Source organism: Dreissena polymorpha, chromosome 13 (assembly GCF_020536995.1).
Source record: "Dreissena polymorpha isolate Duluth1 chromosome 13, UMN_Dpol_1.0, whole genome shotgun sequence".
NCBI lineage: Eukaryota > Metazoa > Mollusca > Bivalvia > Myida > Dreissenidae > Dreissena > Dreissena polymorpha.
In genome coordinates this window covers 49,486,438-49,558,526 of record NC_068367.1, presented here as the reverse complement: position 1 = coordinate 49,558,526, position 72,089 = coordinate 49,486,438, and the positions used below count along the sequence as shown (strand labels likewise).

The following is a 72,089-nucleotide window of genomic DNA, read 5'->3' as shown; positions in this document are numbered from 1 at the left end:
TTTTGTCAGAGTTAGGATCGATCATATATTTGAATCAAAGCGCTGAAGACACTAAAGTGGTTCGCTGTTGCATAATCTTAGACTCAACTCACTTTTCAAAATTATCTAATAGCTTTTTAAATCGGAAGTTTGAAATGAACACAACCAATTCAGATTTATAAAGAGTGTGTCTTAACGCACATCCATCATTCATATTGAACAATATATCAAATATGAAGCATATATAAACAATTGAAACATGGCTTATTTATTCATTTTCTCTGTTTAGTAAACGTCTAAGAAATAAACGTTCACCCGGCATAAGGAAAAATGGCAATTTAAGGCATAAATTTAAACGTCTGCTTTCTTTAAATGACTGCTACACATTATTACAAAATGGGGGTAAACATAAATTACTTAGTGCACTTTGTTCTCTTTCTGTTTCTTCGTTGGCGCATATTGATAAGGAATGTAAACTTATTTTACTTCAATCTGGCCCTCTATATGAATTTGCTTGTATTATTGAATCTTTCACTGACTACTATCTTAAACCTTTTATTGAAAATGCACTTAACAAAACTATAAATCGTATCAAAATTGAGTTATGTAACAAAGGTTTTGATTTAAATATATATATATATAAACAGATATAAATGTAATAAGAAATTGTCCTACATTATGTGACTGTTCTAGTTCCAAATATATATGGTCCAGTTGGACATGTTATTACTGGGGACCTTAATTTCATTCAAAAAAAAAACCTTAGAAATTTACTACGCAGAGGCCCTAAGTACAGACTGCCTATTCCTGTTGATTTCGATGACTGCATTAAGAAAAACGTAACATCCACACAGGATTATTGCACTTAATGGTGCAGGAAGGAAAATGCTGAAATAACTGCACTCAATGATTGGAAAACAAAAATATTTAGTATGGCCATGAATAAAATATGTTTTTGTGATACAAATCCTTTGGCCCTACCACATTCACCTTAATTTAATAAACAAAATCTCTGTAAATTGCTTCAAGACTTAAAATCGAAATTCGTCATAGTTCCTGCTGATAAGGCAGCTAATAATGTTATAATAATATGACGAGTGTTTTATGTTCAAACTATTTCACAAGAACTTTCACAAACTACATCATATTGTGAGTACAATAAGCAACCTAATGAAATCATTGCCGACCATATTGCCCAATGCAAAAAATTAAATGTGATAGTCAATATTACTGACAAGAAATTGCCATCACTTTACTGGATACCTAAATTACATAAGACGCCATATAAAAGTCATTGTATCGCTAATTCAGTGTCTTGTACCACCAAACAATTATCAGTGTATCTTACATCTGCATTGAGTGCTATTAGATATCATATAGCTTAATTTTGTAATAAAGTTTATGAAAATAGTAATATTAACCTATTTTGGTCAATAAAAAACTCCTTAGAAGTTATTGATAAAATTGAAAAGAAAAAATATAAGGTGTCACAGGTAAGTACTTATGATTTTTCTACACTATATACAACGCTTCCACACGCTTTAATAAAACCCAAACTTGTTTCTTTGATTGAAAAAACTTTTGCTAGAGAAAAGTGTTTGTATCTAGCTTTGAACACTAAAACAGCTTTTTTTACTAATCAGATATAAGATAATTACATCATTTGGACTGGTCTTGACTTTTGTGCAGCACTTACTTTTCTTCCGGATAACTTGTTTGTTTAATTTAATGGTAAACATTTAAACAAATCATGGGCGTTCCTATGGGTACTAATTGTGCGCCACTTATAGCTGACCTTTTTTATATTGTTATGAAAGCGAATTTATGTTAGAATTATCTAAAACTAAGCAAGTAGATTTGATTCATTGTTTTAACCTTACTAGTAGGTACATTGATGACATACTAAATTTAGATAATCCATTATTTGAACAATATATTCACAAAATCTACCCAAAAGAACTAGTCTTAAATAGATCGTGTATATCCAATACAGACGCTGCGTATTTAGACTTACATTTAACTATTAATAATAATTTGATCAAAACTAGTTTATACGACAAACGGGACGACTTTAACTTTGGTATTGTGAATTTTCCGTTCCTAGATGGCAACATCCCTAAAGGACCTTCCTATGGTATTTACATTTCGCAGTTGGTACGTTATGCCAGAGCATGTTCATGTATTAAAGATTTTAATGATCGTAATATAACATTGACAACAAAAAATTGCTTAAACAAGGCTTTTTGTATCATAACCTAAGAAGTATATTCGCTAAATTTTACTCTTAGTATGCTGATTTAATTTCAAAATATAAGGTTTCTTTAAAATGGCATTTAAATAATGGAATTTCCCATCAATCATTTTATGGAGATGTTTTGAAGCGTGTCCGCAAATTAAAATATGTTAAACCAAATGTTCTTATTAAACTTTTCAATTTAATTAACTTGTTTTTATCAAAAGCATACGATGCTTATGTACTTAAAAACACGTGTTTGATGGTTTTTGATTCACTATATCTTTCTTCTCTTAAAATTTGGAATCATTAGTGATATTAAAGGCATTTTTCACTATTGAACAAAATTGTGTCTTTGTGTCGTATGCACAAATCTGCATGAAAACTACATTTGGACTCACATCGTACATCAAATCATTTCTGTCGTCAGTTGTCAAAACACCTATATACTGTTTGATTCCAATAATGTCGCTTTAATGGAATTGTATACATTTGATTCACACATTTAATCGACTAAACTTGTTTTATTAGTAGTTTAATTTTGCAGTAGCCCCCCCCCCAATTAATAGTTTGATTATTACTTTACAGTACTGCCCCTGGATTTTGTTCTCGTCATTGTGTCTTCGCTTGTCAATTACGTCATAAATCTTTCTCTGTTCCTGGGTACATGGATTTTTTGTCGTCATACGAGCAACTTTCCAGTTGTCATCTACATGGATAGGTCATTGGGTTTATAACGTTCAATTTTATTTATATTTTCTCTCTGATAGGCGTTTCTTGTTTGATTAAATTATTATTATTTTATTTGTTAGCAGTCACATAAACAACCAAGCAAGTTTATATGGAATTTTTACACCCTTTATTGCTGCTTTTTCCTGTATTTGCGCGATGATTATCTGAATTATTAACTTAATGACGCTATATTCTTAAATCTTTTTCTATAAAGAAGGAATTTAGTTGACACTTGTTTGTAGTTTCATTTGATCGTTCGTCAAAAAGTTGTAACTCTGTTGCTCTGGTATAATCAATACCATTGAGTAATTAAATTGTAATTAAATTGAATGCGTTTTAATTCCCTTTTATTATTGTTTAATTTGAGTTACAATGCTATGACGTTAAATTTTATTTACACTTTAATTTATTATGAATATTGCTTGGCCAAATGTGAGGTTGAGCGCTCTATAACCGGTTTAAACCCCCAATGCTTTGCATTGACCGTTCCAAGGCGGTGACCCCAGCTTTATTCATATTTTGTGTTTATGTTGGTTTGTATTGTGCTGTTTTGTACTGTTTGGGCAATCGGCCACTTGCCTTAAATAAAGAACCAACTAATTGTTCATAATGAGAATTCAATTCTGCTCCAGCAGCTGGAGTTTCACTTCTTTATATTATACATGCAGTCAGTAAAAAATATTGTCATATTTAAAACGTAAATAAATTATCAATTAGTAAAGATCTGCCTGACACTCATATGAAGTTGAAAGTGATCAATCATTTGGAAAAAAAATGTTTTCAGAATTATTCAATTTCTTAATGTTAAAAACTGGTATACTAAAGCGCATACCGATTTGTATTTCGAAAATATTCTAAATTTTTATCAAGAACATAACATTTAATTGGTTTTGCAATTAATATTTGCAACAAATAACTTATTGTAATACCAAATTTTAAACAGCAAAAGTTAATGTAGTCAGCGCTTTGATGAAATATCGTGATATTACTATTCCGTCGTAATCAATCGCGGATTTGGCTGCGGGAATTTCCAAATATTTTGAAATAAACACATGCACATATACCACTAAATCATCAAATGAAAGCAAGCTTAAACGTCGTAACAAAAAAAAATGTGCATGTTAAAGGTGTATTCGCTTTGCTTTTACCAACACATTTTTATGATGGAATGATGATTTCTGTAACAGGAGATCACAAAGTGTTACCAAGTCCATGCGAACTAAGGCGCGGCTTATATATTTTGGGCCATGGTGTGGGCACACAAACACAAACATGTTATTTTATCATTCGGAAAAAGCGATATTGACGACCTAGGAAAAAAGCCTAGCTAAAATATTACTGTAAATTGACATAAATTCATTTAATGAAAACGTCTTTATTCAAATCAGTAAGCCCTTCAAATCAGTTAGCGTGATTGAAAAATCAAACATTCTCAAATTTATTGCGTTTGCGAGGGTGGGGAGCGAGAGCCTACCTTACAAGATCAATCCAAGATCAACTCATTCTCGATTTATGGAGGTGATAACTCCTATTTTTCTACTGATAACACGTAAGGCGCGGTAGTTTAACATGTTGGCCTGCCATAAATGCCCGGTAACTTAAAGATAAACTGTCCCTTTTAAGAAAGAAATCGGTTAAAAATCTGAAATCAAAATTTAAGAGCAGGATGCATTCTAAAACATTTTTGTAATTCAACTGTCATGAAACGATCAAATATTGCCTTTCCAATAATTTGGGATAAAAGACAGTTTTTTAAGGACACTGACTGATAGCACACATTTATTTCGCCCACTTTCTTTAATAAAATGGCATTGTTATTATTTGAGCCCCGCCCATATTTGAGATTATCATGTAACTCTGCAGAAATTTAAGTCTTGTCCGCTTGAAATTTATGTCGATGAAGAAGTAATTAAAAATCAACACAAATCTATACGTTTCAGGGATTTAAACAGTTTATATTGGGGTCATCATGATTTCAACATTTCTGACCAGAAAATAAGCGAATAGTATGAATAATTAATATACATGTATGTGAAATAGTACCTTAAATATATAGGAAACGTACTTGCATAAAAACTACACGAAAATAACAACAATCGCCATCTAAACGATAGAAAATGTATTGAAAATGCATAATTGAAAAGTCTTACCTTTAAAATGCAATTCACGTTTTAAGGAGTATTTTCGTTACGTTGGCAACATATAAAGACATGTTATTGTTCTGCAGATTTGGATGTTACTTGCAGTCATTAATTGTTGAAAACGATACATCTACATCATAGATTATGAATAAGTCATGCAATGCAATTATTCCGTGTTTTTTAATGATATATTTATTTTTATTTAATTCCCTGATTGGCTCATGATTGGCCCATGAATATAAATACAACCCCGAAATTTACATTATCTCTTAATAAATTATACATACCGACTAACTATAATTTGATTAATACACTATTAAATGCGTTCGTATAATCACACTGGCGCAATATTAATTTGTTTGTGTAGGCTTAGTAAAACAGTTATTTGTTTCCGTGAATAAATATACACCATACTGATTAGAACATATAATCACTTAATTCGTTCTCAAATACTTGAAACTGTTTTTGATATTATGCATTCTCTGAAAGACATAAACTATAGCGCAATTTAAATGGCAGGCACTGTTTCCGCTGCATATAATTAACGCCAGAAATTTTGGTCAAAACCCATCTTAGAAATTTACACCGAAATATTAAAAGAAGGAAAGAAAAGGTTCGTCGCTCAGAAATTAAAACTTGATACTATGTCCTCGTGGCCGCATCATTAGATCTGGGCTTTTTAAATAATGTTAATGATGCACGTTTTTAAACACATTAACAAAATCAGCATATACATTCAGAAGTGTTCAATAAATTAAGCGTTACAAACGCGTTATAAATTAAATCAATTAGAAGCGATAATGTTTCATTTATTACTGCACCGCAAACTTCTCGAGTGGCTATCAGCGTATCGACTACAAACTGTCTTAAGGTAGCGCACCTCTAATGGGCACATATCCAAATATAATCTAATTAATTATTTTCTTAATCAGCATCATTTCACTGAACTACATGCAAATTTGTAGGTAGGCTTTCCATGCTTTTTAAAAAAATATACCGATTTTTTCAAAACCACCCCCACGCTCGGCTTTTGTCCAGTTTATTTTCACCCCTGGGGTATATAAAAGTTCCATAATTCATTCAAATTTCCAAATATGGGCATGCAGTTGGTGTGTACAGATGCTGTAAAGGTGTTTAAAGTTTAAACAAGATGAAATAAGTATTCTTTTACAGACATTTATTTTTTACAAATTTTTATCTATGGAAGAGCGCCATGAAATGTGAGTGATTTCAGCCAAGTAAAAATTGGGTCGGTTAAAAACAAAGTGTCATAAAATTCAAAATAGTATCATTTAAGTCATATTTTAAACTTAGTTTTTATTGAAACACTATATACAGCAAAAAGACCAAGAACTAGACAGATTTACCGTTTACTTTTTTAAATAAAAATAAAAATGCAACATGCATGGTTCGTATTTTCAACAGTAAATCACCCAATTTCGCCATAACGTTGTTTTAATTTTAATAATTGAAAAATGTGCATAAAAATTGCAACATATTTAACAATAAATATAGCTTATATGCCATATTAAATCAAATTACGTTAGAGAATTAATAAAACGCGTCGCAAAAAAGTATACGTCGTCGGCAGGATTCGAACCTGCGCGGGAATATCCCAAAAGATTTCTAGTTTATCGCCTTAACCACTAGGCTACGGCACCTAATAGTAGGCTCTTCAACCTTCGGAGAAATCGCGGGAAATCATTAGAGGTGCGCTACCTTAAACTGCACGCCAGGATGTTCAGGCCTAATATACTGGTACTTTTACTTACCAGCGTTCACAGCGGATAGTATTTTAATTCTTATTGTATTGTTGGTTGTTCTTTGATCAAGTTTTAAAGCGAGAATTCATATCATGTGTTTTAATGTGTTTTAAACTAGTTTAGTGACGGACGTTTAGATTCAAGTGTTTACATTACATCAATTCATTGAAAAATATCGTCAATAACGACATAACGTTTTGGGGGAATTTCGAAACGTTACACACGAATAACGACTTTATATGCCTCACGTCAGCAAAGCATACCGTCAGTAATTATTAAAAAAAATAAAATCATGATGTGTCTTTTCTTTGAGATTTCATTTCTTTCACTGATTTGTAAAACGTATTATATCGCTTTTGTTGCTTTTGAAATTTCGTGTTAATTATAAATGGACTTTAACTTATTTGTCTTCATACGTTTACATTATTGGCGTAGTCACGTTACCGTCACAAGTAATTTTTATTTTTATTTTGCTTGCTTCTTCATAAATAAATATGACTGATACATTCCTATCAATTTTGCATTAAATAAACTTGTAAGAGCATCTGAAGATCTCTTATCGTCTCTTATCGGACATAAACGGGTAGACGGTAAACATTTCAAGTGCTTATAAAACGTATCTCGCCTCAAAATTCACTTTATCTAACATAAACAGCTTGGTAAATTTCATTTGTCTTTCATAAACACTTTCAGTTTGGTTTGATGTACATGGATTCAGGCAATAAATCATTAATACTGTAATGTATGGACGGAATGAAATTCATTTTGCCATTTTTCAAAGTTATATGAATTAATACATAGCGTGTCACTAGTTGCTTAATCCATTTTGTAAGTGTTTCTATCGTGATTGCTAGAGAGACCTAGAGAGAAAATTGGACATCACAAGGCAAAACATACACAAGAACATATACACACAATTTGTAAACAATTTAAATGAGTGAAAGAAATTGCCAAAAAAGGTGAACAGAAGTAAAATTCTATGGCCCAACACACTCGTTTTGCTTATTTTCTTTAAAGTGGCTTTAAGGAAAACTTTTTAATAAGCTTTAAGGAAAACTTTTAAATAAGTTAACCGTACACCTATGTCATTATTGCAACATATGTGTTCTTTAATACATACATAACTGTTTCGTTGATTACAGATGACTTTTTATGTCTTAACGCTGAATAAAGTGTCGATGAATTCCAAAATAGCTGTGATTTGAAGGCGAAACCTCTGGATTAAATGTAATGCGCTCTTAATTTAAACACTGATAACACTGTCCTTCAAGGAAAACTATCATTACAATTTTTATTTAAAGATACCCGTACGACACATATTATTTGAAGTTTTGACGGCTACATGCGTATACACAGTGACACATTTCTACAATCGTATCTTTAATGTACCGAATATCAGCGTACTCCGGAACCCGATCTTGACTTAAGTTGTTATGGTCTTGCATCAACAAAATCTCCAACGTCAACTCCGATTTAACACTGTATGGCGTCATGACGTTATTTTTTAACTTATTTATTTAAACTCGGTTGCATAGAAAGCTTAATGCTTATTTAAAACACTATCGAGTCCGTCTCCTGGGATCAGTACTTGGTGTCTATGGGGAGATCGAAAGAACGCTCACACAGTGGGGATCTAACCTCCTGGTCGCTAGGCGGACACCATATCCGCTACAACACTGCAACCTTGAACATAACGTTGTATTGTATTGGCATAATTTCAACGAGTTAGCAATTCATGTCTCCCTGTGCATGGCAATGTTATGCCGCTGTGTATAAAAGCTTAACTTTGTAAGGTTATTGATGTACTCTTCATATTTCTAGAATGCATAGTTTTGTTTTAAAGTGCTCAAAAACGCATTTATATAATGACATGAAACGCCCCTAAAGAATGTGTTCAAATTTTTGGGAAATTACATGTTCCATAGAAAAATCTCCTAGAATAAAAAAAAATGTATGCATAATATTCAAATAAGCAAACTTTCTCTTCTGAATGAAACACATTTTAAAAATATATGTTCCTTAAAAACAGTATAATATTTAGAAAAGGATGTAAATCTTGTTTAAACTTACTGCTCATGTGTCGGTTATCGTAAGGCAGTTCTGCGCCATCATGCACTTGATTTATTTTTGGGTCAAAGTTAAGGAAAATGTACATATTAGAAGCTTTATTGTTTTTATTTTTTTATAATAAAGATATATTAAAGCATTTTTTTTAAATCTTTTTTTATCGATTGATAAATTAAAATAAAAAGTTGTCATATGAAATTAGCCATGTGTCTGCCATATTTTAAACTGCCCATAGGCATTCCACAATGGAGTGGTTGTCGTGTGTCTTTATTTAAGCGCAAAATTACTCATCAAATTACTAGTTATGGTTAGGGTCATACGTTGTTCGCGATTGCAACCACTAGGGAATCCCACAAGAACGCGCGATCACGTTAACAGTGAATTCAACATGTAAGGTTTCGAGATTTCGATGCTAGCTCTAAAAACCCATATCGCGATCTCACATCGTTATATTGTGCCATAGAAGCATATGTTAACGTTCTCGCAGGTGTATATATAAAGGTCGAAAATACGAATACACGAGGCAAAATTTGGAAATGTACCTCACAATCTATTTTCGCATTATCGCAATCGTGCTTCGTCATATCGCAATCTTGCATCGTATTCTCGCCCTTTTGGATCGTTATTTTACACGGTCGACCCTTCAATTTCAAGGCGTGATAACGCGAAAACACGATGCAAGTTCACGGGAATAAGATGTAAAATAGAGTGAATGAGATGCATGATTGCAAGGATTGCAATGAGAGATTGCGAAACCAAGATAATATCAAATATGCTGTATCAGTATTATGTAGTGCGATTTCCTGAATGTGAATCTTTGAACTACCTCAACACTTTGCAGACTTTATTCATTATGAGACTGGATAGGTTCTCTATACGCCTATTTCAGCCTGTCCAAGGGTAGCACATAGTTATGCATACTTACTAATTTTTAAGTCCTCTAAGTCATCTTCACTACAGTCGAAGCATATGGCTTTTAACACTTAACGCCTGTTGTTCCATGACCCAAGCTTTCTCAAGGCGTCTACATCAGGAGTTTGTTGGCCTTCCTCTTAGCTTAATGCCTGTCTTGCAATTTTGGGCTGTGCTCTTCGCAGAGTGTCGCTTATCCACCATCATTTCGTTTGTATAATGGTATATGTATTTTGTTTCTCTTGCGTTTTCGCCCTGGAACTTGTTGTTTCGGATCTTTATATGACATCTCATCGGCAAAATCTGCCTCCAGCAAGTGTTTGAATTGCAGGTGTTTGTCCGGAAGTTTGTTTCAGCGCAATACAACGGATATTATTTTCTCAGCGATAGAGCACTGGTCTCGTACGGCAGGGGTCGTGATTTCAAAACCTCACTGGAGGAGTTGTTGTTTGGCATTAAGTTTACTCAGAGAAAGGGCTGGTCAATTCTTATAAAGCGATCGTTATAAATAACTAAACATACAACTTATTGAAAACATTGTGAAACTAGTATATAGTTACCTCTGTATCGATGCTGTATGGGATGACCTGATTATTGTAGATACATTGGGTTGTACCTTATCTTCATAATGTTTTCTTTAACTCGACATATTATTTTGACTTGTTATTTTACTGATGTTTCCTTTTAATAACACAGTAAAATGATTTTAGTAATGATTAAACACTCAAACGTAACCTCGTAAAATACTAGTAATGCTAACAATTAGTATTGGTATAATCATTTTTATAAAGATATTTGCACTACAAAAAAACAATCAACATTTTTGCCCCCAGTGAGGATCAATCTCACGACCCCTGGTTTACAAGACCAGTGCTCTGCCACTGAGCTATGGAGGCACATCTTCTCCAGTATTCATTTTGAAAAAAAAAACAAATATGAGGAATATATAAACCATTAAAAGATAGCTTATATCTGCAGTCATTAAACAAATAAGGACCTAATTTAAACATGAATATGCTAAACTTAAAACTTAATTCATGCCTCCATAGCTCAGTGGTAGAGCACTGGTCTCGTAAACCAGGGGTCGTGAGTTCAAACCTCACTGGAGGCATTGACGTTTGTGGTGTAGTTTTTAGACCAGTTTTTATAAAGCACTCGTTATAAATTAGTTAACTTATGGAAATCGAAGTACTGACAGTACTGGTGTGACAATGCTTTTGAGAGGATGGATATAAAAGCATCAAGTTAAGTTTATCTACATCACCACAATTTTGTATGTTGATACGGAAAAAAAATTGGTACACAAATTTTGCGAAAAAAAATTGGGTATGAAAATAAATTTGGGAACGAAAAAATATTTTTGGTACGAAAAATATTTGGGAACAAAAAAATTGGGACCGAAAAAAATTTGGGTACGAACAAAAAATTGGGGATGAAAAAAAAATTGGGTACGAAAAAAAAAATGGGTATGAAAAATTTTAGGTACGGAAAAAAAATTGGGGGAACGGGAAAGTAGTACCTGTGGGGAACTTGACCCACACTTGCACATTTTCGGTCCTTTCCGTCAAACATCAGATAAGTTCCTCGAAGGCAATAGTATGAATACACATTTCGGAAGCGGTAATGCGGTCCTACCTACGCGCGTCAAAATGTAAGCGAAATATGTACACAAGTCTGTCAGGAATGATTGAATTAACTAAGAAAATCGTGTATTGATGTAAGTTTTTTTAAGAAATGTGCAGAAAATATATTAAACAAAGCTGTGTTTGTGAAACACAATGCCCCCTGCGGCGCAGCTGTGAAGCCATATATTTTACCTTTGACCTTGAAGGATGACCTTGACCTTTCACCACTCAAAATGTGCAGCTCCATGACATACACATGCATGCCGAATATGGAGTTGCTATCTTCAATATTGCAAAATTTGACCTTTGACCTTGACCTTGAAGGATGACCTTGATCTTTCACCAATCAATATGGGCAGCTCTATGAGATACGCATGCACGCCAATATTGAAAAAGTTATGGCCAATGTAAACGTTTTTGGACAGACAGACAGACGCTTTATATTTGACATTTGACCTTGAAGGATGACCTTCACCTTCACCTTTCACAACTGAAAATGAGCAGCTCCATGAGATGCACATGTATGGCAAATATCAAGTTGCTATGTTCAATATTAAAAAAGTTATGGCCATTAAAGTTTTCGGACGGACGGACAGACTGACACACTGACTGGCTGACTGACAGTTCAACTGATATAGGCCACCCTACCGGGGGCATAAAAAGCACTGGCGATATTTTTCTCAGCCACATAATTGTTAATAGTTTGAGATCACAAAATGAAAGTGAAAGTAGAACTGTCAAAAATGACAACCTGTCAACGTGTTGTTTTTGCTGGCACGAGAGGGCGATTACACTCAATGTGTTCACATTTTGACCATAGGCTTTGTCAATGACCTTTATAGTAAGGGTAGCTTTGATATTATTTATTGCTATCATGTAACTGCATGATTGTGTATATGTTTACAATACACAAAGCATAAATAATGATATAAATATACTGATTGAGCTTTAAATAATCTGAGAACTATAGCCAGGTCAATTAAGGACTTAAAATACAATTTTGTGTCCGTATTTCATGAAGAAATGACCATGCATGTCCTAGATTTCAAATTCAAGGCCCTGGTGTGACACATTGGTAGCATTACCGTTAAACTGTTACCAGGCTTATGAAATTTGTTTTTATTGAACTTTCTAAGGAAATCTAAATCAGGCACTGATTTTTCTTGTTTTAATACAGTCATAGATCAGTTGTGGCCTCTGGGTAATGACCAATTTTTGCTTACTTGTCACACCCTTAAAACTTTCCACACGTCTTTAATAGCAAATCTGGATTTAGGTGATCTTCAATGGTACATTTAAACTTTAGCTCTGTTACAAGAGTGCTGGTAAAGTCCAGTCACATATTTAAATCTAGGCCATGTCAAAATCAAAGTGTCAAAGACAAATGAAAGATGCGTTCATTAATTATTGTCCAGTTGTTTACTACTGCTGTAAGTTTTTATATAATATGACTGATGAACATCATGTGAGAGAAAATTCACATTATCATTGTATATCAGTTTTAGCAGTCTTTTAGATAACAAAGTATGCTAGTTTTCAATGTCGCTTCTGGGGATCAAACCTGTAGGGCTTTAAGGGAATTTCTGAAATTTTCGATCCCTCGAGAGCAACCGAACCAAAAATTAAGTCAAATATTGCCGACTCGGTTTTTTGAGTCGGTTCATGAGGGATAATGGAGCTCGATTGGTCATTGTCGGCTCTGGTACTACTTACATGTACCCCGGGTACTCTTAAGTATACATGCATGTACCCTGGGTACTCTAAGTATACTTACATGTACCCCAGGTACGGTAAATAAACGTAATTGTACTCGGTCCATATTAGACTGTACCCGAGTTGTATTCGCGCCCAAAATTCGATGTCGTAAAACGCGCAACCGATTATCTTAAACACACTTCTCTTCAAAAAACACTGCATCAACATGCTTTTTTTAGTATATGTTCCGATAATATAGAGGCCATTCTACAGAAAATTGACATAAATGTGCAGGGCTTAACACTAAGGCACGTCCGATCGACATTCACTGCCTGTACCTTGGTCCGGGCTAGCCAATGTCCCAGGAACATGCCCGACCGGTCGTGTGTATTTTTAGCGGGATTATATGTTCTATATCAATAAACTGCGTTTTAAATAAGCTTTTCAAAGATGCAAAAATCTTAATACAGTACGATCAGATGACAATTTAATCCCAGAGTGAGTTCGGAGACAACAAACGGATCGTATCTCGAAATAGATTCGGAACCCCCTGATTGCAATCAAAAAGAGGCCGACAATTCAGAAAATCCCCGGCGGTTTTCCTGGTAAAACACGTCAGTACCTATTTTTAAACGGAATGCCGCTAGACACGGTTTTTGATTGGTTTCCTCGAGGTGACGTGTTTTCTCAATGAAAATACGTTTGAAACTAAAAGCCGGGATCGCCCAGGATCGTCCGGAATGATGAAGGTATAAAACTCGACATTAACACAAAGTAACTATAAAATTAATAGTTATTTATCAATTTTAAATAATTTTAATTTGTTGTCATTATGGAAAAGTTATTCCATCCTTTAGACGATTAATAAATCCATTTAGAGGAAGATAGAGACTTTATTTATATAAGAAGTGTTTTGACAATATTTCTTACGCAATTCAATTAGCAAAACTAATATTAATGGTCGATCCCGGCTTTTAGTAGAGAGTAAACCCTGTACAATTGTTACAACTACCGTAACACGTTATTTTGCTAAGATTCACTTACCATTTCGTGTAAGACGGTAACCCGGCAATCTATGTAAAAAAGGTTTTAACGTTCAGGTCGTTGTTTAAGCTTGGCTTTACGGGTGGGGATGAGGGTTCCTCGGATACCAAAAGAAAAGGGAAGGAGGAAAGTAAGAGAAAGTATGAGGAAATAAAAAAACAAGAAAATTTCTCCAGAAATGGCGTGAAGATTACAAATAGATGTCTTAAATAGATGAATATTGAATTCAATAGCATTAGTAAGGCAAGCTAATAAGAATGATTTAATTATAATTGCGCATCTCCAAGCACAAGAAAATAGAAGTTGAATGATAAATATAAAGGTTTTTATAATACTTGGGTCAGGGCAGATAAAAGATTGGTCAGGGCTAGTAGGTTCTGCATTTACTAGCCCGAACGGGCTAGTTGAAAAAAAGTTAGTGTTAAGCCCTGATGTGTATATATAATTATTACAAAAAAATAGTCGACAAAGACTGATTAAGGGTTAAATTTCCCGGGTACATTTTAGTATATTTACCGTACCCGGGATACATGTAAGTATACTTAAGAGTACCCGGGGTACATGTACGTAGTACCCGAGCCGACAATGAACAATCGAGCGATACTGAAGGCGCCCCCTTGCATCGCCTTTAGCAGTATTCAATTCTCAACAGGAAAGTGCTGGAGTCATTGATCCCGAGGGACAAGAAAAACAATTGATTAATGTTCGAAATAAATCATTTGATTAATGACAATTCTATTATTTGAGCCAGGTCACAGGGAAAGCGCAGTCAAGTCAGTATCAAATTAAATTATTTGTTATTGTCAGAAAAACGCTTTTAAGCAAACAGCTTTCAAGCGACTGCAGGCTGATCTAGATCCAAACTGGCCACATTCGCCTTAATGTCTCTTTTACTGTGACACATTTCATTTAACTTTAAAATGATAAAAAGTACTAACACTAAGAAAGAGTATACAAACCAGTAAAGAGTTTGAAATCAATGTTGAATTTCAGGACAGCTTGGTGATCTGCAAATCCCCGATGAAATGTTGATATCGGGTATCATAGTCATTCAATAAGTCGCAAAATGCTCGAATACAATTTATAAAGCACAATGTGACTTATATTGATAACTAAAAATACCAGTATGCCAGTTTTGCCGTGTCACGCTGTTACGATCCAGAAAGTCCTTCATTCAAATCGAGTATATATCCTTCGAATTCCAACTATTGTTGTCATAAGCGGAGATTTAGTGAATAAATAATTCATATATCCTAAATGGCAGCTTCTAAATAGCGAAACAAGCCAGTTTATGCAGTAAGAAAGTTTTGAATCGAGACTCTCATGGCGGCGGCCATTGTTGAATGTTGAAACACGAACGACAACTTTGCTAGGAGAATGTTATCAATGACGAGCAATCTCCTACGCAGTGGCGAATGCAAAAGGGAAGTAACTGAAAAATCGAGTTATCTCAATCGGACTGGCTCGGTCTTTTACATAGGTCGCCATTGTGATTTTTTTTGATGGTTTATGATACCTTGGACGATGCTGTTCGCATCGACAAAAATTGAAACTAGTAAACGGATAAGTGTGTGTCGATGCTTTGTGGGATCAACTGATTATTGTAGATGCATTGGGTTGTACCTGTTCGTTATAATGCTTTAACTCAACACATTGATTAGACTTGTTATTTATCGGATGTTTTCCATCGCCTTTTCATGATTGCATGTGTGAATCTACTATAATAAGTATAAAGTTTTTTACAAATAATTGGTATCGAGAGTGTTTTATCCATTCTGACCGTTTTGCACCAGCACCATGAAGCAAATGTTTCATAACAAATATTCTAGACCATCATCATGAAAAGATCGACCTAACTAAACAGTTATGTTTATTGTGTATCGGTAGTTTTTTAAAAGTAGTCTATCCATATATACGTTTATAATTCAATAATGACTAATAATACAGTAAAATAGCTGTACTTATTATAAAAAACGCAAAAATAACTAAGTTTAAAAACAGTAACGATAATAATAATTATTCGTATTAATATTACAGTGCTCCAGCTAGGATTTGAAAAGGGCAGGGGGGCTTTTTTGTCAAAAGGGCACTTTCGACGCACAGTATTTTGTGAAAAGGGCACTTTCGACGCGCAGTATTTTGTAAAAAGGGCACGTTCGAGCGCGCGGGTGTTTCTGGAATGCTTTCTATTGCATGTTAATTTATATGTTATAAATAATTGTATTATTCCCATGATTATTAAACCATTCAAATATAATGTCTACAATGAGGATTAAACTAATTACAATGTAATAAGAGATTTATGAATAATCATATGTAAAAAAAAAAAAAAAAAAAAAATTTTGAAGGGGGGGGGGGCAGGGCGGAGGTTCGGGGGGGGCAGGGCGGAGGTTCGGGAGGGCAGGGCGCGGCGCCCTTCGATTTAGTCCTAGCTGGAGCACTGATATTATTTTAATTTAGACAATTTAGCTGAACATGAAAAGAATCCACATTTTGCCCCCAGTGAGGATCGATCTCACGACCCCTGGTTTACAAGACCAGTGCTCTGCCACTGAGCTATGGAGGCATATGTGCGCTATTTCCTCATATTTAACAATCTATCAAAGAGCAGTATCATATACCATTAAAGCGAGATTATACGATCTTGTCAAATATTTATGAATTTATATAAAATGTGTAAAAAACTTATTAGATATATATTTCAATATAAATTAAAATAGAAGTTAAGAAGAACATGTGTCGAAAAATGCGAAATAAGCCAGATATTTAATTCTGAAATTGAAAACGGCTGTACAGCTGAATTCGCCAGCATGTATACCATACATGTACCATGTGAATCAAAACTTAGTTTAACGTTTTTTTTTAATTCCTGCAACGATATCTATTCATACGACACACGAACACTAACTCCGATCCTAATACAAAGACGAATGCTTCGGAATCATTCAATTTCTTAATCATGCTAAATACTGGTATACTAAAACGTATACCGATTTGTATTTCGAAAATATTTAACATTTTTCTCAAGAACATAACATGACATTTAATTTGCTTTGCAATCAATATTTGCAACCAATACCTTATTGTTAAACCAAATTTTACGGAAAAGCATCATTATTGTAGTCAGCGCTTTGATGAAGTTTCTATCGTAATATCGTTATATTACTATTGCGTCTTAATCGATCGTGGTTTTGGCGACGGGAATTTCCGAATATTTTGAAATACACACACGCACACTCAATCATCAAATAGAAGCACGTTTTAACGTTGTTACAAAAATGTGCATGTTAAAGGTGTATTCGTTTTGCTTTTACGAACACATCTTTTATGATGGAATGGCGATTTCTGTAACAGGAAAACAAAACGTGTTATCAAGTCCATGCACACTAAGTCGCGGCTGAGACATTATAGGTCAGGGTGTGGGGTACACAAACACAAACATGTTACTGTATACTTCAGAAAAAGTTATTCGCGATATTTATCACCTATTTAATAAATAGCCTAGCTTAAAGCTTACTTTTAATTAACATAAATTCATTAAATATAAACGTCTTCATTCAAATCAGTAAGAGTGATGGAAAAATCAAACATTCCCAATTTTATGGCGTTTGCGAGAGTGTGGATTGAGAGCCGTTTCCGCCTACAAAATTAGTCCATGATCAACTCATTCTCGGTTTATCAAGGTGATAACTCATAAGCGTCTGCTGAAAACACGTAAAGCGCGGTTGTTTAACATGCTGGCCTGTCATAAATGCGCGGTAAGTTTAAATGAAGTTTCCTTTTTAAGAAAGAAATCGGTGAAGCATCTTAAATAAAAATTAAAGGACTGGATTCGTTGATAAAACAAATGCAATAACTATTGCATATGATATGAGTAGTTCTAAACAGTACTAAGCATTCGTGAAGGCCGTAAACATTCACGCCGTTTCGGGAACATATATAAGTTCACTTAATTAAATCGAGAAAACAGGATAAAGGTATTTGTTATTAAACTGTCATGACAACGACCAAATAATGCCTTTCCGATAATTTGGAATAAAAGACAGTGTTATTACGACACTGATCGATGCACAAAATTTACTCCGGTCACTTTCTTTAATAAAAGAGCATTGTAACTATTTGAGCCCCGCCCATAGTTGAGATTATCATGTAACTCTGCAGATTTTTAAGTCACGCCCACTTTGAATTTATGTCTATAAAAATGTTATTAAAAATCAACACAAATCTATACGTTTCAGAGATTTCAACAGTTTATATTGGGTCATCATGATTTCAACATTTCTGACCAGAAAATAAGAGAATAGTATAAACAATTAATATGTGAAATAGTACCTAAAATATAAAGGAAACGTACTTTAAAAAAAATAACACGAAAATAACAAAAATCGCCATCTAATCAGTTAACTGTAAACAATAGAAAATGTATTGAATGTGCATAATTGAAAATTCTTACCTTTACGTTTCACGTTTTAAGGGGTATTGTCATTATGTTGGCAATAGATCAATACATTTTATTGTCCTGCAGATTTTTAAAGTATGTTGCTTGTAGTCCCTAATTTTTTACAACGATACATCTACACCCTAGAGTATAAATATGTCACGCAATGCAATAACATGTATTCCGTTTTTTAATGATATATTTATTTTTATTTTATTCCCTGATTGGACCACATTTGTTAATACAACCCCGAAATTACCATTACTCTTAATAAATTATACAGACCGACCCCGATTTAACTATTACTTGATTAATACATTATTAAATGCATTCGAATAAACACGCATGCGCAATATAAATTAGTTTGTGTAGGCTAAATAAAACAGTTATTTGTTTCCGTGAATAAAAATATACCATTTTGATTACAACATATAATCACTTAATTCGTTCTCAAATACTTGAAACTGTTTTTGATAGTATGCATTCCCTGAAAGATATAATCAATGGCGCAATTTGATTGGCAGGCACTGTTTCCGCTGAGTATAGTTAACGCCAGAAATTTTTATCAAAACCCATCTAGACATTTACACCGTAATGATAAAAGAAGGAAAGAAAAGGTTCGTCGCGCAGGAATTAAAACTCGACGCATAAAAAGCTGTATAAAATAAATAACGACTTAACGTGTTGGAGGAAATTCGAAACGTTACACACGAATAACGACTTAAATTGTCTCACGTCAGCAAAGCATACCTCCAGTAATTATTTTAAAAAATACAATCATTATTTTTCTTTTCTTTGAGAGTTCAGTTCTTTCACTGATTTGTAAAACGTATAATATATCGCGTTTGTTGCTTTTTAAATTACTTGTTCGTTACAAACGAACAATAACTTATTTGTCTTCATACGTTTACATGATTTGCGTAGTCAAGTAAGGGTCACAAATCATCAGTAAAATTTATTTTTATTTTTCTTGCTACTCAATAAATAAATATGACTAAAATATTCCTAACAATTTTGCATAAAATAAACTTGTTAGAGCATCTGAAGATCTCTTATCGCCTCTTATCGGACTCAAACGGGTATACATTACACATTTCAAGTGCTAATAAAACGTAGCTCGCCACAAAATTCACATATATAACATACATTGTATATAGCTTGGTATTTATCATTCGTCTTACTATAACACTTAAACACTTCCCATTTGATGTACATGGAGTCAGACAATACATCATTATTACTGTAATGTATGGACGGAATGAAATTCATTTTGCAATCTTCAAAAGTTATATGATTGAATACACGTGCGTGTCACTAGGCGCGTAATGCATTTGTAAGTGTTTCTATCGTGATTGCTAGCGAGACCTAGGGAGAAAATTGGAGATCACAATACAAAACATACACAAGAACCTATACAAACAATTTGTCAACAATTTAAATGAGTGAAAGAAATTGCAAAAAGAGGTGAACAAAAGTAAACTTTGATAGCCCAACACGCTCGTTTTGCTTATCTTCTTTAAAGTGGCTTTACGGAAAACTGTTTAATAAGCTTTAAGGAAAACTTAAAAATAAGTTAACCGTACACATATGTCAATATCGCAACGTGTTCCTTAATACATACATAACTCGTTCGTTGATTAACGACGACTTTATATGTCTTAACGATGAATAAAGTGTCGATAAATTCCACAATAGCTGAGATTTGAAGGCGAACCCTCTGGATTACTGGATTAAATGTAATGCGCTCTTCATTCAAACACTGATAACACTGTCTTACAAGGAACAGTATCATTACACTTTTTTATTTAAAGATACCCGTACGACACATACTATTTGAAGTGTCAACGTCTACATGCGTATACACAGTGACACCTTTCTACATACGTATCTTTAATGTACTGTATTTCAGCGTTCTCCGGTTACCGATCTTGACTTATATTGTAAAGGTCTGGCATCAACAAAATCTACGTCAACACCGATTTAACAAGGTGCGTGAAGTTGGCTCGCCGTTCGACGTTCGACATTAGTTCAACATTCAAATTACCGAATGTCGAGCTGGCTCGGCATTCCAGCTCGCCATTCAGTTCGGCATTCGCATATAATGTTGTATGCTTATTTTTGAATGTCGAGCTGGCTCGGCATTCCAGCTCGACATTCAGTTCGGCATTCGCATACAGTGTTGTATGCTTATTTTCGAATGTCGAGCTGGCTCGGCATTCCAGCTCGACATTCAGTTCGACATTTGGATATAGTGTTGTACAATTTTTTTTGAATGTCGAGCTGGCTCGGCATTCCAGCTCGACATTCAGTTCGGCATTCGCAAATAGTGTTGTATGCTTATTTTCGAATGTCGAGCTGGCTCGGCATTCCAGCTCGACATTCAATTCGACATTCGGAGATAATGTTGTTCAATAATTTTTGAATGACGAGCTGACTCGGCATTCCAGCTCGACATTCAGTTCGACATTCGGAGAAAGTGTTGTTCAATAATTTTTGAATGACGAGTTGGCTCAGCATTTCAGCTCGACATTCAGTTCGACATTCGGATAAAGTGTTGTACAATAATTTTTGAATGACGAGCTGGCTCGGCATTCCAGCTCGACATTCAGTTCGACATTCGGAGAAAGTGTTGTACAATTTTTTTGAATGACGAGCTGGCTCGGCATTCCAGCTCGACATTCAGTTCGGCATTCGCAAATAGTGTTGTATGCTTATTTTTGAATGTCGAGCTGGCTCGGCATTCCAGCTCGACATTCAGTTCGACATTCGGATATGGTGTTGTACAATAATTTTTGAATGTCGAGCTGGCTCGGCATTCCAGCTCGACATTCAGTTCTGCATTCGCAAATAGTGTTGCATACTTATTTTCGAATGTCGAGCTGGCTCGGCATTCCAGCTCGACATTCAGTTCGGCATTCGCATATAGTGTTGTATGCTTATTTTCGAATGTCGAACTGGCTCGGCATTCCAGCTCGACATTCAGTTCGACATTCGGATATAGTTTTGTACAATAATTTTTGAATGTCGAGCTGGCTCGGCATTCCAGCTCGACATTCAGTTCGACATTCGGAGAAAGTGTTGTACATTTTTTTTTTGAATGACGAGCTGGCTCGGCATTCCAGCTCGACATTCAGTTCGGCATTCGCAAATAGTTTTGTATGCTTATTTTGGAATGTCGAGCTGGCTCGGCATTCCAGCTCGACATTCAGTTCGACATTCGGATATAGTGTTGTACAATAATTTTTGAATGACGAGCTGGCTCGGCATTCCAGCTCGACATTCAGTTCGACATTCGGAGAAAGTGTTGTACAATGATTTTTTAATGTCGAGCTGGCTCGGCATTCCAGCTCGACATTCAGTTCGGCATTCGCAAATAGTGCTGTATGCTTATTTTTGAATGACGAGCTGGCTCGGCATTCCAGCTCGACATTCAGTTCGACATTCGGAGAAAGTGTTGTACAATAATCTTTTAATGACGAGCTGGCTCGGCATTCCAGCTCGACATTCAACTCGACATTCGGATATAAAGTTGTACAATAATTTTTGAATGACGAGCTGGCTCGGCATTCCAGCTCGACATTCAGTTCGACATTCGGATATAGTGTTGTACAATAATTTTTGAAAGTGGAGCTGGCTCGGCATTCCAGCTCGACATTCAGTTCGACATTCGGATATAGTGTTGTACAATAATTTTTGAAAGTGGAGCTGGCTCGGCATTCCAGCTCGACATTCAGTTCGGCATTCGCAAAAAGTGTTGTATGCTTATTTTCGAATGTCGAGCTGGCTCGGCATTCCAGCTCGACATTCAGTTCGGTATTCGCATATAGTATTGTATGCTTATTTTCGAATGTCGAGCTGGCTCGGCATTCCAGCTCGACATTCAGTTCGACATTCAGTTCGACATTCGGATATAGTGTTGTACAATAATTTTTGAATGACGAGCTGGCTCGGCATTCCAGCTCGACATTCAGTTCGACATTCGGATATAGTGTTGTACAATAATTTTTGAATGTCGAGCTGGCTCGGCATTCCAGCTCGACATTCAGTTCAACATTCGGAGAAAGTGTTGTACAATAATTTTTGAATGACGAGCTGGCTCGGCATTCCAGCTCGACATTCAGTTCGACATTCGGATATAGTGTTGTACAATCATTTTTGAATGACGAGCTGGCTCGGCATTCCAGCTCGACATTCAGTTCGACATTCGGAGATAGTGTTGTAAAATGATTTTTGAATGTCAAGCTGGCTCGGCATTCCAGCTCGACATTCAGTTCGGCATTCGCAAATAGTGTTGTATGCTTATTTTTGAATGACGAGCTGGCTCGGCATTCCAGCTCGACATTCAGTTCGAAATTCGGATATACTGTTGTACATTTTTTTTTATAATGTCGAGCTGGCTGGACAACCGATTGGCGACCGATGGACGACCGATGGACGGGAGAGGGATAACCGATGAACGACCGACAGAAAGATAAGGGACGACCGATGGACGACCGATGGGCGATCGATGGACGACTGATGGACGACCCATTGATGACCGATGGACGACGGATGGACGACCGAAGGACGACCGAAGGACGACCGAAGGACGACCGATGGACGACCAATGGACAACCAATGGACGTCCGACGGACGACCGATGGCCGACCGTTGGTCGTCCCTGGTCCAACGGTTGGTCGTCCATCGGTCGCCCATCGGTCGCCCATCGGTCGTCCATCGGTCGTCCATTGGTCGTCCATTAGTCGTCCATCGGTCGTCCATCGGTCGTCCATCGGTCGTCCATCGGTCGTCCATCGGTCGTCCATCGGTCGTCCATCGGTCGTCCATCGGTCGTCCATCGGTCGTCCTTCGGTCGTCCTTCGGTCGTCCCTCTGCCATCTGTTGGTCGTCCATTGGTCGTCCATTGTCTGCCCTTGTCCGTCCGTTTGTCGTCCATCTGTCGTCCCTTATCTTTCTAACGGTCGTCCATCGGTTATCCCTCTCCCGTCCATCGGTCGCCAATCGGTCGGCCATCGGTCGTCCCTTATCTTTCTGTCAGTCGTCCATCGGCCGTCCATCGGTCGTCCATCGGTCCTCCCTTATCTTTCTGTCGGTCGTTTATCGGTCGTCCATCGGCCGTCAATCGGCCGTCCATCGGTCGTCCATCGGTCGTCCATCGGTCGTCGCTCGGCCAACTGTCGGCCGTCCATCGGTCGTCAATCGGCCGTCCATCGGTCGTCCCTAGTCCAATTGCTGGCCGTCCATCTGTCGTTCATTGTCTGCCCTTGTCCGTCCGTTGATCATCCATCGATCGTCCCTTATCTTTATGTCGGTCGTCCATCGGTTATCCCTCTCCCATCCATCGGTCGTCCATCGGTCGCCAATCGGTCGTCCATCGGTCGTCCCTTATCTTTCTGTCGGTCGTCCATCGGTTATCCCTCCTCCGTCCGTCGGTCGTCCATCGGTCTTCGGTTGGTCGACCGGTCAGCTCGACATTTAAAAATTATTGTACAACACTATATTCGAATGTCGAACTGACTGTCGAGCTGGAAAGCCGAGCCAGCTCGACATTCAAAAAAAATGTTCAACATTATATCCGAATGTCGAACTGAATGTCGAGCTGGAATGCCGAGCCATCTCGACATTCGAAAATAAGCATACAACACTGTATGCGAATGCCGAACTGAATGTCGAGCTGGAATGCCGAGCCAGCTCGACATTCGAAAATAGGCATACAATACTATATGCGAATGCCGAACTGAATGTCGAGCTGGAATGCCGAGCCAGCTCAACATTCAAAAATTATAGTACAACACTATATCCGAATGTCGAACTGAATGTCGAGCTGGAATGCCGAGCCAGCTCGTCATTCAAAAATTATTGTACAACTTTATATCCGAATGTCGAGCTGAATGTCGAGCTGGAATGCCGAGCCAGTGTTGTACAATTTTTTTGAATGACGAGCTGGCTCGGCATTCCAGCTCGACATTCAGTTCGGCATTCGCAAATAGTGTTGTATGCTTATTTTTGAATGTCGAGCTGGCTCGGCATTCCAGCTCGACATTCAGTTCGACATTCGGATATGGTGTTGTACAATAATTTTTGAATGTCGAGCTGGCTCGGCATTCCAGCTCGACATTCAGTTCTGCATTCGCAAATAGTGTTGCATACTTATTTTCGAATGTCGAGCTGGCTCGGCATTCCAGCTCGACATTCAGTTCGGCATTCGCATATAGTGTTGTATGCTTATTTTCGAATGTCGAACTGGCTCGGCATTCCAGCTCGACATTCAGTTCGACATTCGGATATAGTTTTGTACAATAATTTTTGAATGTCGAGCTGGCTCGGCATTCCAGCTCGACATTCAGTTCGACATTCGGAGAAAGTGTTGTACATTTTTTTTTTGAATGACGAGCTGGCTCGGCATTCCAGCTCGACATTCAGTTCGGCATTCGCAAATAGTTTTGTATGCTTATTTTGGAATGTCGAGCTGGCTCGGCATTCCAGCTCGACATTCAGTTCGACATTCGGATATAGTGTTGTACAATAATTTTTGAATGACGAGCTGGCTCGGCATTCCAGCTCGACATTCAGTTCGACATTCGGAGAAAGTGTTGTACAATGATTTTTTAATGTCGAGCTGGCTCGGCATTCCAGCTCGACATTCAGTTCGGCATTCGCAAATAGTGCTGTATGCTTATTTTTGAATGACGAGCTGGCTCGGCATTCCAGCTCGACATTCAGTTCGACATTCGGAGAAAGTGTTGTACAATAATCTTTTAATGACGAGCTGGCTCGGCATTCCAGCTCGACATTCAACTCGACATTCGGATATAAAGTTGTACAATAATTTTTGAATGACGAGCTGGCTCGGCATTCCAGCTCGACATTCAGTTCGACATTCGGATATAGTGTTGTACAATAATTTTTGAAAGTGGAGCTGGCTCGGCATTCCAGCTCGACATTCAGTTCGACATTCGGATATAGTGTTGTACAATAATTTTTGAAAGTGGAGCTGGCTCGGCATTCCAGCTCGACATTCAGTTCGGCATTCGCAAAAAGTGTTGTATGCTTATTTTCGAATGTCGAGCTGGCTCGGCATTCCAGCTCGACATTCAGTTCGGTATTCGCATATAGTATTGTATGCTTATTTTCGAATGTCGAGCTGGCTCGGCATTCCAGCTCGACATTCAGTTCGACATTCGGATATAGTGTTGTACAATAATTTTTGAATGACGAGCTGGCTCGGCATTCCAGCTCGACATTCAGTTCGACATTCGGATATAGTGTTGTACAATAATTTTTGAATGTCGAGCTGGCTCGGCATTCCAGCTCGACATTCAGTTCAACATTCGGAGAAAGTGTTGTACAATAATTTTTGAATGACGAGCTGGCTCGGCATTCCAGCTCGACATTCAGTTCGACATTCGGATATAGTGTTGTACAATCATTTTTGAATGACGAGCTGGCTCGGCATTCCAGCTCGGCATTCAGTTCGACATTCAGTTCGACATTCGGATATAGTGTTGTACAATAATTTTTGAATGACGAGCTGGCTCGGCATTCCAGCTCGACATTCAGTTCGACATTCGGATATAGTGTTGTACAATAATTTTTGAATGTCGAGCTGGCTCGGCATTCCAGCTCGACATTCAGTTCAACATTCGGAGAAAGTGTTGTACAATAATTTTTGAATGACGAGCTGGCTCGGCATTCCAGCTCGACATTCAGTTCGACATTCGGATATAGTGTTGTACAATCATTTTTGAATGACGAGCTGGCTCGGCATTCCAGCTCGACATTCAGTTCGACATTCGGAGATAGTGTTGTAAAATGATTTTTGAATGTCAAGCTGGCTCGGCATTCCAGCTCGACATTCAGTTCGGCATTCGCAAATAGTGTTGTATGCTTATTTTTGAATGACGAGCTGGCTCGGCATTCCAGCTCGACATTCAGTTCGAAATTCGGATATACTGTTGTACATTTTTTTTTATAATGTCGAGCTGGCTGGACAACCGATTGGCGACCGATGGACGACCGATGGACGGGAGAGGGATAACCGATGAACGACCGACAGAAAGATAAGGGACGACCGATGGACGACCGATGGGCGATCGATGGACGACTGATGGACGACCCATTGATGACCGATGGACGACGGATGGACGACCGAAGGACGACCGAAGGACGACCGAAGGACGACCGATGGACGACCAATGGACAACCAATGGACGTCCGACGGACGACCGATGGCCGACCGTTGGTCGTCCCTGGTCCAACGGTTGGTCGTCCATCGGTCGCCCATCGGTCGCCCATCGGTCGTCCATCGGTCGTCCATTGGTCGTCCATTAGTCGTCCATCGGTCGTCCATCGGTCGTCCATCGGTCGTCCATCGGTCGTCCATCGGTCGTCCATCGGTCGTCCATCGGTCGTCCATCGGTCGTCCTTCGGTCGTCCTTCGGTCGTCCCTCTGCCATCTGTTGGTCGTCCATTGGTCGTCCATTGTCTGCCCTTGTCCGTCCGTTTGTCGTCCATCTGTCGTCCCTTATCTTTCTAACGGTCGTCCATCGGTTATCCCTCTCCCGTCCATCGGTCGCCAATCGGTCGGCCATCGGTCGTCCCTTATCTTTCTGTCAGTCGTCCATCGGCCGTCCATCGGTCGTCCATCGGTCCTCCCTTATCTTTCTGTCGGTCGTTTATCGGTCGTCCATCGGCCGTCAATCGGCCGTCCATCGGTCGTCCATCGGTCGTCCATCGGTCGTCGCTCGGCCAACTGTCGGCCGTCCATCGGTCGTCAATCGGCCGTCCATCGGTCGTCCCTAGTCCAATTGCTGGCCGTCCATCTGTCGTTCATTGTCTGCCCTTGTCCGTCCGTTGATCATCCATCGATCGTCCCTTATCTTTATGTCGGTCGTCCATCGGTTATCCCTCTCCCATCCATCGGTCGTCCATCGGTCGCCAATCGGTCGTCCATCGGTCGTCCCTTATCTTTCTGTCGGTCGTCCATCGGTTATCCCTCCTCCGTCCGTCGGTCGTCCATCGGTCTTCGGTTGGTCGACCGGTCAGCTCGACATTTAAAAATTATTGTACAACACTATATTCGAATGTCGAACTGACTGTCGAGCTGGAAAGCCGAGCCAGCTCGACATTCAAAAAAAATGTTCAACATTATATCCGAATGTCGAACTGAATGTCGAGCTGGAATGCCGAGCCATCTCGACATTCGAAAATAAGCATACAACACTGTATGCGAATGCCGAACTGAATGTCGAGCTGGAATGCCGAGCCAGCTCGACATTCGAAAATAGGCATACAATACTATATGCGAATGCCGAACTGAATGTCGAGCTGGAATGCCGAGCCAGCTCAACATTCAAAAATTATAGTACAACACTATATCCGAATGTCGAACTGAATGTCGAGCTGGAATGCCGAGCCAGCTCGTCATTCAAAAATTATTGTACAACTTTATATCCGAATGTCGAGCTGAATGTCGAGCTGGAATGCCGAGCCAGCTCGTCATTAAAAATTATTGTACAACACTTTCTCCGAATGTAGAACTGAATGTCGAGCTGGAATGCCGAGCCAGCTCGTCATTCAAAAATAAGCATACAACACTATTTGCAAATGCCGAACTGAATGTCGAGCTGGAATGCCGAGCCAGCTCGACATTCAAAAAACATTGTACAACACTATCTTCGAATGTCGAACTGAATGTCGAGCTGGAATGCCGAGCCAGCTCGACATTCGAAAATAAGCATACAACACTGTATGCGAATGCCGAACTGAATGTCGAGCTGGAATGCCGAGCCAGCTCGACATTCGAAAATAAGCATAAACACTATATGCGAATGCCGAACTGAATGTCGAGCTGGAATGCCGAGCCAGCTCGACATTCGAAAATAAGCGTACAACACTATTTGCGAATGCCGAACTGAATGTCGAGCTGGAATGCCGAGCCAGCTCCACATTCAAAAATTATTGTACAACACTATATCCGAATGTCGAACTGAATGTCGAGCTGGAATGCCGAGCCAGCTCGTCATTCAAAAATTATTGAACAACTTTATATCCGAATGTCGAACTGAATGTCGAGCTGGAATGCCGAGCCAGCTCGTCATTAAAAAATTATTGTACAACACTTCCTCCGAATGTCGAACTGAATGTCGAGCTGGAATGCCGAGCCAGCACGTCATTCAAAAATAAGCATACAACACTATTTGCGAATGCCGAACTGAATGTCGAGCTGGAATGCCGAGCCAGCTCGACATTCAAAAAACATTGTACAACACTATCTTCGAATGTCGAACTGAATGTCGAGCTGGAATGCCGAGCCAGCTCGTCATTCAAAAATTATTGTACAACACTATATCCGAATGTCGAACTGAATGTCGAGCTGGAATGCCGAGCCAGCTCGTCATTTAAAAATTATTGTACAACACTATATCCGAATGTCGAACTGAATGTCGAGCTGGAATGCCGAGCCAGCTCGACATTCGAAAATAAGCATACAACACTATTTGCGAATGCCGAACTGAATGTCGAGCTGGAATGCCGAGCCAGCTCGACATTCAAAAAACATTGTACAACACTTTCTCCGAATGTCGAACTGAATGTCGAGCTGGAATGCCGAGCCAGCTCGTCATTCAAAAATTATTGTACAACACTATATCCGAATGTCGAACTGAATGTCGAGCTGGAATGCCGAGCCAGCTCGACATTCAAAAAAATGTACAACAGTATATCCGAATGTCGAACTGAATGTCGACCTGGAATGCCGAGCCAGCTCGACATTCGAAAATAAGCATACAACACTGTATGCGAATGCCGAACTGAATGTCCCGCTGGAATGCCGAGCCAGCTCGACATTCAAAAATAAGCATACAACATTATATGCGAATGCCGAACTGAATGTCGAGCTGGAATGCCGAGCCAGCTCGACATTCGGTAATTTGAATGTTGAACTAATGTCGAACGTCGAACGGCGAGCCAACTTCACGCACCTGATTTAACACTGTATGGCGTTTCAACGAGCTAGCAATGCATGTCCTTCTGTGCAATGCACTGTAATGACGCTGTGCATAAAAGCTTAAAGCGGGTATATACGATTTTTTATATGTGTTTTATTGTAATATATTGATAAAACATGTTACAATAACACAAAACAGGCAAGAAAAATTATACATTAAAGCCGAATTTCATAAAATACAGCAAAGACAAATTAGCGCCCCGAGCCGATAGTGACGTACATATTTTCCTACAATAACCGAAGGATTCGTCTTTGTATTATAAATCGTTAAACTACGAGTAAGTTTAGATGCACCTCGTACATGTACGGTATTCATGCTGGCGAATTGGGCTGTGCAGCCGTTTTCAATTTCAGAATTAAATATCTGGCTTATTTCGCAATTTTCGACACATGTTCTTCTTAACTTTTATTTTAATTTATATTGAAATATATATATATATAAGTTTTTTACACAGTTTATATATATTCATAAATATTTGACAAAATCGTATATACCCGCTTTAACTTTGTAAGTTTATTGATTTGCTCTTCATAGTTCTGGATTGCATTGTTTTGATTTAAATCGCTCAAAAACGCATGTATATAATGACATGAAACGGCCCTGAAAATATATTCAAATTGTAAGGAAATGACATGTTCAAAAGAAAAATCTAACAGAATAAAAAAATATTGTATGCATAATATTAGCATAGCAAACTTTTACTTCTAAATTAGGCAATTTTTTTAAAATTTCTGTTCATAAAAATAAAACAGTTTTATATTTAGAAAAGTCTTGTTCAAAGCTTATTGTTCATCTGTCGGTTATCGTAAGGCAGTTCTGTGCCACTTGATTATTTTGGTCAAAGTTAAGGAACAATTACATATTTTAAGGGTGATTGTTTTTTATTTTGAATAACAAAGATATATTTTTTACAAATCCTCATTTATATCGCGTGATAAATTTAAAAAAAAGTGTTTATATGTAATTAGCCATGTGTCTTCCATATTTCAAACTGTCCATAGGCATTCAACAATGGAGTGGTTGTCGTGGGTCTATATGTTAGCGCAAAATTACTCACCAAATTACTACTTATGGGGTCATTCGTTGCTTAGCGACTAGGGAACCAACGAGAACGCGCGAGCACGTTACCAAACAGTGAATTCAAGATGTAAGATTTCGATGCCAGCTCTCAAAACTCATATCGCGATCTCACATCGTTATATTGTGCCCTAGTATCATATGTTACCGTTCTCGCAGGTGTAAATATAACGATCGAAAATAAGAATACACAAGGCGATAATTAGAAATTTACCACGCAATATATTATCCCATTATCGTATTCGTGCCTCGGGATTGGAAACGAATGGCGGGATTTCCATATCCTCTCTTCGACTAATTCCTTTGTGCCCTTCTCCACGCGTTGCTTAAAATGCATCACAGATACGTGAAGAACTTCAGGGGCGTGTCCATCTTTGTGTATGCTTTGAGTGTTACCTGGGTTTATTAATATGCAAACGGTCTTGTTGACGCTGATCTCTAGTCCTTTCTTCTTGAAAACGCTTAGTTTTTCTGCATTATATGGATGAGGGAACACGAAAGGTGGCCAATGTGGTATGCGTAGTCGATGACCTCAATCTTAATTGTGCGGGTCAACTGTTTGGCCTATCCAATATTTTCTTCATCGACCAGTCGATGACTATCGAGAATATCTTTAAGAAATGCAAGCAGCGTTTTCAACACAACTGTAAAGGGGGCGGAGATATCATATCCTTCTTCAAGTTGTATATGCTGTTGTTTTGTAGGCTCCGGAATATATTATTTTATAATACACGTGTGTAATTATAGCCTTTTCTTTATTTTAACCAGTTTACATAGATGATATGATTACATAAGTATGTTTAATAATTATATAAGTATGTATAATAATTATATAAGTATTTATAATAATTATACATATACTTAACATTTTTTAGATGGTTCGCTACGAGCTTTTAGATGTGCTCGATGTAAAATGGTAATGCGGATATTGAATTTTAAACGTATCCTTTTAGGTACAAATGGGTGCATTCCATTTGCCATTAAGTTGCTTATTTCAATTACTCGCCATCAGTCGTTCAATGCTGTCATAGTTTTGACCGTATGAGCAAAGAACTACATTCATACACCTGTATGTTGACTTTAAAGTATAGTTTTAACTCACAAAGCATAAACTCGACACTTGCACTTATTGACATATTGAAGTGTTTCCTTTTTCATTTATATTTACTATATGCTTTCTTGTTGTTGTTTTTTTCATCGCTCGCGACCTACTTTGAATATCATAGCCTGACCTTGCCGCGGTAACCCAAATCTGATAATTCTTATAAGGATATTAAATATCCGTAAGGCTGTGTAGGGTGTTCACTCTGTCAACATGCTAAATTGTCATGTTTGCAGGGCATGGCTTGAAAGAGTTGACTCCAGACGAAAAGCAGTTCGTTACTAACCATAACAATTATCGGGCTAACGACAAAGCGGATCTCTCTTACGACGAAGGATGGTTGACCTTCAACAACTCCGTGACATTTGACCTCCAAGTGTATTACCACAATCAGGAATGCTGGAAGGTAATACAAGTCATGAATTTGTGCAGTTCAGCAAGCTTAACCAATAACATTACATATATATATAATACTGAGTTTGTATTGTGTAACTACAATACTTTATGTATGATGTAACCGTGCGATAGCGATAGAGCAGAAGTAATTACATATAGTTAACTGTATTGTAACTTAAAATATGTCTGCAATCTTATATTGTGTATGTGTCAGTGCGTTGCAACAATGCATATTATACATGTACTCTGCTTAAATACTGCTCGAATATATACAATTACTTTGCTATATTGAATGCCCATTGCATATTTCTAGTTCGATTCTCAAGAACTGTTTACATTGTATTTAACCAATATGGGTTTACTATCTGTTATAATGCACGCCTGTGTGTCTATTGTCTTTGTCAGTGCGACTTGGTGTACCGGGGAAAGGTACCTCACGGCACCATCCCCACGGCCAAGTGTATATTGTCTGTGTCAGTGCGGTTCTGTAAACCTGGCCAAGGTACCTCATGACACCACCCTCACGGTCAAGTGTCTATTGTCTATGACAGTGCGACTCGGTTAATCTGGTCAAGTTACCTCACGGCACCACCCTCGCGGTCAAGATTCTTTTGTCTGTGTCATAGCGACTCGGTTTACCTGGCTTAGGTACCTCACGGCACCCCCTTCACGTTTAAGTGTCTATTGTCTATGTCAGTGTGACTCGGTGTACATGGCCAAGGTACCCCATGGCACCACCCTCGCGGTTAAGTGTCTGTTGTCTATGTGAGTGCGACTCGGTGTACATGTCCAAAGTACCCGACGGTACCACCTTCACGGTCAAGTGTCTATTGTCTATGTCAGTACGAATCGGTTTACCTGGCCCAGTTACCTCACGGCACCACCCTCACGGTCAGGTGTCTATTGTCTATGTCTGTCAGTGCGACTCGGTGTACATGGCCAAGATACCTCACAGCACCGCCTTCACGGTTAAGTGCCTATTGTCTATATCAGTGCGACTCGATGTACATGGCCAAAGTACCCCACGGCACCACCTTCACGGTTAAGCGTCTATTGTCTATGTAAGTGCGACTCGATGTACCTGGCCCAGGTACCTCACGGCAGCACCATCACGGTTAAGTGTCTATTGTCTATGTCAGTTCGACTCGGTGTACCTGGCCAAGGTACCTCACTGCACCACCCTCACGGTTTAGTGTCTATTGTATATGTAAGTGCGACTCGGTGTACATGACCAAGGTACCTCACGGCACCACCTTCACGTTTAAGTGTCTATTGTCAATATTAGTGCGACTCGGTGTACATGGCTAGGGTACCCCACGGCACCACCTTCACGGTTAAGTGTCTATTGTAAATGTTAGTGCAACTCGGTGTACATGGCCAGGGTTCCTCAAGGCACCACCTTCACGGTTAAATGTCTTTTGTATATGTCAGTGCGACTCGGCGTACATGGCCAAGGTACCTCACGGCACCACCTTCACGATTAAGTGTCTATTTCCTATGTCAGTGCGACTCGGTGTACATGGCAAAGGTACCTCACGGCACCACCTTCACGGTTAAGTGTATATTGTCAATGTTAGTGCGACTCGGTGTACATGGCCAAGGTACCTCACGGCACCACCTTCACGGTCAAGTGTCTATTGTCTATGTCAGTGCGACTCGGTTTATCTGGCCCAGGTATCTTACGGCACTACCTTCACGGTCAATTGTCTATTGTCTTTGTCAGTGCGACTCGGTTTACCTGGCCCAGGTACCTCACGGCATCCCCTTCACGGTTAAGTGTCTATTGTCTATGTTAGTTCGACTCGGTTTACTTGGCCCAGGTATCTCACGACACCACATTCACGGTCAAGTGTCTATTGTCTATGTTAGTACGACTCGGTTTACCTGGCCCATGTATCTCACGGCAACAGATTCACGGTCAAGTGTATATTGTCTATGTTAGTGCGACTCGGTTTACCTGGCCCAGGTAACTCACGGCACAATCCTCACGGTCAAATGTCTATTTCTATGTCAGTGCGACTCGGTTTACCTTGCCCAGGTACCTCACGGCACAATCCTCACGGTCAAGTGTCTATTGTCGATGTCAGTGGGACTCGTTGTACCTGGCGAAGGTACCTCACGGCATAATCCTCACGGTCAAGTGTCTATTGTCTATGCCAGTGCGACTCGGTTTACCTGGTCCAGGTACATCACGGCACCACCTTAACGGTCAAGTGTCTATTGTCTATGTCAGTGCGACTCGGTGTACCTGGCCCAGGTACCTCATGGTCAAGTGTCTATTGTCTATGTTAGTGCGACTCGGTGAACCTGACCAAGGTACCTCACGGCACCACCTTCACGGTCAAGTGTCTATTGTCTATGTCAGTGCGACTCGGTGTACATGGTCAAGGTACCTCACGGCACCACTATCACGGTCAAGTGACTATTGTCTCTCCCTATGCGACTCGGTTTACCCGGTCAAGGTACCTCACGACAAGAGCCTCACGGTCGAGTGTCTATTGTCTATGTCAGTGCGACTCGGTTTACCTGGCCAAGGTACCTCACGGCACCACCTTCACGGTCAAGTGTCTATTGTCTTTGCCTGTGCGACTCGGTGTACATGGCCAAGGTAACTCACGGCAACACCTACACGGTCAAGTGTCTATTGTATATGCCTGTGCGACTCGGTGTACATGGCCAAGGTACCTCACGTCACCACCATCACGGTTAAGTGTCTATTGTCTATGTCAGTGCGACTCGGTGTACCTGGTCAAGGTACCTCACGGCACCTCCCTCAAGGTCAAGGTCAACACCACCTTCTGGACGGACATAGAGATACGGATGGATGTCATCATGCAGGATGTGCAGGCCACTATCTGCAGGTGGGTCCGTAAACTCAGAGATTAGACTTGTTCCCAGCATATCATATAGCAACATCCGCTCACAGATTGACTGGTTCCGAATATAGATCTTCTACCAATTTTTGTCGTCAATTTAACCCCGTGATGATAATTGATTGAATAATCTGTTGTTGTTTTTTATTTGTTTATTTTTTTTTCATTCTAGAATTAATTTTCTTTTATCTGCTTCGGTGTTGACAGATAATGATATATAACAAATCTAATTGTGTTTATTTTTTTCTTTTATCAGACAAATTTAAAATTAAAATTCCCTCCAAGTCTTTATTATACTTGTTATGTTAGTGGTAAGCATTTAAGGTGTTGTAAACGTTGCAGTAGTTTGAGCTCTTATCAAAACAATGCGGTCGGCCATAGAAAAGCATATGGCGATTTTCTATTTAAGTATTTCTTTTATTGTTGATGGTTTAATTCATAAATAAGTTATCTTTGTTTTCACCTTTTACAACAAACAATTACTATTGAACTCAGTTATTATGACCATTGCAAAAAGTTTCGTTAACTAGGAAAAATAAATCAAAATCCGTCGATAATAATGTAGTTTTTGTGACGGTGGTGATGATAATTAGTTGTGTACCTCACGTTATTTTTTCATTATTGCTTAAATTACATAACTTTGGTACAGAACCAAACAAGCAAAACGTTTTAAATCCCAACGTTGCAATGTTTTGATTGTCAAGTGGTATCGGGGATACAAAATCAATGCTTCTACTTATTAAGATCGCATCCAACGAAACCGGCGGCGTGAATTAAAAAATCATGATAAATCACCAATAACTATGTTGTTTTGTTTGTAAATAAAAAATATAGGAATGCTAATGTCATAACCACTAAATTTTTCTGTTGTTTTATTTGTGTGTTTTTGTGCGAAAAAAATATTCACTTGTAATATGGGCGTTTTAATAAAAAAAGTACACACAACTTCAGATTTTCCAAAAGTTTAGAGAAAACGGCGACTATTGGTTGTTCTTCAACCAGTCCGATTTCGAGACTTCGTCATGTGACCTTTCGTTAGCTAATGATCCTGCATCAGCAGAGTTACGTAAGTTGGTTGCTCTGTTAATAACTTATATGCGTTGACTTGTGCTTATTTGTACTTTCATTTTATTTGCTTTTGTAACAAAGATCGATAATTGATGTAAAACATGTTTATAAAATGCGCAAAGGTAAAAAAAAAGACTAAACCACGTGACGGCCCTAGTCGTTATGTCTACTGGAAGGGCCAGTTGCACCCCGACCAGTTACGTTAACAATGACGTTTTATTTATTGCAATGCAACATGTCTCTGGAATGTCAATCAATAAGAACAAATGATAATTAAACATGTAAATATAAACTTATCATATTAATTAATAAGAGAATTAAATACAAAGAAAAGGTGTTTGCTTTTGGGCTTATGCCGTAAAATAATTTATCGGTAAAGTGAGAACATTGACTCATTTTCATTCGCGTTTGCGCGCGTAAAATGTTTTTGTCTCTTTTACTCAGAAAAATAGTTCGTCGTATTACTGTAAAGGAAAATCAATATCATCTATTTATTACCCATGAGTTGTGGCATTCAGAAAGCTTGAATGGAGATATCATCACGTGTGTCGAGTTATGCGAAAATGTTTCTTATGCCATATGCGTCCAGTGTAGCACCAGACCGGTCTGCGCATCGGCGAGAACACGAGACCTTACGTAACTTTAACCCATTTATGCCTAGCGTCTAGAAAAAAGGCCTTGGCAAACAGCGTAGACCCAGATGAGACGCCGCATGATGCGGCGTCTCATCATGGTCTGTGCTGTTTGCTTAAAGGAATTTGTGTAAGAAATATTCTTAATACAGAAATAAATATACTAGACATACCTAATTTTGGAAATAAAATGGTCCAATTTACAAGGATGGGAGAGTCCACTAGGCATAAATGGGTTAAGGCTGACAGGGTTACTCTGGGACAGACTTCGCGGATGCGAAGGCTGATCAGGAGCTACGCTGGCCGCATAGGGCCTATGATACATTTTCGAATGACGGATTTAAGTATATGATCATTTCAGCGTTGACGTCGGTGTTGAACGTAAACAGGTGTAAAATCCATTATTAATTCGAACTCCAATTGCTTGACATGTTTGTCATATTTCAGCTATACTGTACGTGACTGCAGGGATAGTCGGGCTCTGGATCATTGTTAAAATCTTCGCCTGCGTCTACCGGTAAATGGACAAGTACCAGTATAAAAACTGTCAAACGATTATCACATAATACAGCCCCATAACGTATTTTTTAAAAACCCACATTTATATAGATATGCAAACATTTGACAATGTGAACAAGGTGTTGTTACATTCAAAGAATGTATATTAATTGGGTTGCTGCTAGTTTAAATGAGTATTGTTCTTATCGTCGACTAAATTATTGTCGATGCTAGTCAGATGGGGTGGGGTTTGTTTTTATCGCGAATTGAGTGGCTTGCGAATATATCAAATATATGGTTTAAAAAACGTGTAGCATATTCTTTAAACATGCATTTGTCGTTTAAAGACTAAAAATTTCACCAAAAGTAAGCTTCAAACCCTTCTAGTAAGTCTACATGTTTATATACTTTTATCAGTTACTACATCACGGTTTGTTAAGTATGTATGTTATTGGCATTATATATACGCAATCGGAATTATAAGTAAGACTTCACATTTACTTTATTGGTACGATGCGCTTTTAAGCCTTATGTTACTTTCCAGGAAGAGACTCTCGCACAAGAAGGAGTACAGTGTAGAGTCCTACCTAACACAGCCACATGACAAAACTATGGTAGCATGACTTTTATTCAAGGTTCCACTTTATTCAGCTTCACATATGTCTGAACATGAAAATCTATCACGAATCTTCACGCACATGAATTTAGCCCCTGCTTTCCCAGATGGCGTCTCATTTGGTTTGCAGGAAATGAAACCCACGGAGAGCACCGTCAGGGAGGAGATCCCACCCGACACCTACTCCAAGCGGCAGCGTCTGCATTCGCTCGATACTTTTCGCGGGTATCGTTGTGATCTTTTTCTAATAAATATATACATGTACTGTTTAACTATGCGTTTACTACAAAATATGTACAGTGCAAGGGGAAAGATTAAAAACAACAACATTTCATAAAGTTGGCCTTTTCCGTTGAAATTTGTTTATTGTATGAGCACGAGATCAAACTTGACTGCATGGGTCTAGTCGTTTAAACGTTTTTTGTTATTGGTAAAATAATAAGAATAACAACATTATTATTACATTTTTTCATATTATTATTATTGTTATTATTGTTATTCCCTCTCAGGCTGAGTCTCTTGATGATGATATTTATTAACTACGGGGGTGGAGGGTACTGGTTCTTTGATCACCCGCCTTGGAACGGCATAACCATAGCGGACCTCGTGTTTCCATGGTAACAAGGCTGTCATTTATTTGAAAACAAATATTCAATAATGTAAAAAAAAATGTGTCAGTTTCACACGGTTATGAGTGTGGAATCGAAGTTAGAGTCTTCAATATAGGTATAAGGTAACATATGTATCTACACGATAAACAACAATGTATTCAGTAAGTATCAGTAATGTAAACAACGCAACTTAACAATGTAAAATATTATATGACATTTGTGACTGTGGCGTGAGCGTTCCTGTCATTGTTAGTTATATAACAGACACTGGTAAATGAGCTTCCATTATATAATATAAATATACCACAGACAAGTCAGGTCAAAACGCATTAACTAGCATAGATGAACATCGTCACACTCACTTAAATGTTATTGCTATAATTTATATGTCTATGTGCTTGTTTATTCATTATACCAACAGGTTTGTTTTCATCATGGGCGTCTCCATGAATTTCTCATTCCGGTCTATGCTTAAGCGCCGGAAGTCGCGAGCTGCCATCTTGTGGAAGGTTGTACGACGGAGCGCCCTTTTGTTTGCTTTCGGAATCGTCTTGAATACAAAGTGGGGACGTAGGTGCTTTAAACATTGTGGTCGTTGACCCCCATTTACACGACAACTGATTTTTTTTAAAGTTATTAAAGTTACATTTGTTTTAATTTTTTATACTTCCACTAGAGTTACCTGCCTCATACAGACGCAGCTAAAATAGAAACATTTAACACAATATGAGACGTGTCATGCATAAATGGGTCTTATGCCATATGCTGCCGCGTTAAGTCCAGACCAGCATGCTGTCAGCTGATGAGACTACGAAACATTGCGTAACGTTATAGCGGACAGCGTAGCTCCTGACCAGATGGCGCGATCGCGTGGTCTGGTTCGAAGATGCGCTGGTCGCATATGGCGTAAGACCCATTTTCGGGTGACTTTGCTCATATCAACAAGCAACGAAAATTCACAATATCTGAAAATCCCAAGCAAATGATAACATTTATATTGTACTTTAATTCAAATATTTTAGAAAACACCAACCACACCCAACACTTTAATGTCAAATTAAATATTTTTGAAAGTGGTATAAAGTATTAACTACATTCTGTTAACTTATTACTGATTAATGCTTCTTAATCATTCTACAAAAATGTATGACACATAGTGCATGTTGAAATGTCTACACATCGGTTGGCGATTGTCGTCGAATAATATAATTGCACTTCATTTCTGTTATTCACAATATTAAAACTAGTCTTTTATGTGGTATAAATCGTTCAAATTATCTAGATAACGTTTACGTGGATCTTTTATGCATCATTTGTGATACTAAAACTTGGAAGAGTTGATGCATTTGAACCATAATCAGGATAGTTTTCAGATTTGAATGATTGTCATTTCTACGAAACCCTTGATAATGATATAACGCTTGTGTAAAAATTAAAGTAATAAGCATGCATACATGTACGAGAAATTCGAAAGACTAATTGCCCTTACAAGTCTTTAAGTTACAAGTGTATTCGTTACGGTCGAACATATACAAGTCAAACCACATCATAGAGACAACACGTGCGAAGAGACCAATATTAAGGTTTACCATGCAGGGTCTCGAAAGACGTGTTTGGCTGAATGCCCTATATCTTGTTCATGTGCTTGATGTTTTAATCGCTGACAGCGGTGGACCTCCGGAAGCTGCGCATCCCCGGGGTGCTTCAGCGCCTTAGCTTCTGTTATCTGCTTGTCGCCGCCATGGAGACGGTGTTCGCAACAGCTGACGACCGTGGAAAGGTACGCAGGATAAGGAACCCGACAGTAGTAACGCGGCATTAGTTACGCGACATTAGAAACGCGACATAAGATGTGTTTAGCCAAGGTTGCGAAGATCCGGGTTATAAAGAAACGTAAATACCAAGCCGAATCAATATCGTGTATTTAGACCAACTTCTTAACGTTGCATACTTGTTGATTTATTTTCTGTTTCGATATCTACCGTGTGCGTCATAAAGGTTCAATGAAAGATGCCTCTGTGGATTCGTTGCAAGAAAAGAAATAAAAAACTTCAGTTCAAATATTTGTAAGAACTTTAGTACACACATATAAACAAAATTACCTTTCACAACACAATATTCAAACACGTTGCAATCCTCGATGGTGTGCAATTACAACTAAATTACTACTAAAACGGCATTTAGACTGCTTACATCGCGTTTGACTTATCCCAGAAATGGGTATTCATTTTTGTATTTAATGTTTTTTTATTGGCAGGAAAAAACATGGGCATGGTGTCGTGACGTCATTTACTTACTTCCGGAATGGTTGTTAAGTCTGAGCATGCTTTCCGTCTATCTGGCCTTGACCTTTGCTCTACCGGTTCCTGGATGTCCAACGTGAGCGTTCAAATAACTTTATGCCAGAGAAAGTGTATTTGTTACGGTCGAAAACATATGAACGCAATTTTAATTTAAAGTTAATGCATGACTAAAAATCATATATATATATATATATATATATATATATATATATATATATATATATATATATATATATATATATATATATATATATATATATATATATATATATATATATATATATATATATATATATAGGCGTTCTCTAGCTAAACATGCTTTGATCTCCCTTCAAGATATATGTGTCCGTCCAACTAATCACGAAATCCGTCTTTATTACAAAGTTTCAATCAATCAAATCCGTAGGTTATAACGTCAATGTTTTTCTGTTCAGCGGTTACATAGGCCCGGGAGGACTGCACGAGGGCAAGACGCATGTGCGCTGCACGGGAGGAGCGGCAGGCTACATAGACCGGCTGGTGCTGGGGGACTCGCACATTTACGGCAACCCTACGCCCAAGGTAACCTGCTGTCGACAGTGGATACATAGGACTTATGCTACAGCTAGACTCGTGGATAACTGATTGCTGTTACACAGCCGTTACCATGTGGAAGCGTATGAAACATAACCGCCATCATAAATCAAAGCGCTAAAGGCACTGAATTTGTTCGCTGTTGTATAATCTTAGACGCAACTCAGTTTTCAAAATTATGTTACAGCTTTTTATATCGCAAGTTTGAAATGACCACAACCCATTCAAATTTATAAAGAGTGTTTCTTAAAGCACTGGTCGAGTTGTGTGTTGTTTTTTTCAAATCATTGATACAGCTAATCAGTGTGTACAGGCTAATCTTATTTGACATGTCTTAAGCCCCGTTTTCCATGAAAACAGCCAATATGTACAGATTTCAATGATAAACACTAGACTGGCCAACGTTGTCTTACAATCTGTTAAATACACACTATGTAGTCTACCAGTGAGAGCAGGCAGATGAGGTGGTTAGAGCAAACGCTTTAAGCATTTGTCGTCTGCTAAATTGTACTGCAGTTATCCACACAGACAGTCATGGGTTACGGTTCCTACCGTAGCTAAGCCATACTGATTTGCAAAAGTGCGTCTGCGAAGCTCACAAATAAAAACAATAAAAAATATACATGTAGTTTAGTTTCCTTTGTTATTTTGTTTAAATATTTGTTTAATTATTTAAATAAGATATATTATATATTTTACGATTTTCTAATTAACAGTATAATCTACCACCAATTGATTTTTTGTTGTTTAAGTCATTTTCTTCTGTGCGTACATCCTGTCTTTATATACCAAGTGATCTTAGTACCGTCCCTTTAAATTTGCTGATAAATTACATAATACGCATCATGTCAGTTAAATCAGCAATACATTTCTTAATCGGTTACCGGTTGGTTGATAGAAATAAACTTCTACGAAAACATGTTATCTACACAATAGTTTAAGACGCCTTTATTTCATAATATTTTAATATTATGAATAAGTTAAGTTCATATTTGACCTTGGTATTGAGCTGAAGACAGCGGTAATAGTCTGATGCCGGAGGCTGATACGATTGTTTGACCCCAATAAGAAGGGCAATATGAATAAAACTAATAAATAAGAATAATATTAATTTACTTTTTAACAGTATGCAACATATACCAGTGCCAATTTAGTACCAATCATTTATTTTGATAAATAAAAATAAATACATTTTTGAAAATCTTTAATCTTAAACATCCATGCAAGCTGGGAAATATGCTGACATAACATTCTTTTAAACGATTTCTTCTACATTAGTGGCAATTAAAAAAATCACTGAGAAAAGTGTAAATATTTCTGAGTATACGTCACTTCTTTTCTAATTAAACGAAGAGCGATAGTATACGTCTTATTCGCTTCACTATTTATGTTGAACATTGCAGTTGTAATGACGTGCGAAACGAAATACATGTTTTTCCATCATACTGCAATTGTACGAAAATAATGTCGCCCGCAATCTTTTTTGATATCTTAATATAAAAAAAACAAAAAACAAATTCAAACGGATAAATTATTTTGTTGTTTTCATTCCAATAATTTGGTTAAATATGAAAGTTTTAAAGGAAAAAGCAAGATGTGTATAAAAGGAAATACTATACAGCACAAGTTAAGCGCAATCAAACAATTTATACAGCTGAACTTTATGACCATACATGTTTTGTAAAGTGTGTGTGGGGGTGTTTCGAAGCAAATGAGTCCCTTCCGCGCCTGAGGCTGCATTATTTGATGATCCGGAGTGTGTCCCTGCTATGCTACCTTTTTAACTTATTTGACCCACGGCATTTGGGAAGAATTGTGAATTATAGCTGCAATGCTCAGCTGCTGGTATTTAATTTTTATCAGTGTTCTATTATGGGAATCCGGAATACTCGGAGGAAAACGACCTGTCCGGTATGTTGATCACCAACTAATCGCACATATTATTGTTACAGACTATATATCAGACGGAGGCGCCATATGACCCGGAGGGAATCCTGGGCACGCTGTCTGCCGCCTTCCTCTGCTTCCTCGGGCTCCAGGTACGTCACATCCGGTCACCGTTTTGAAAGCTAAGACTGGCTCACAGATTTGTTTAAATTCGATTTACTTTATTGATTGATGCAAATGTTTAGATTTTTGTTATGAAATCAACCGTATATAATGAAGCCATAAACATCATGTATTGCTTTTAACTCTGCCTAAATAAAGTACCTGCTGATTTCAGTTGACGTTTTACGCAGTTCCGTTTTTCGTTTTATACCGCACATTTAAAATATGACATAACATGTAATTGTAAAAATATTCATCAATTACCTATTTTGTTCTCTTTTTTATGATATTTTGATGAAATTTAAATGCACAATCTTCTACTGGTTTACATAAAGTTAATCACTGTTATTTAACAAATCTACAAACAAATGTATACTAATCATATTTGTTCAACAGTATTTATAAAAGAATTGTAATGATATACATAAAGTTACAACTTTTTCCTGATATGAGTTGATTCTCGTTCATAATTGTTCCATTTTATTATATAACCTATCGCTTGACGAGGTCCAGAATGCTTTATCTGCCGTCTTAGCGTATACCGGTGTACAGATTTGACCTTTTGGCTTTTGTGATTCAGGGTTTAAATATTTGAGTCGCGTTCTCGGAAACCCGGGCTTAATGCATGTGCGTAAAGTATCGTCACAGATAAGCATGTGCAGCCCGTAAAGGCAAATCATGGATTAAACTTTCCGCTTTTGTGGAATTATGTGTGTTAATGTCTCAATAGACTTTATTACTTCCTTATCAAATTCAAATGTAAAAGCAATAACTTTAATAAACAATAAAGTCAAACTAATTACTTATGCGCAGAGAGCCCATCATAACCATACCCTTTCTTAAAGAGCATTGCAAGCCGAATTTATTAAAACAATAAAAAAAATAGGTCATGCGGTATGTAAGAAAGAACTCGAGGCGAATCAACGGTCACTGTTTTAGATCCATCTTTTTATCAGCTACTCTGAAGATGAGGAAGGTATACCGACGTCTGTCAAACTCTTATGTAGAATCAACCTTGAAGCAAAACAGTGAATTTCTAGTCCACAACAATGCTTTGCTTCTTTTAGATAGATAGACTTTTATTTTCCTCCATATATGAAGAGCATAACATATAATACAAGCAAGGAAGTACAATCGAGTATATACACACACATGAGATCATAAATGAAACAACTCAATACAGTCAATTAGATTATTTACAAAGATAAGTATAACATAGATATGTAGATGATAAATAATTGTTAATTCCTACGAAAAATAATCACATTGAAATAATAATTAAAATCTTCTTTTTTTTCTTTTTTTTCAGTGTAACTTATTCGCCGAGGATATGTCTTAAAGCGAAAGCGAAAATACAGACATAATATACTTAACATTTGTCATAGGTTTTGCCTTCGACGGAAGGCTGCTATATAGTGTTAAGATACACTAACATAAATTTTACCGACATGTCAACGTATGTGTAAAAAAACAAAACAAAAAAAAAGAACACAAAACCTGGCTCAGAGCGTCTAACACTAGTTCAGGATGCTAACAGCAGCTTTGCACAATTTAAAATGCACTAAATATGAGTCAACAGTTTCAGATATCATTTTCAGCAACGATGCACTTAGTTCTAAGCCACTTAAGTGAATGAAGCGCGAAAATTCCGTTATACCGATGCATTCAATTAGAGTTGTCCATAAATGTTTTCGCTTATCCTCTAACAGGTGACAATAACACAACTTATGAATTACGAGATTAACGGTTTTCAGGCAACAATGTCTGCATTCATGTACATACTGTCTCGACACAAACATACCTATGTTATTCAATATAGTTTTACACACGTTAATTATTTTTGGGTTGTCTTTAGCTACTTTTCATAAAGGGGAGTAATTATTGGAGTCTATTACATTCACAGTTACTCCCCATTGATCGTTGCCTTTGATGCGACTCTGTATTTCGTTCTTTATGTTCATTATGACTTTTCGCTCAATTATTTTTTTCCATTGTCGCTTTGTGGGGAAATTTCCATCCTGGACGTATGAGCTTAAGACGTTCATTAAGTCGTATTTTTGTAGTATCCTGTATGCATCAGGGATATATCCGATGCATTGGCCTTCTAGTTCAATGTGACGTATATGTCTATTATTGAAGATATCTTTCGCTAGGTATTTAGGATTCAATCTGCATATTTAGCAGAAGAATGTTAGTTTTCTGATTTCCAGTTCATTAACTAACGGAACTGTATTAACGGTTGACAGGCAATAATCTGTTGAGATGTTTCTATCATACCCTTGCATGTGTTTCAGGCAAAAGTTATGTGCAATAGAAAGTTGTACAAGATCACTTTGCGAGTTGTTGTTCCATAGCTCACAGCCATATAAGACCTTGGGGATAACAGATGAGTTGAATATTGTTCATAGAGTTGGTGGACTCAGTCTTTCAGGGGCTACCCCTTTTGAGCACAAGCCCATGTATGTTCCTCGCAGTCGTACACATGCATCATGAATCGCATTATTAGTGGTCAGAAAAGAGTTGCATTCAATACCAAGATGGGTATACTTGTCGCTAGCGGGCAGACGTTAATGTCCTAGATAGAGGGTTGAAGTCTCTTCTTTCTTCTTATTATAGACTAGTACGGAGCACTTCGATGCGTTATAAAGAAACCTCCACCTGTTTGCATATTCATAGCAGATCTTAAGCATCCTCTCGAGTCCATTTTTAGAGTATGATACTAGAACCATGTCATCAGCCACAGTAGGCGAAGCCATATTTATGTCATATATGCACAGGCCATCACCACTCTCTTCAAGTTTCTCTATTAAGCCATTTATGTAGATAAGGTACAGCAGCGGCGAACTTTTGCCTCCCTGACGAGTTCCTTGCCCGATCGGTAGTGGTTCCGAGATCAATCCTCGATGGCGAACGCGGCTTGTTGAGTTGCGATACATTTCACGAGGTGCGAGAAGGGTGTTAGTATCAATGACTGGATCAGGATCATAAACATCGGAAATTGATAAAAGTTTGTGAAATAGTCCATCGTGCCATACCCTGTCAAATTCCTGACGAGCGTCCAGGAAACATAGATATACACTTGATCCCAGCTCCTTTGCATAGTATAGACGTACGCGGCGACTAAAGCTAGTCATTATGCACCCAAGCCCGTCCTGAAATCCACCTTGTAACTTTCTGATAGAAGCGAGTATACCGTCCTTGCACCGGCTTAATAAAATCTATTCATAAAGCTTTAGCAGCGTTGACGATAGTGTAATTGCTCGGTAATTATTAGGCTCGTCTCGCCGCTCTCGCCCGCCTTTAAATAGTGTTATAATCTCACCTTCCTTCAGTTTGTCCGGTACAGTTCCGCTGCGCAGCATAACTGAATATAAGCGTGATAAGGGTTCAGCGATAATGTTCTTGCCATACAGCATGTGTTAATGGTAAATTTCAACGGGACCACAGGCCTTTCCTTTATATAGCTGATTAATACTAGACTCAACCATTTCAGGTGAAACAAAAACATCTTGAGACGGTGACAGGTTAGTCAATGCCTGCTCCACTTCCTGTCTAACAACATACTCCCAGTGTGAATCGAAGTCCGGGAGCTTGAAGGGGTGTACAGGTCTTTAAAGTATTTCGCCTACTGCTCAGTTATTTCCTCCCGGCTTCTATACATCTTCCCATCGAAGTTGATGCCGCCTCCTATGTCGGCACCGGATCCCCGTTTTCTTAAGTTTACTGTCCGCCAGAAACTCACACTGTCATGTACAGAGTCATATTCGAGTTTATGGTCAAGTTCTGTCATAAATTGTTCACCGCACCGCCGCATGGCCCTCCGGAAATGTGCTTTAACCGCTTTATAATCACGATATTCCTTGTGCTGTGCGCCCCGTGGCCTACCAACGCTGCACCACGTCGCACGTGACGAGCTCATACGTGCATGTAGTTCCGTGAGCTCATTTGTCCAGAACGGTTTAGTGGGGAAACATGTATTGGCAGGCACAATCACGCATACTGCTGTACAACACCGAATACAATTCATTTGCATCTATAGCTCTATTTGTATCAACTTTAGATAATGTTTCACACAGAGTGTCACAATATTGCAAAACATGAACACTGTTAGCAGCTTTCCATTTAAAACATTTTTTTAAATCACTGATATTCTCATCAACATGAATCTCAAAATTCAAGCAACATAAAATTGGTCTATGTCTAGAAAAATTTAGACAAACATCATCAGCAATTTCACAATGTGTCACAAAATAATTCAGTTGGTAAAAAAACATAGTCAATCAATCAGAAATATCTATCATCATAGGAAACATATGAATTAGATGGACCAATACATGATTCATGAGTATTAACGGCATACAAATTACAGTCGTAAGCAAATCGACTTAATAACCTGTTTCTAAAGCTATTGTTAGGAGATATGATGTCTGCATTGAAATCTCCTAGAAATATTGTTTCACCTTGCTAATAATACGTATTAAAAAGATCATAAAGGCTGTTTAAACATTCACAATATATCTGATTAGAATGAATAACACATGGTAAATAAACTTGAAATATGTAAATGTATTTCCTCGGAGCAATTTGCATCTGTATTCCTGCCACGTAATCAATGTCATTGGTCAGTGGTGTAATCAAGTTGTTGAACTTGTTTTTCCATATGATAGCCACGCTCCCTTTACCTGTTGCGCGTGAAGACTTTGTATATTCGGTATTACTACAGATAGTGAAATGGTTATAATCAGTTAAAATCGTGTCCATAAAATGAACATTGCATGGCAGTAACCAGTGTTCTGATAGACCGCAAATGTCGATGTTGCCAACACTTAGCACATTTGATAGGTATGCGGCACTCGACATAATCCCAGTTATGTTCCAAGTCACTATGTTCAACCCTATAAGAGCCATGATAGGATGATTAATCAATTTCACTAGCAAGTCCTTCATATCGATTATGATAGTATAGTTCACGACGTGTCCAGTCGTCGCGTTCTTTGTCGGTCTTTTGTTGCATTACTTTCTTGAATCGTGGCGGAACGCCAGTTCGTTGCTGTTGGTTTGGGTATCCAGTTGTCCATGCACCACGCTTTGTTGACCTCTTGTCGTCAGGTCGACCAGCCGGTTCCCCTACCCGATCACGGTTGTGCTGTATACGGGACTCACGGGGTTTCCATGGAAAACAAGTGACGTATTCGGGCCAAAATTCATCAGACAGCACGATGCCGGTGTCACCGTTTGCTACTAGAGTCAGTTTCAAAAGCACCTGCCTCCGATTTCGTCGTAACGGAAACACACGCAAAGTCCGTGACTTTCCACTTCCTCTCTAAGCAACCTAGTATTTAGTCTCGAACTAAGTCCAAGGCAGAATCGCTCGACACGGCGACTCTGTACTAGATGAAACTCTTCGTTGCACCAAGCGTCCCCATCGACCAACTTACACTTTCTCGATGAAATCCGGCTTGGAATATACGATGGGGTCTGGGAGGGAATGGGCGGAGAGTGTTCTTCTGACATTGCCGGAATTTCGAATGCCTTACTCTTTCCATCCGGACACCGCTCTACCGGGGGCGCGGCTCTGGTTAGCAAAGTGGGGAAGCATTCGTCGATATCCGGTCGCCTCTCCAGCGATGGCGCGGCACGGGTCTGCGGCGGAGCAAGGTGTCCGCGGTTATCCGGGCACCTCTCTATTGTAGGCGAAGTACGTCTCTGCGGAGGGGAAAGATGTCCGTCTGCATCCGCATGCATCTCTAGCGGGGGCTCGGCACTGGTTGACAGAGGGGTGGAGCGTCTGTCGACGTCAGGTCGCCTCTCCAGCGAAGTCGCAGCACATGTCTGTTAGGGGGTACCACCACATACACTCGAAGGCGATAACGAATATGAAGTCATAGCTGCCTTACTGTTCATATCGGGTGACACATCTACATTTGATATCCGTTTTGCCATGTATGGAGCATCATATCTCAGTGGATATGGGCCGCAGTACCCAGGTCTTTGGGGCGTAGCATTAGTCTTAGTCTCAATATATACTTCAACAAATCTAATTCTGTCTTCCAATTCCGTGACCCTCGACATGGCTTGGCATGAGATGTTACCCATACCTTGTACTGCAGATGAAGTAACGTTATGTACCGTTCTTGTACATTCCACACTATCACTTTTTATAACTAGATGTGTCGACTTTATCTGATTTATTTGTTGAGTTCTCATCATCTCACTAGCAAGAACAGATTGCTTCAGTAACAGTACACTGGCCTGTATAGAAGCGATAGTGTCCTTTAATATTGAAAGTTCCGTCGCACACTGACATTTTTCAGGAGTAGCAATATCCTTGACAACGCTTTGTTGCCGTCGCCGTGTTTTTTCGGTGCTTAACATCTCCCGTAATAGACTAAAGTCCCCACCCTCTGTCACGGCTATAATGTTAAAAATGTCTTTCGCAAGGCGTGTGACCACCGGCTCTCCCGATCTAGTAAACACACGACGTTTGAGTTCAATGTTATGATCAAAAGGGAAATTTAGTTGTTTTAAATGTTCGAAATACTCACAGCGCAATTGGTCTAACCTCGTTTCATCCGATGCATATTCTCTTAAAATCATTTGAACACACTTGTCTTTGGGTGCTCCCGGTATATCTTCACCAATTTCATATACTCGATAACCGACCAGAAGTCTGTGTCATCCATCAAACGCTCTTCGCCGTCATTTTGGTCACTGTTTCCGTCAAATGACCGGTCACATGACTGGTATGGATCATCATCCCAATCACGTGATGTTTCTGTGGGAATTTCGACTGCATTTAATTCCGTCACAGATAGCTGCGCTGGAGTAAGTAGGTCAAGAGACTCCGTGCGAGCCCTGACGTCATCATTATCGTTCACTTTTCCAGGTTGGTCATCTGAACTATCATCAGGGGTTGTGGATATCAGTGTTTCCCCTAATTCCCTTTGTCAAGACGTTATTAAATCCAATAATTGATCATTGGAATCACCGTTACTATCCATTGTGGACATGACACTTTTCACTGATTGCTAATCCCTTGCACTTTATATATGTTATCCTTAGTCAATATTAACACAAAGAAAAAATACAAAAAAAAACATTTCTCTCTCGAAACTCAGGATATTTCCAATTGAGAGTTTCACAGTCACATACTCCATATATTCGCGCACACAAATGTATATATTATATCACATATTATTCAACATAACTATGTTTTTCTTTAAGAAAACTTAGAGCGATACATTTCTGTAACCAGTTTGTTTGTTTGAGGAAGTCATCTCCAAGCCAAAAAAGAGTCAAGGCAGGAAGTTTTGTCCCAGATAAGCCTAGGGTCGGCACTTTACACACATGCATTAAGCCCTGTTTTGCAAGAGTTAGGCTCTAACTGTTCAGAAACGTACAAAAAACATGTAGAACCGCTCCAAAATAAAGGATACTTTATACTGTAACCGATATGAAGTCTTTTCTAAAAGTCCAGTGTAAGCGGAAAGTATTGTCCCTGATAATCGTGTACACATGCATGAAGCCCAGTATTCTCAGAACAATGCTCATGTTCTTCACAGGCAGGACGTGTGTTCATGACATACCAGGACCACAGAGGGCGCCTCGTCCGTCTAGTTTTCTGGGCGCTAGTTACGGTACGTTAACGCACATGTGTAAAGGAATTATTTTTCGATTTGTCGTTGTTTATCGAGTAATAAATAACAACGATTCTTTAGTCCGGACGGCGAAAAAAGTTTAAACGAATTGATAAATTTCCTATATCGCGCACATGAGAATCGATGATACTGAACTGTTCAAAGCAGCTTTTGTGATATTTGTTTAATGAATGTGACTTCTTACCTTGGTTTTTCCCAGAGTACGATCATTGAAACAAGTGTTTGATGCTGATTTGGCAAAAACATGACTTCTTTAGTGTTCACAAGTTGTAACTATAGCCATATAAGGAAAACTGCCCTACTCCCTTGAAGCCATAGTTTTCAACGGACCGGAACCAATTTCGACCTCGACTGAGATACCATGATAAAAAATGTTCCCAGCAACTTTTATGCATATTGAACAAAAATGAGACTTTCTTAGTTGTCAAGTGGTTTCATAATAGCCATAGTGGTTTCATAATAGCCATACACGGAAAACTGTAACGCTCCCATGCGGGGCGGCAATGTTTGTAAATGGACTCGACCCATATTTGAACTCAGACGATTTACCACTAGAACAAACAACAAATGTTAATGAAGATTTCTTTACTATTATTCCGAAACTGAAACGTTTACATCTCGAACGAAATGACCTGTATTTTGTATATACATATAAGAAGATTTTCCGTCAAACAGTGAACTTGAATATATTAACTTATCCATTACCGAATCAATAAAATCCATCCAGAACTTTGTATGAAGGGTTTTAGTGTGAGTAGTGGGGGTGCATGAGCTTTAGTCATTTAAGAAAAAATGCCCCGAAGAAGCCCATCTTAAAAGCGATCTATGGAATACTATTCAATCGCATGACGATGGGATAACGGGTAAGTCGTGTATGTCACTCTTTGACACAAACCATATTTACAAACTAATTTATGTTCTTCATTCATATATTTTAGGGTGCTATCGGGGCCGCATTATGTAACTGCTCAAAAAACGACGGAATCATTCCTCTCAACAAGAACTTGTGGTAAGTGTATCGTCCGAGAAAAACATGGACGAAAATCGCATTCGGCGCTACTGTTTTTACTAGGGTTAAAATTGGGTACAATCACATTTAATTTATTTTAAAAAAAAATTGGTTTAAATTGCTTCATTTCTAAAGTTGTTTTTTTTAACAATAAATATGATAGTTATAAAATTATAAAATTAGCATAAGTTTTGATGACCAGAGATCGAGATGTAAGTACGCGAAAATGTTTTTGTTGCTGTAGGTGTTGTTGTTTTGATGACTGTTAGCCTCGGTTTCAGGTCAGTGTCCTTCAGCCTGGTCACTGCTTGTTTCGGCTACTTCCTGTTGGCAGTCCTCTACGTCATAGTGGACATCCTTCAACTTTGGGGCGGGGAACCATTCATTTTCGCAGGTGTGTATGACGACATAGTTTGTGAATCCCATTGGCGTCTGGTTTGTTACGTTTTCCTTAACTAAATTAAGTTACAACCTATTTATTTAGACAGATTAAATTAAAAGGTCGAGTTAGTTTCCTGAGAATAATCAGTAAATGTTGTCTTTAAAAGATGTTACGTTGGGATCAAACCACATGACCTCATGGTTACATCGCAAACACTATATCCACCATTCAGTGCGTATAAATTATAAATTAAGTTGTGGAATGTTTGACTTTGACCACATGGTAATAACGCGTCTATTCAAATCTACACACGCGTGGTTACTAAATAATAATTTGCAATAGGCTCACATTGAAGTAACTTAACCCATTTATGCCTAGTTGACGCTCCCATCCTTCTAAATCATCATGCGGCGTCTCATCAGGGTCTGCGCTGTTTGCTTAAAGGAATTTCTGTAAGAAATATTCTAAATATAGAAAAAATATATACTAGACATCCCTAATTTTGGAAATAAATTGATCCAATTTAGAAGGATTGGAGAGTCAGCTAGGCATAAATGGGTTAAACTTGCTTGCGGGTGAAACGTTTATCTACCGTAGGTGTGTAAAGTTTATTCGGTCCTTCGGTCCCTGAGGCTGCATCTATTATCTACCGGAGATCAGGAATACAGGCTATTGCACCTAAATTAGGAAAATGTAACGATTCACTGAATTTCGCTATCATATGCCAGGATTTTGACCCGCTAAAAAAGAGGGGTCAGAAAAACTTACAATGTCCGAAAACTAAGAGTAAAAACGGTAATAATAATACTGTGATAACGATTCTGTGTGGAAAACGGGGCTTATTTTGTCATCTGTACCGTGGGATAAATACGCAGCAGATTCCATAAGAACAAACTATGTAAACCTAAAAGTTTACGTTGAAAGGTTTACGAGAAACTCATCTGACAAGGTTGTTTCGGCGGACATGCACAGACAAAATGTCCATGTAGTCTGACCAAGACACAGAGACGGACGGATGGTCAGACAGACGATGATTTAAGTACCCATCTACTTCGTTATAGGTAGTTTTCCAACTTAGTACTTGTATTAGATATTTACTCCATAACTATCCGCAGTCTTGATCAATTCTACGTTCGTTAGAATATACATAACACTTCAGCAGATTATGAGTAAAGTTCAATACAATACGTGAAACAACTATTTCGAGGCTCAATTGCAAAACGGTTGTATCTTCTAAACATCTCCGTATGAGATACGATAGTTTCGCTCTCAACCTTCAATATGATCATATGATCGTCGTCTCATAGGCATGAACCCGCTGATCCTGTACCTGTGCCATGCCATCTTCTATCGGTTCTTCCCGGTGAACTTCCACGTGGATCCCGTGCACTGGAAGCTGCTCCTGAAGGCGCTCTGGGACGTCATCATCTGGCTCAGCCTCGCCTTCGTCCTCTACTGCAAGAAAATCTTCATTGCTTTGTGATTCATAAATCAGTGTTATATGTTGTAAAGTATCACCACTGAAATACGAACTTTGACTCATATGTAGTCTCTTAAAAATCAAATTAAATTAAAAACCTGTCGTAATAATTCAAGTTTTAAAGGCTTTGTTTCAAAGTCCAAGATACTGATGAATAGCAAGCAGCACAAAACCAAAACATACTAGAAGTTACTCGCAGGCTGTTCTATTTGTCTGCTGGCTGCATATTGACATTTTCACTTTGCTACAGAGTTGGAAATTAATAATTATGTGAATTCATTGCTGTTAATTTTATTTGTATTCTTCTTCCTTTGTTATAGAAAATTTATTCGATGTTCGTTCTCTGTAGCAAGAATACTGATCTATTTTGTCTTTTGATTCACCGTTAATTTCTGTTATGTGTGAATGTCGTTCATTTATTTAGCTTTCTATTTGGTTCATATAAATGTCCACGCTTTGTTATCGTCTTACATTCTTTTCGATAACTTGGCATCGTTTCCGTTTATGCAATTGCACTGAGATAATTTTCCTTTCATTCCGATGTCTTCAATTCATGTGTATTCATTGTGAACGTTGTTCATTCAAATCTAATGTTTGCGATCGTCGTCCACTCAGTTTTATTGTTTGCTAGCGTCTCCCATTCAGGTTATTGATTTGTGTTTGTCTTCTGAACATTTATGTGGTTTCTTTGTTTTAATTTGCCTAAGGCATTTTTGTAACAAATATCCTACATTTTATAGACGATACATCAAACGTAAGTGTAATACTTCGTTATTATATTAGTATATGTGGGTTTTCGTCATTATTTAAAAAACTGCCCGATGTAAAATGTTCGAATTTTATGTAATAAACTGATTTAATTCGTGGAGATTTATCTGAATAAATGTGAAGAGAAAACAAAATAATTGTCTATACAAAATGCATACATATTGTTTTGTAATTTAGAAATGCGTTAATCATTCCGAAGTTGTGGTCAGATCGATAACCATACACTTCCTTTATGTGATGTAAACTATTTGCCCTGTCACACGTTTCTCACTAGTTACACATGGCCTCAAATAAAAAATATTCAAGAGTCTGAGGCGTGCCTTCTGTGTTTATTTCCTGTACCCTGTGAGATCCGTTATTGGGTTTCGTTGAAAGGTGAACTTGAGGGTGCATTTACTGTGGCAAGGGGCTCACCCCAGGAAACCCGATACCTTGTGAGCAGCGTAATACATTCGAGCAGCGTTGTGTATTTTAGCGTGAACTTACATAGGGTAAGTAAATTGGAAAAAATAAAAATGTTCAAAGGCAAATTTGAAACAACTGTGTATTAACATTGTTAACAAAGGTATTGGCCTACATGTAGAAAAAATCCTGACAAATTTTCTTAGAAAATGTGCGAAATGTGGCTCCCTGAAGTAGAAGATCGGGAAAAATGGGCAATGTTCAGGCATTTAAGGAAGAAAAACTGCTTTAATTTGCAAGCCACTACGATAATTAAAGGTTTTATACAAATTTAAACATGTCTGCCATAACCTCTCAGCAGGGTTTCTCCAGAAAACTATTTATTGTGGAGAAATTTGCGTTTTTAATGACCATGTTTTGAAAACATAGATACCATCTGGAGAGGAATAGGAAACCGTATGTGAGCAGCGACTTTATAATTCTTTTTCGTATTTCTCATCCTGAGTTTTTTCCATCTTGCTGTGTGCAGTTCTTTCATGGATGTCATCCAATACGTCTATGAGAGACATTCTGGGCAAAACGGACGCCACTGTCGAACCGGATCTGAATGCCTTTAGCGCATCCTTATGGTCCATCTCTCGCTGGATATCAAATAGACAGTTTACTTTACTTCCTCTAATTGGGGTACTGAAAAGCGAGTGTTTCATGTTTTGGTAGTATATTCCACTTTTGTAATACTCGTGTAGAAGTTTTGTAGGAAATGCTGCGTAAGAGGATTCGCCATTCTGAAACGAAAATGGCAGGCTAGATTTCAAAGCAGCTAATAACAAGTTGTATCCCTGAGGACCCCCGAGGCGTTCAGCAAATGCTATTGCGCATACTTCATCACAGTGAGTCATGATGTCCCGATGAAGAGCAAACGTTCCATTTCTTCGGGAGCCTTCCTCAGGAAAGGAAGTGAAGCTCATCCAATGTGCATCAATATTCTTTGAATCCAAGACATCAGTAATTTCTTCTTCTTTTTTATCAGCATGGTACTTTTGAAGAAACACAATGAAGAATGCAAGATGTAATGCTTTGGACAATCGCCGTATGTATTTTGTACCCATTTCTATGTGATCAGCTGATATCAGCTTTCTCCATTCCTGAAAGTCTTTTTCGCGCATGTATTTAAGTATGTGAAGAACTCCGGCATCTTTGTATGCACTGCACAAAATGGTAATTTTTTATTTCCGTAAATGTAGTGCTGGAAACACTGGCAGAAAGTGTTCGTACTTCTTTCTGGTATCGTGTAGCTCAGTAAATTGATAGCAATTTTGTGGTCCGGGGCAAATATAATCGTATTTGATGTTTCTTTTGTATTGTCGGTTTTTACCAATACTTCGTCAAGAATTTATTTTAGCTTTTGAATATCATCATCGCGGCCAACAGCAGGGGTTGGGTATCGTGATAAAAGCGGAGGCAGTTTGTACTTTTTAAAGCCAAGATGAGACAACACTTTGTTTTCATGCTGATCTGCGTTTCTTGTCGAACTAACAGATGCTTCTGTTGCCACTGTTCTTGATTAATCCATTTCGTGTTGTTTAACTTCTGTATCTTCTTCAAAATCACTATCAACTTTTAAAATCAGCGAATCATCCAACGTTGAATTCATAATATCAGTTCCAGACTGACCATCATTTATGCTCCGGTCAAGCTGAATGCTCTCAAGCTCCTCAATTCCATCCGGCTCTATTTCAATTTCATCCGTTTCTGTTATAACATCTACCCCAATGTGAGACAATTCCTGCAAGTCTTCATTCTCCTGTAGAAAAAAAAACCCATAAAGACGACATTAAACCTTAAATTCGAAAAATGGAATGTTTTAAAGGGTTACGAGAACCGAAGTAGTAGTTGTACAAGGCAAATGCAATCATAGCTGTAAGTATTTTAAAATCCAATGCCCCATTTTGTTTGATAGTGATGTCATTAACACCTCATTAAATATTCACTATGTAAGCAACTTGTTTTTAGGGTTGTGTTTCCCTAAAAATTAGTAAGTCTTGAAATATGTTAATCCTTGTAACTGCAATGTTACCCATTTGTCAGTCAAAAATTGTCGGTTTGATGTGATATTCAACAAGACAGTGATCATTGAAAAATCACACATTTTCATAAGTCTTTAAATTGGTAAATGTCAATTCAAGCTACATGCATATCAAATATCTAAGATATCAGCAAATAAAACAGCTATGAACTAAAGTGGAACATATGACGTTATGGTGTAAGACAACATAAAAAGGTGCTTTCAGTGAGCAAATGTATTCCGTAAGCACTTACTTCTACATTACACAGCTGTAGTGACGCAAAGGATTTATCTAAAGTGTCACTCTCCTGTCTGGTGGGGGAAAGTATATGCATTTTTTCTGAAACAACAATAAAGGTTGATATAAGCACATGTGTATTGAACGATAGTATAATGAAATGCATTGATTGTCTGTTGATATAATTTACAAGTTTGGTAAAACTTGCTAATTAAAGGATAATGCCCTTACATATAAGTAAACTTTCATTACATTAGTTAAGTTGAAACTTCATCAGATATATGCAAAACTTCATTTTATAAAGATTAAACTTCACTATACGTATACATTAAAAACTTAATTCGCCTTTAAATTATATAGATAAAACTACATTGTAAAGACATTCAACATGGATCCGGTGCCTATTTACATTGCAGGTCGGAAAAGTGTTATGTTCCAGTGTCTCTAAATAGGGGTCATTTACGTTCGAATTGTGACTAACCGATGCATGTTATATAATCCAACATTAAACCATCGTGTAGGTGATGAATTTTCCTTTCCAATGAACTATCATTCATATTGCGCTAACAATATACAAGTTCTAACTCAATTTGCATTATTTTCCGATTGCCCCTCTTAATTAACAAACTGACGAGACAAGTGAGAGGCCCCATATATAGGGAGACGAGATATTATTTTCTGTCTAACATCTATATTGCTTTACAATTTAATTTTTCAACAAAATGTCAAATTACCTTTCAACACTGCTTTCCAGATGTCACTGTATCCAAATGTCACTAGCTTCTTGAAGTCGTTAAACCCTGATTGTTGTTTTGTAGTTAAATGTATTAACAAGTTGTCAACATCATAACTGTTTAACACTTTGTCTTTCTTACACTTGCATAGAACATCCACGCAGGCTTCGCAATCAGCATCATGCCAGTTCACACATTCCAATGCATCTTTTGGAATTTCTTTAATGGTGATTGGCAATGTGTAGATTTGCATAGACCGGCTTTCTCCTGGATCGGGATCCGCATGCTTTTTAAGCCGTACTAAGTTGTCCATCATTAAGACTAAGACGCAGTCTCTTAAACAAACTTTTTCTGTGCTTTCAACAGCGCTTGTCTCATATGTCAATGAATATTTTTTGAAATATGTGTTTGCCATGTCTTTCAACTTTTGTTCAGCTGTTGTTAAACTTTGGGTTAGCCCTTCTGCTGACGTCAAATTAAATAATGCTGACAGGAATGATAATTCATCGACAGTTCCTGTGTGCTTTTCTCTTGAAGAATTGCACAATACCTTTTGTTAAAAATATTCAAGAAACTTTCATATTGCATGTACAACCGTGTATATTTCTTTTTCAAGACCTGTTTGATCTCTTCTGCTCTTTTAAGTTACCTTTGGTTGATGAATATTTCAAACAGAATTTGGCAAACAAGAGGAGTTTCAATATACCACTCCGAGAGCATATTAAATGATTTTGTGGACAATCGCTTTGTTTGAGGTTTACCATAGCAACATTGACATGTTTCATCAGTATCTTCAAAGTAAATCTGTGTCACATTCATAAGATTTCCAATGATACAAAACAGATTCATTTTGTCTTCCGGACAGAAAATCATCTCGCAATTTAGAACGCATGTTTTCCCCTGAAAAGTCTTCATACTTTTTTACAGTTCGAGAAAAGAACACAAATTCTGAACACGTTTCCTTGTGGTTTGTTTTTACATATGATGATATAATAGTCTTAATATCAGGATGGAAGCCTGGCTGCCTTCTGAAATGTCTGCATAAACATGCAATGACTTATTATGCGTACAGTGACTGGTACAATCAGACAATACAATTGCATTCAAAAAGCACTGGTCAGGCATTGCATTCATCACTTGTGATAGAATGATAGAAGGACTGTGTGTATTTTTTTTCCACTGATACATATTCGCACACCCATTTCAGCATGTTCCCGTCGCTTTTTTCTTTCCAAAATTTCATTTCTTGACTGCTCCATTATCGTCCCGGCAAGTTGGTGCGCCTGTTGCATTTCGGATAAGAATTTAGTTTTTTTCATAATTGTTGTCTCATATGTATCACTTTCAATTTAAAAATCTCCTTTTCTCATAAAATGCATTTCAAAGAAACATATTTTCCTCCAGCTTTCTTCAGAAAACTCATTTTTGTAAAATGAATTTAATGTTGTAATATCACTTTCCTCAATTTTAAGTTCCGACTAAAGGACTTAAGATAGAAAATCAGCATTAGCTATATGTTTTATATCTCTTTTGTAGATGTTATTGGGGCTTCCTCTGACTGTTTAACTAATATCCCCTTAATTTCCTTCGTAACCTGTCTACACTCTTCATATGTGTCGCGATATGACATACAGTATTGCACTATGCTCTCCAGTTTAAATGAAGGTTTTCTTTCAACACTTTTTACACTGTGTGATATTTTCCTTTCAACCAACAGAAAATGATGCCACTTTTAATTGCTGGTTCATCTCCACACTTATTGTTTTTTAGAGATGCTTTGAACTCATCAAAGATAATATATTCTGAATAAGTTTCGTCAAAAACTATTCTAAGTTCCCTCAGTGATGGAATATGAAGTCATTTTGGTTGTCAATCTGAAAGAGTAAAGAAAACTATCTTTTAAAATCATATCACTTCTATTAGTTTTAATTTCAATAATTTCATATTACATGTTCGGTTCGTGTTACATGTCAAATTTAAAATGTAACAAAGGTGAACATAAAATTATTTTACTAACAAATTTCAAGCTTGCCTTTTTTATACATATCCAAAAAATCAAAATAAATTTTGTATTGGCAATTAATATTTGGCACAACTAATTACACTGGTCGATAACTCGCTGAAACATCTTGCAGCAGGTTTACATCTGGCCAGATATAACACCTGGGTTTATTTATTTTCGCCAAGCAGGCTGTTGTCAGCCTGACAGGGGAGAATGCTTTATGACACAGAACAGTTAACACTAATTAGTTCTGCTGATAAGCGATGGCTGAAATTTAGCCGTCCTGAAAGTAACTTGGTAGGGGTGAGTAGCGTTTCTAAAACTGCATGCCAGGATGTTCAGGCCTAATATGATAGTGTGCTGACCATCCAGGACGAAGAGGACATGGAAGTGAGGCAGAAACAGACTGAGAATAAGGCTCCGGCAGTGCCCCAACCAACATCAATAGAAACGCAGACGATACATTCTACTGCGGATAGCACATCGCAAGCAATCACAGAAAATAAGATAAGTGAAGATGACGGGAAATTAAAGGAATTGAAAATCAAGAACTTAGAATCAGAATTAAAAATTAAAGATAAGGAGTTAATAGAGATCAACAAAAAACTGATAAAGCAAGAGAAGTACCTGAAGCAAATTGAAGCTAGATATCAGGAGCTTGAATATACAGTTAAAACTTTGAACCAGAAAATCCTACATCTTGAAATGACCTCACATAAGGATACTGGAGATCAAAACATAAATACTCAAACACCATCAAGGGAAAATGAAAATATAATGCTCGCCATACACTCCAAAGTCATTAACTTTATACTGAAGCAGATGGATAAACAATTAGAAACTTTAAGCACCAATTTGAATATGTGCACGAGTGCTCCGACAGTTATTGAAGTAAACCAGAATGCACCATCAAGAGGTGAACCACGTGTCCCTACAGCTGTTGAAGTAAACCAGAAGGTACTATCAAAAGATGAATCACAGATGAATGCTAGTCTCAATACAAACATAGTAAATCAGAACATTCAAAATAATGGAACAATCTAAGACAGTCAGAATATTGCTATAAATAATTGTGAAAGTGCAAGATCCAGTGTCTCAAACCTGAAAACACATACAGACAGTCAATCAATATCAATTACCCAAGGGCTATGTGGCAGTGCCTACTGGACACCTACATACAGCACTTACTGGTCAAGTCATACAGTATAGGAAAGAGACAAAAAGTCAGAGCCACACGCCCAAACTGATTAACAGGAGAATTGATCCACAACCGCCAAATAATGCTTGCACAAACAACCAGAGACAAAACGTAAAAAGGCAGATACATCCATTACCAAGACACCCAGCTCCAAAACCCAATCCTACCGACATTAATAAACAGCGAGCAGGAAACGAGACACCTCAAGCGACTGTTGTTACCACAGAAAACAGAACGCAAATAAACCATGATAGCATAAATCTAATAGAAAGCAGTACAGAAATGGTTCAACCAGAAAAATACATCCAGTCTTTTTTGGCCGAGCACCCCCAACCGCCGGACCCAATAAAACAAAAGTGAAACAAAGCAGTAGAGAGATGACAATAATTTCATATAATTGCAAAAATATAGTTACAAGTGGACACTTAATAAATGATCTAATGAAAAATTCTGATTTTATACTTCTACAGGAAACTTGGTTATTTCAGTGTAGATTGTCTTTACTAGGAGATATTGGCAAGGGGATATGTTACGCTGGTAAAGCTGCTGACCAGGACAACCCACTGCTCCCCATTCAACTCCCAAGAGGGCATGGAGGTGTAGCGATGTTATGGAAGAAAAGCATAGACCGCCTAGTCACTCAAGTAAGCGATGGAAATGAGAGGATACAGTGTGTGGAGGTCAATAGTGAACCAAAAGTCCTCATCATCTCAGCATACATGCCCTTCAGGGATCTAAGAAATAAAAAGAAAGCGAAGAACGCAGAATTAGAATACCAAGAGTGCGCCGATCGGCTGCGTGAAATTGTTTTTAAATACCAAAATTCCCATAGTATAGTGATTGGAAGGGACATGAATACAGATCTTTCTATTCAAAGACCTAAGTTGCCTAGAACTGAATACCTTCTTGAATTAATTACAGACTTAAATCTGAAGTTTAACATCTCTGGAAAAACCTATGTAGACCCTAAAGGTCGTGAATGCTCAGAAATTGACTATTTCCTTATTAAGCATATCAGTCATAAAAGACTGTTAGAATTGAACTCTTGTGAACTAACAAACACAGAAGACATTGAAGCATATTCATTAAAAGTTATGAAAATTGTGAAAGAGACTGTTAAATCCTTCTTAAGTAAGGTAAAAATACAAAAGTCAAACCCAAAATTGAAAATATGGACTTGTGAAATAGGATGTGCCTAAAAAGAACTACGTTCTGCATTCAAGTAATGGGCAGAAGCAGGAAAACCAAGAGACCTTGAAAACAATCTATTTACAGAAATGAAGAAACTTAAAAGACAATTTCGCAGTTCAATCAGACGTGAACATGCACGACGAATCACACAAGACCGAGAGAATATTATGAATGCACATAGCGGCGACAAAAAACTCTTCTACAGGCTAATTAATAGACAACGCACAACAAAATCATGTCATATAGATGATTTAAATGTTAATGGAGTGCAGCACACTGGTATAAATGAAATTCTGCGCGGTTTTCAGACGCATTTTTCCACTCTTGCAACAAAAACGGAGAATATACAGTTCGACAGCATATATCATAAAACTGTTAATAATGAACTCGTACATATCAAGGACTTAGTGAAGGATCGAGATGTAAGTATAATAACTGAAAAAGAACTTAAAAAAGCGATGAAAAGCATCAACAAGGGAAAATCAGCCGACTTCTACGGACTGACGATCGAAAGCATCCTAAAAGGGGGGAAAAATCTACACAATGTACTGTTACACTTGCTGAACTCTATCATGAAACTAGGGGCAATCCCAACATGTCTTAAGATTGGACTATTAACACCTGTTTTCAAAAACAAGGGAGATCGCTCTGATGTTTGTAACTTCCGGGGAATCACAGTCTTACCAGTGATAGAGAAGATACTAGAACTGGTGATCAGAAACCGAATTGCACCTACCCTCAGCGAAAAACAGAGTCCATACCAGCGAGGCTTCACACCGAACACCTCGCCGCTGCACGCTGATAGTGGAGGAAGTAACAAGAGAAGGCAAGGATAGTGGTGAGCCTCTGAACCTGATCTTCCTTGATGCAAAAGCTGCCCTCAATGTTGTTGATCATAGCCACCTACTTCGAAGGGTATATCATGCTGGAATAACTGACAGGCACTGGTCAATCATACAGAGTATCCATACAGATGCAAGAAGTGTAGTCAAATGGAACGGGGAGTTGTCAGAGCCTTTCAACATAAATCAAGGAGTGCGTCAGGGAGGGGTACTCGGTACAGAATTTTATAAAGTCTATATAGACCCACTTTTACACCGTTTGGAATCCGCAGATCTTAGATGCTCGATAGGAACTATTAAGTGCAATGCAAGTGCGTGTGCAGATGATGTTACTATTCATGCCAAATCCCCATCAGATGCCGAAATTCTTATAAGTATGGCTGAGGACTTTTCAAAATGTGAAAGATATATTCTGCAACCAAAGAAAACTGAAGCTCTTTTAGTACTCCCATCCGGGAAAACAAAACATGAAGATAATGACTTTTCAATATATGACAATGTAATCACAAAGTCTTCCTGTAGTACACATCTGGGACTGTTGCGAGCAACCACACTGAAAGAAACTGCCGAACATAATGTTAATAATAACATCCAAAAGGCAAGACGGGCTGTTTATAGCTTCATGTCAAGTGGACTCCATGGAGTAGGAGGACTAGATGCACGATCAGCACTGCATGCTATCAAAATGTTTGTCAGTCCCATCTTGATGTACGGATTGGAAATCGTACTGCCAAATCAAGGCCCTCTGTACAAGTTAGAGCTGGCGCAAAAGCGGTTAATCAAACAACTGTTTATGCTTCACATAAACACTCCTGATGTAGCCATCTACTTGTTGAGTGGACTTCTTCCAATTGAAGCTATGATCCATAAAAGTGCCATTGTTACCTTCAACTCAGTGCGTCTACAGAAAGATGATGCGGTTGAAAGGCGGCTAGCCCTACGCCAAGTTAATGTAAAAATTTGCAAAAAGTGCAAGTTGGTTTATAGAAGTACAAAAGATGTTTGGAAAATATGATCTAGGGAACCCAGAAGAAATACTAGAAACCCCTGTGGACAAACCTACTTGGAAAAAGAGAGTTAAAACTGCTATCTATAGGCACTGGCAAGACCTGATACTTACAAAAGCATTGTACACGAGTAAATCGCGACATCTAAATTTACAACACGTAGCCATAGGAAGACCCCACCCTCTGCTACAGATACCTGCAAGATCATCTTGGGATGCAAATAGAGCCCTAGTAAAGCTAAAACTGATGACAGGAACATACACTCTTCAGAGCACCAGATCACGTTTCAACAAAAGTGAGGTTGACCCAACTTGTCGCATATGAAACTGTGCAGAGGAGACGATGTTACACTTTCTGCTCGAGTGCACTGCTCTAGATATAGTGCGAAAACCAATCCTGAGTGATATTAGATATGAAGTTAATCACCTATCACGTAAAGCTACAAGGCTATGGGATGAACACTCCTAAGAAGAACAGGTTAACATAATCATCGATTGTACTTCACTCTATAAATGTGATAGAATGCAGGCAGAGAGGCTAGAAGGTGTTGAGTTTAAATGTAAAAGACTCATATTCTCCTTACATAATGAACGGTATAAACATTAAAAGTTGTCTGATAAAACATCTAAAACTAAACTCCCATGTTAATAAAACTGCATCCAAGACCCTCCCTAACATAATAAGAGTGTTAAGAAAAGTGTTAAGAATATATGTGTAAACTGGTGCTTAATAACATTTGGTGTTGGAAAAGATTGACGTGACGAGCAATCGTGACGGTTCACCTATACTGGTGGAGAAGACAAAGAGATAACAGATAACAGATAACTGGTACTTTCACTTACCTTCGTTCACAACGGTTAGTATTTTCTTCGCATTGTATTGTTGTTTGTCCTTAGATCTATTTTTTAATCGAGGACTCATATACTGTTTACAAGTGTTGTAAACAAGTTTAATGACGGACGTTTAGATTCAAATGTTTACATCAATACACTGAAATATATCGTTAATAACGACTTAGCGTTTTGAGGGGAATTTCAAAACGTTACACACGAATAACGACTTTAATATTTGCACGTCAACAAATCATGCCGTCTGTAATGATTAAAAATTGATATAATCATGATTTTCCTTTAGCTTTGAGATTTTTTGTTTTGTTCTTTCACTGATTTGTAAAACGTTTTGTATCGCTTTTTGTTGCTTTTAAATTTCTTGTTAATTACAATTGAACAATAACTTATTTGTCTTCGCACGTTTACATGATTTGCGTAGTCAAGTAACTGTCACAAGTGCTTTGTATTTTTAGTTTGCTTGTTACTTCATATTTAAATATTATTTAAATATTCCTATCATGTTTGCATTAATATTAACTTGTTAGAGCATAGTAGGATCTCTTATCGTCTCTTATTGGACATAAACGGGTATACGGTACACATTTCCAGAGCTTATAAAACGTAGCTCGCCACATAATTCACTTTGAACTCACTGGCATTTTATAAGGGAATATCCCTCAATATTCCCTTTTTACGTTGCAAAATGGAGAAAAACTTGTGATTTATTTCTCATTTTATTGCCCATAAATTTCATTCTGACAAACTTTTTAAAATACAGTTGTCGATTTTTGCAAGCACTGCGTAGATTTACGCACTAAAATCTTCATAATTTTTACATAGAAATTGAAGAACTATGCAAAAGCTGTCCCAAGCACTGCGTAAATTTACGAACTAATTTATAATAAAAAAAGTCATGCGGTAGTTCAAATATCACAAATACAATATTTTTTCGAAGTATCTTTCAACATAAGCCAAGCCTTGCGTAAATTGACGCACTTAAATGAACATCAAAATACCAGATAATTTTACAAACGATTCAAAGAAATAAACAAAAATTTCCAAAGCACTGCGTAAATTTACGAACTAATTTATGACAAAAGATAGCAAAATTATTGTTTGAAATTCAAATATACAACACTTTTAACTGAAATATATGATCTTTCTGCATAAGTCAAGCTCTTCGTAAATTTACGCACTTAAATCCAAATAAAAACCCTGGAAATTTCTCTAGTGACAGTGCGTAAATTTACGAACTAATTTATGGCAAAGATAGCAAAATAATATAGTTTGAAATTCAAATATACAACACTTTAAACTGAAATATATGATCTTTCTGCATAAGTAAAGCTCTTCGTAAATTCACGCACTTTAATCCAAATAAAAACCCTGGAAATTTCTCAAGTGGTAGTGCGTAAATTTACGAACTAATTTATGGCAAAAGATAGCAAAATAATATAGGTTGAAATTTAAATATACAACACTTTTAACTGAAATATATGATATTTCTGCATAAGTCAAGCTGTTCGTAAATTTATGCACTTTAATCCAAATAAAAACCCTGGAAATTTCTCAAGTGGCAGTGCGTAAATGTACTAACTAATTTATGACAAAAGATAGCAAAATAATATAGTTTGAAATCCAAATATACAACACTTTTAACTGAAATATATTATCTTTGTGCATAAGTCAAGCTCTTCGTAAATTAACGCACTTAAATCCAAATAAAAACCCTGGCAATTTCTCAAGTGGCAGTGCGTAAATTTACGAACTAATTTATGGCAAAAGATAGCAATATTAGTTTGAAATTCAAATATACAACACTTTTAACTGAAATATATGATCTTTCTGCATAAGTCAAGCTCTTCGTAAATTTACGCACTTAAATCCAAATAAAAACCCTGGCAATTTTTCCAGTGGAAGTGCGTAAATTTACGAACTAATTTATGGCAAAAGATAGCAATATTATAGTACACTTTTAACTAAAATATATGATCTTTCTGCATAAGTCAAGCTCTTCGTAAATTTACGCACTTTCATCCAAATAAAAACCCTGGAAATTTCTCAAGTTGCAGTGCGTAAATTTACGAACTAATTTATGGCAAAAGATAGCAATATAATAGTTTGAAATTCAAATATACAACGCTTTTAACTAAAATATATGATCTTTCTGCATAAGTCAAGCTCTTCGTAAATTTATGCACTTAAATCCAAATAAATCCCTGGCAATTTCTCCACTAGCAGTGCGTAATTTTACGGACATATTAATTGTAAAGAGGTCAGTTATATTGTACTTTGAATTTCAGAAATACAACAGAATTCTGACTAGCTTTCTATATAAGCCAAGCCTTGCGTAAATTTACACACTTTAATCAAAATCTAAATACCAGACTTTTTAACAAACTTCTCGAAATAATAAACAAAAATTGTATTGTCTCAAGCACTGCGTAAATGTACAAATACAACATTTGTTAAACTATCTTTCATACCGGCATAACAATATAAGTAATATTTCACCAGAAAGTGCATTGCTCTCAAGTTTCCAATCATTCCTATTTAAGGACCCAAATTCAGAATGTTATGCCGGCGTAACACAACTCCAAACATTTCAACTCATAAGCAAATCTCTTGCATTTCCAACAATTTCTTATTTACAGACCCAAACTCAAGTATTAAGCCCGCATAACAAAATTCACAACAATTCAACTAAACAAGAGCTGTCAGAAGACAGCGCGCTCGACTATTCGAGTGCTTGACAGTATTACGTAAGCCATCATGGGGAAATTGTTCATATTCAATAATGGTCAAGGTAATATAGTCATATTCTAAGTGGAAGAGGACCATAATTGAAACATATTGATCGCTTATGTTTTAAAGAAGTTGTACTTTATAGACGATTCTGAGTTCAGGTATGTTTACACAATCTATTGAACATTTGTAAAGACATAAAACAAAGTAATAAGATTTTATTTCAAGTTTGATAGCAATAGCTTGGGTGAGATGGTCCTTCAAAAATGAAATAAATATATTTAATTTTTTTTTTTGACCATTTTTCAAAAAAAAATCTTTTGGGTGGGGGGAGGGGGTGGGGTTGAGAGGGGGGGTATCAGTGATAATTTTTCATTTTTAACCAATGAGTTTTAAAGTGCACATGTGCTGAAACAATGAGCTTTTTCCAAAAACAATGAGCTTTTTTGGCTTTTCAATTATTTATAAAAAAAACTTGAAAAATTGACGAATTGGTTATGATTCATAAATATTTTAATTTCTAAAAGTAACTGTTTTAACTAAAAACACATAACATTAACACTGAGTTCCGAGTTTGTTAAAACTAACAAACATAACATTAACACTGAGTTCCGAGTTCAATTCTTTGATTAGAGCCATTTAAGCAAAAACTTGTTCAAAAATGTACTTGCCTCGCTGACGCTCTCGGATGATGCTATATGTTTATTACTTTCGGCAATTCCAAATGCAGCCTTCAAAGTTAATTGATCTTGACAGGGTTTTAATTATTTTTTGGTGAATTTTGACAGTTCAGAAAGCGAAAGCGGATGCGAACGTTTTGATGATTTTACGTCAACCTTATAGTTCAGGCACAAAGCAGAGAACCAGTATGAAACGCAGATACGAATGACGTAGTATGATGTAGTACACATATAGCCGGTGTTACAGTACAAATCAACTTTTGCGTTCCGATAAAATGCGGAACAATTCGGGCTGTGTCAAGTATTGACAAGTATCTTTCTTGAGAATCAATGAGCTTTTTTAGACGCAGATATTTTTGTCGCAGGCGCTTTTGGTAATTTTCATGCGCAAATTACGCAAAACGCACATGAAAAATTATCACTGGGGTATAATGTGGAGGGGGTGGTCATTTAATAGATTATCTTTCAAAAATTAGAAAAAAAGGGAATTTTTTTTTTTTGGGGGGGGGGGGTGATTCTGGGGTGGGGCGTGGGGGATGGTTTGGGTGGAGTCCATTGTGGTATGTCAGGTAAGTGTTGTTTTGTCAAAGTATGAATCAAATCTGATCATAAATAAAGAAGTTATGGCAATTTAAGCAAAATTTATTAATTTGACCTTGAGAGTCAAGGTCATTCAAAGGTCAAAATCAAATTCAACTCGCCAGGTACAGTACCTTCAAAATTATAAGAAAGTATTTGAAGTTTGAAAGCAATAGCCTTGATACTTTAGAAGTAAATAGGATCTAACCACAAAATTTAACAAAATATGTGACTAAGTCAAAAAGAGCCATAATTCCGTTAAATTGCCAACAAGAGTTATGCAACTTTTCCTGTACAGCCCCCTAATGATAGTTAGTGAGTGTTTAAAGTCTGAAAGCAATTATAGCTTTGATACTTTAGGAGTAAAATGGACCAACACACAAAACTTAACCAAATGTTCAATTATCTAAGTATAAAAGGGGCTATAATTCTGTCCAAATGCCGGTCAGAGTAACATAAACTTGCCTGCAAAGTCCCCTTATTATAGTTAGTAAGTGTTGCAAGTATGAAAGCAATAGCTTTGATACTTTAGGAAACAAGAGCTGTCAGAGGACAGCGCGCTCGACTATACGAGTGCTTGACAGTATAAAGTAAGCCATCATGGTGTAATTGTTCAAATTATTCAATAAGGTCAAGGTAATTGTTCAGGTATATTATAATCTATTGAACATTTGTAAAGACATAAAACAAACTAAAAAGATTTTATTTCACGTTTTATATCAATAGCTTGGGTGGGAAGTTTTGACGGTCCTTCAAAAATAAACTAAATAAATAAAAAAGGAAAAAAAATATTTTTGGGGGGAGGGGGGTAGTGGGGGGGGGTTTGAGAGGGGGTATAATGTGGGGTGTGGTCATTTATTAGATGATCTTTCAAAAATAAAAAAAGGAAAAAAATATTATGTTGGAGGGGAGGAGGGGGGGCAGGGATTCTGGGTTGGGGCGTGGGGTATTGTTTGGGTGGAATCCATTGTGGTATTCAGGTAAGTGTTGTTTTGTCAAAGTATTAATGTAACTAAAGTAATATGCATATTGTAAATGGAAAAAGGGCCATAATTCTTACAAAATGCTTGATACAGTTGTCTGCTCTTGTTTATAGGTTGGGGTCATGTTGGTAAAGAAGTATGCAAAATATGAAAGCAAAATGTCAAGGGACATTAAAAATATTGTAGGTGGTTCGCAAACTTTAACATAGGTTTATCAATAATATGCATATTCTAAGTGAAAAAAGGGCCATAATTCTTACGAAATGCTTGATACAGTTGTCTGCTCTTGTTTATAGGTTGGGGTCATGTTGGTAAAGAAGTATGCAAAATATGAAAGCAATATGTCAAGGGACATTGAAAATATTTGGGGTGGTACGCAAACTTAAACATTTGCACGCTAACGCCGACGCCGGGGTGAGTTGGATAGCTCCACTATATATATTTCATATATAATAGTCGAGCTAAAAAGTGGACCTAAACACAAAACTAAACAAAAATTTCAATTTTTAAGTGGAAAAAGGGCCATAATCCTTACAAAATACTTGATACAGTTGTCTGCTTTTGATTATAGATTGGGGTCATGCTGGTAAAGAAGTATGCAAAATATGAAAGCAATTTGACAAGGGACATAGAAAAAATTTGAGGTGGTACGCAAACTTTAACATAGATTTATCAATAATATGCATATTCCAAGTGAAAAAAGGGCCATAATTCTTACAAAATGCTTGATGTAGTTGTCTGCTCTTGTTTATAGATTAGGGTAATGTAATTGTTGGTAAAGAAGTATGCAAAACATAAAAGCAATATGTCAGGGGACATAGGAAATATTTAAGGTGGTACGCAAACTTTAACATTCCAACGCTAACGGTAACGGGAACGCCGACGCCGGGGTTAGTAGGATAGCTCCACTATATATATATATATATATATATGTGTGTGTGTGTGTGTGTGTATATAGTCGAGCTAAAAAAAATGAATTGATCGTATTTTGAATTGTTTCTTTTTAACAAATATATAATCATAATACATACAAATGGTTGTTCTTGAATAAAAATAGTTGTTCTTGAAGTGTAAAGCTATAAACATATGGTTGAAGTACTTGTGATTTTGTTTTATAGATTAATATTCTTTAAAAAAAATCTTCAGTTTTTCTTATGTATTGAACATCTAAAAACCCACCAAATATGCAACAGTAACATATATACATAATTTAAGTTATCACATTCACAAAACAGATGTACATGTATATCCAAATTATAATCCAGACGTGTTTCTTGTTCACATAATGCCCAGGCAGCTGTAACCGTCTTGCATACAGTCACACCTAAAACACAAGTATGTACTTGTACTTATATTTATTAACGTGTGCAATTATAGGTCTAATTGTAGTACTGCTATAGTGTCCTTTGGGTACATACATTTTTATATGCATACATTTATTTTTAAATATTACTTTCCATTAATGCTTTGTTGAACAGTTTATTAAGTTAAAACAGGACTCATTTCAATTTACTATCACACGATTTAAATTAAAAATTCTTCATGTATTTATATACATGAGTAGCAATTTATAACACAGTATCAATGTGCAAAACAAACCAATCAGAATACCCAAATTTCATTATATTTTTTCTTAAAATAACATTTACATAGTGAGATTATAAGAATACATTAAATTGTTCCTGGTGATGAATCATAAACCATTTGAAACTACTTCAAGTTTCTTTAACTTTAGCAAAAACACACCCATACCATATGCATTCGGCAAGATATTTCTTGATAATCTTATTAATCTATATATGAAGTGAAAACACCAGTTGGAAACAAAATTTTACCATAAACAGGTGATAGTAGAGAAGT

At 37.5% G+C, this 72,089-nt stretch overlaps 1 protein-coding gene and 3 non-coding genes across 4 annotated transcripts; 2 read left to right on the top strand and 2 right to left on the bottom strand.

Annotated features, from left to right (window-relative positions):
* Positions 1–10,651: 10,651 nt before the first annotated feature.
* On the bottom strand, positions 10,652–10,723 carry Trnat-ugu (transfer RNA threonine (anticodon UGU)). The gene has a single exon. It is a non-coding gene; the product is annotated as a tRNA-Thr (tRNA).
* Positions 10,724–10,866: 143 nt separating this feature from the next.
* Positions 10,867–10,938, top strand: Trnat-cgu (transfer RNA threonine (anticodon CGU)). The gene has a single exon. It is a non-coding gene; the product is annotated as a tRNA-Thr (tRNA).
* Positions 10,939–16,685: 5,747 nt separating this feature from the next.
* On the bottom strand, positions 16,686–16,757 carry Trnat-ugu (transfer RNA threonine (anticodon UGU)). The gene has a single exon. It is a non-coding gene; the product is annotated as a tRNA-Thr (tRNA).
* A 19,277-nt stretch (positions 16,758–36,034) lies between these two features.
* On the top strand, positions 36,035–55,043 carry LOC127856120 (heparan-alpha-glucosaminide N-acetyltransferase-like). Its single transcript, XM_052392120.1, has 14 exons — positions 36,035–36,152; positions 37,234–37,303; positions 37,829–37,898; positions 38,031–38,125; positions 38,410–38,517; positions 38,933–39,081; positions 40,179–40,291; positions 40,769–40,890; positions 41,249–41,375; positions 43,340–43,426; positions 50,999–51,073; positions 52,033–52,103; positions 52,385–52,497; positions 53,793–55,043. The coding sequence occupies exons 3-14, from the start codon at positions 37,896–37,898 to the stop codon at positions 53,966–53,968; spliced, it is 1,239 nt and encodes a 412-aa protein (XP_052248080.1). The 5' UTR covers positions 36,035–36,152; positions 37,234–37,303; positions 37,829–37,895; the 3' UTR covers positions 53,969–55,043.
* Positions 55,044–72,089: the final 17,046 nt, after the last annotated feature.

What these genes read in the sequence shown, in the direction of transcription:
- LOC127856120 (XM_052392120.1), top strand. An exon ending in TCGCTCGATACTTTTCGCGG is followed by an intron (nt 38,126 to 38,409) that starts GTATCGTTGTGA and finishes ATTCCCTCTCAG; the next exon opens with GCTGAGTCTCTTGATGATGA. An exon ending in CCTCTCAACAAGAACTTGTG is followed by an intron (nt 52,104 to 52,384) that starts GTAAGTGTATCG and finishes CCTCGGTTTCAG; the next exon opens with GTCAGTGTCCTTCAGCCTGG.